The following is a 72089-nucleotide window of genomic DNA, read 5'->3' on the forward strand; positions in this document are numbered from 1 at the left end:
TGGCTTTGAACTCATCGTCCATTGCCAACTTTTGATTAATGACTTGGCTGACAATCCCATTAAACTCATTGAGATGGGCTGTCATAGAAGCCCCTTCCTTCATCTGAAGACCTATGAGTTTCTTCAACCAATACACTTTGCTTGAGGCACTTTGTTGGGCATACAAGTCCTGCAATCTCTGCCACATTCCCCAAGCTGTCTTCTCTTCACGAATGCTGAAAAGTAATGAGTCTGACACAGACAACATGATAGTAGATCTTGCCAGCTCATCCATATCTTCCCACTCTTCAGCTGTAAGAGAAGCGGGCATCACACCCCTTTCTTTGATAGGCTTGTGCTGCTTTTTCTGAAGCAACACATTGTAGCACTGGGTTTGCCAAATATCATAATTATGCGAGCCTTCAAGCTTCTTGATGTGAAGCAATGAAGAGCTCTCACCTGTGGTTGCCATAGCAAAATGCAACCTTTAATGCATGACTCCCTGCAAATGTGCAAACACTGCACCAAAAGATGTGCAAACACTGCACCCAAAGCACACAAAGTGCTCACAAATGTTCTCCCAAGCTTTATCTCCCACTGCGGAAGCAAGAATGCAACTTTTCTCCCACTTTTTGTGATGAAAACACCAAAATCTGGTTGCTGCAGATTTTGGACAGCACCTTGAATGTGCTCTTTTGCCCTTCGAAAGTACTGTACAGCAGTACTAAGCGCTCACCAATGATGTACCAAACCTGTACCGGCAATTTCAGCAGCTGAATTTGAACCTTTTGATCACTCAAAACAGTGTACAGCCATGCCAAAACATGTACAAATCTGTACCAAAACTGTACCAGCAGGTACAATAGCAATAAATGCTCTCCTGGCTGTCCAAATGAGTAAAAATCAGACTTTTACAGTCCCGAACACTGCATAAAACAGTCCCGAACAGAAATTGGGCAAAAGCCCCTTGACTGCAAGCTGATTTTTGAGGATTCAAGGCATAAATGTCTTGCCTGCTGCTTTGCCAAGCTCAACAAGCATACAAACTTGAAAAGCCCCTTGATTTGAGATCAATTTCTGATCATGCATGGTACATTGACGCACATGAAGGCATCCAGAGTGTTCACGATCCTTCCCCCTGGCCACATATACATCAAATACATGAAAGCCCCTTGATTTACAGGCACATTGAGTGCATGTAAGGCATCAATACATTATCCACAGCATCAAATGCGATTGCCTGCATGCAAATCAACCAAATCGGCACAAAAGCCCCTTGATTTGCACTGCAATTTGCTGCAATTTTGCTGCAATTTTGCCCAAATGTACAATTTTTCACATCATACAGCATGTATGAGTGCTCAATTGCACGATTACATTAAAAGCCCCAAATTTCGACATCCAATTTCCTGCAAATTGATCCTGATTTGACCAATTTCCTGCAAATTTATCCTGATTGTGACCAATGTCACCCAATTTTGCCAATTTTGCTCAAAAAATTGAGCAATTGGGCACCTGTATCTGCTCAATTGATTACTGTACTTGCTCAATTGCAAATCCCAAAAAAAAAATTGAAGCAGAATACCTTGTATTTTTTTGATTTACTCTGATTTGCAGGCGGGTTGTTGAATTTGGTGCTGCTGCAGAAAGATATTGATGCTGCTTCACTGCCTGCCAAGACAGTGCTCACAAATGGCCACCAACATTGGATTGAAAGTGAGCTCCTCTGCGAGAGCTTGCAATTCTGCCAGCAAATGAGCTACCTTTTCTTCTTCCAAGCCTTTTGTGTCCTTAAGCTCCAACACAGGTGGCTCACGTGGATGGGGAAGAACGTTGAATCACGGTGCAGTCACCTCCAAGAGCACGTTGTTGTTTCGTAGGAGTCGCAGCCTTCTCTTGTTTCGCCTAGCGCCTGCTGCCTACCGTGTAGCGCTATAGTAGCCAACGCCGCCTTCGCTTAGTGCTCGCTGACGTATTCGCTGTCTCCGCCTACTGCTGACGCCCGCCTGTGGTGCTGCCTTCGCTACACTCGCCTAGCGCCTATACGCCCAGCGCTAATGCGCTTTGCTCACACGCTTCCGCTGCTGGGCAGTCTATCCTCTTCGTCAGTCTTCGTTTGGCTGCTGGGCAGCTGGGGCAGCCCACGCTGATAGCTGGGCAGCAGTGGAGCCAGCCCACGCCTACTGGCTGGGCAGAGACCAGAAAAGATACAGCAGGCGAACTAGCATAAATTCAGCAGGCGACCAGCATCAATACGACCAGAACAGAATGAGAACCAGCAAAAGGGCAAACAATTCTTGATGAGAGGGAGGGGAATCGGTGACCAAGGCTCTGATACCAGTTGATGGGGAGAAAACCTGTCAATTAGGGTTTAGAGTTCATTCATGGGAGACATACACAGAGAAGCAAGGGAGAGAGAGAGAGAGAGTTGTGGGGATAAGTCAACTCATGAAAAGCATGAGTGTGTGACTCCCCTATCACACATGTATATTGCACTAGTCCACATAGTGCACTTAGTACATTAAAAGTACTAAGTGTACTATGTACTATAACTTATGGGCTTGTACACACTATAAGGGTGGGCATAACGCCTTTACCCCAACACTCGCTTCTACCATGCCGTGCGCTGCTTCCCTTACGGCTTCGCCTAGCTATGCGCCTTCGCTGTCTCCGCCAGCAGCGCTAGTCTTCGCCTTACAAGATAGAATCACGAGTTTGTCTAAAGAGTGAAAGCGGGTGCTGGGCAGCGTGGATGCGCCTGCCCACGCTGCTGCTTCTCTCCACCCACCTGCCTGCGACTGGTCACACAGTCGACCAGTAACCAGCGCTGCACAAAGGTGACCAGCGCTGCACAAAGGCGACCAGCAAAAAAAGGCGACTCACAGAATGAGCAAACAACCAGCAAAAGGGCAAACAATTCTTGATGAGAGGGAGGGGAACCTGGTGACCAAAGCCCTGATACCAGTTGATGGGGAGAAACAGTTAGGGTTTCACTTGTGTGGGAGACATACACAGAGAAGAACAAGGGAGAGAGAGAGAGAGAGAGAGTTGTGGAGATAAGTCAACTCACCAAGTGTGAGTGTGTGACTCCCCTATCACACATGTATATTGCACTAGTACACATAGTGCACTTAGTACATTAAAAGTACTAAGTGTACTATGTACTATAACTTATGGGCTTGTACACACTATAAGGGTGGGCATAACGCCTTTACCCCAACAGAAGAGGTTATCCAAAGTGCAATTGCCTTTGAAGCAGTTGGTTGTATGCAATGAGTGGATGGGATGGGCACTTTCTCGGTCAAGAGCCGGCATAGAGGTTGCAAGAACCATACAAGACTTCACATTTTGGGATGAAGTCAATACTATCAATGCTATGATGAAGCCGATCATGCGCTTGATGCGGATTGCAGATGGACGGGAGCCATGCATTGGCAAGGTTTATGAGGGGGCTGACCGAATGATCGAGAAAATAGGGGACATGGGCTTGTCTGATGAGAAATATGCAGAGGTTCGAGAATTATGTGAAGCACGATGGAATGGTTATCATTCTCCTATGCATGCTGCTGCGTATGTCTTGGATCCCGAGTTCCAAGGATGTGGACAAGAGGCCGATGATGAGGTGATGGATGGTTGGGAGACAGTGCTTTCTAGGCAGGTTCGTGTGATGCAGATAAACGAAGGTTGGTGAAAGACCAACTTGGATTTTATCGCAGCAAGTTGGGAAGGTTTGGATCAGCTGATGCACAGAGAGATAGGTTTAAGATAGGGGCTGCTTTATGGTGGGAGGATTATGGGGCTCATACACCACAGCTTCAATCATTGGCAGTAAGGATCTTGTCTCAAGGTGCAAGCTCCTCTCCGATTGAGCAGCTATGGAGTGTATTCGGCCATGTTGCATCCAAGAAGAGGAACAAATTTGGGACAAAACAAGTCAATGACTTGATTTTTGTAAGTGCTAATTTGCGCTTGCTTGGTGATATGGCATCTCCCAAACCAGAGAAATTTATATTGCTTGATGAGGAGTCCTCGGATGATGAGGAGACACATGGACTTGCAGATCCTGGTCAGGATGGGATTGAAGATTTGGATGCTGCAGATGTTGGTCTTGATGATATGGCTTTCTTGGATGACATAGATGATAGTCTCCTTGATGGCATCACTGGCAGTAGCCATGCATGATATCTCCTTACTATTTGCATGTCACCTTGAGGCTTGGACTTTGGACTTGGATTGTTTCTTTTATCTAGGCTGTGCCATGTGGGCCACATTTTGTGCTTTTTGTCACTTATGTCATGTATGATGTGGGCTAATTTATTTTGACTTGTGAGATCTATTCAGTGTTAGTATCTAGCCATGCAAATTATGGTGCACTAGACTTTAGTGTGTCTCTGATTTGGTTATATAAATGAGTATTGTATGTTAAGATTTATCGTCATTTCTAGGAATTATCTAGGTCGTTCCCTGTTTCCGTTCCCCCTCGTTCCCGTTCCCCCTTTTTCTCGTTCCCGTTCCCCTGGTGGTGCTTTCGTTCCGTTCCCGTTCCCGTTCCCGTTCCGTTGCTACTATGCCCCGTGGGACTTTAGTTGAGAGAGCTATCCAGTTGGGCAGATCCAGACGCCCGAGGGTTCGCGGATCCTTACATCGGAGACGGTGCCTTCACCAGAGGATTCAGAGCATCATTGCGAGGCATCGGGCTCGTCCGACCAGGCATCTCACTATGGCAGATATCTAGGCCACCGGGCAGAGACCCATGCTAGAGCTCCTAGGATGATTACGACTCCAGCCATATACTATTGTACTCACTGTCACTTTTGTACTCCCCCATATTCATGTATTCATGTATCCATGTACTCATGTACCCCATTTTGACTAGTAGCATTAGCTTCCCACTCTCCCTAGTTGCTGCTTCCGGATGCTCCCTACTGATGTATTGTAGGGCTAGATACTTACCTTCAGTTCTTTCTTTTCTTTTCCAGACAGTGTATCAGGATTCAGATGTCACATGGTTGTAACTTTGGTCTCATAGGTCACTTTGGCCTTTTGAAGACATTAATATAACATTTCATTTCATTTCATTTCTCTCTCATATTTGAGATAATGGCTCAAATTTACTTTTCTAATTGAGTACCTGGTGGGCAAGCAGAATATGATGGCAAAGGCCCTCAGCAGCTGGCGCCACCCAATGCATACAGTAGGGACACGCTGTTGTTTACATGAAGAAGGAAATTCAATGTTCTGAACTTTGAAAGTCTTGGGCTAAGCTTTGGTGGGCAAGAGGAATGTGATGGCAAATGCCCTCAAAAGCTGGCGCCACCCATTGCACTAAGCTTGGTGTCACCACAAAGTCACGAGGACCACCTACTTTTTCGAGGAAGGTCACCTAGCCCTACTGCTTGATTTTTAAACAAACTCATAATGTGCCAAAACGCTTCCTCATGATAACTACAACAAAGCACCATAAACAAGTCATGGTATGGTATTACAAAAACTCGGCAAGAAACACTTGAAAGCACTCCATCCAACGACAGTAGCTGCAGTGTTATGTTCAACTTACTGCTCTGAGATAGCAGTACATTGTATCATTACGCATCAATACTTCTTTGGTGCACCTATGGGTATGTCCCTTCTCCGATTAGCTGCCGGTGTTCCTTTCCTCATCATTGCCACAAACTCGTCATAATTTATCCGTCCATCCTGCAAAACAAGAGCTTATAAAACAAAAAGAGGAAGAAAGAAATATGACAGAATAAACAAGATAAACAAGATGTTAAATCATATACCCAATATACACAAGTATCAACTTTGTGCCATAGGGATGTTTGACATGCCCCAATACTCACTTGGTCAGTGTCTACTTCTGCAATAATATCTTTGATTGTTGCTGCATCCCCCATGTTATGCCTTGCCAAAGCCTCTTCTAACTCATCCCGTGTGATGTAACTGAGTATCAACAAAAAGAAGAGGCAGAAAGTTTTTTTGGGTGTTGGAAGGGGGGGGGGGGGGGGGTGTGGTGTTGGGGGGGTAAGGGAATCCGATGTTGCAACCATATGCCCTTCAACAAAGAAGCACACATGTGCGGCCTTTTAGCATTACCACAAGTTGTTACAATATCTTACCCACTGTGGTCTTTATCGAAGTACTCAAAAGCAGAAAACAAGTGATCTTCTTTGTCTATCTTGTTCATATGCATTGTAGCTGTAATAAATTCGGTGTAATCAATGGCACCATTCCCATCTACATCCGCCTGCCACCAAGACAAATTATAGCACACAACATATATGCACTTCAACATCAAGCGTATGCATACAGGGTGTAAGTCCATTAATTGCTTTCAGATTTTAAGAGAGAATTACTCTAATATTTCAAGTACATTGGTGCCATTGGCATTTAGAGACTTCCTAATTCCAAGGTTTGACCGGTTCCCAATTCCAGGGTTTGACAGGTTCCTAATTCCAGGGTTTGACAAATAATAGCGCACAACATATATGCACTTCAACATCAAGCATACGCATACAGGGTGTAAGTCCACTAATTGCTTTCAGATTTTAAGAGAGAATTACTCTAATGTTTCAAGTACATTGGTGCCATTGGCATTTAGAGACTTCCTAATTCCAAGGTTTGACGGGTTCCTAATTCCAGGGTTTGATGGGTTCCTAATTCCAAGGGTTTGAGTAGAGTACCAAGTTCTTCTAGATTTTGTGATGTCACTTGCTTGATTACGATCATGTTTACAACAATTCTGGCTTTTACATGTGTTGCTTATGACCGTTCTTTCATGACAAATTTCTTCACAACATTGCATTTGTGAGCTTAGGCTTCAATAGGAGTAAGTATTAAGTATTCTTTCTTTCTTTTTTAGATACTCCAGTTTAGTTCATTTTAGAGTTGAAAGTTACATACATACATAGTCACATTTGGTATTTTCTTTGAAGACTTGCAAATAAGCTGGCAAACTTAAATGTCTCTAGGAGACAAGCCAAGATTACCCTTTTCAACAACACCCACCCCGCCCACACCCTTTGTAAAGAGGCCTCTCCTTCATTTTCCATCCTTTGGTAAGTTGTTTTTCACAGCCCTCTTTCAAGCCCATGTAATCATCCGTGATCAACCTGCATTGAAAGAACCAAACCAATGCACACACATACACAAAGACAGACATGACACGCGATTGGCAGTCTCACCAACCCACCGACTGCTAAAGACCACCTAGAGTTGACTAGGGTGGACACCAGACTATGAGACCTCCAAACCATAGCACACCTTGCCCACAGATGACAACTGGATGTCATACCAAGGTCAGTATATGCCTCAAAACTAGACTAGAACCAATCCCACACATTGTTGGCTAATCCCTTAGTTATGTGCACAACTGTCACTTACATGTATATGTGTGTGTGTGAGAGAGAGAGAAGCTGAATGGCATTAACACGATAGCATAGGTTCGCCATTCTGTATCAAATGCTGTGAAGGTGGGGAAGAAGGGTGCGGATGTAACTGTAAAGAGAGCTAGGTGGGCAAGTCCCGGTAGTCAAGGTAGTCAAAGACTGTCAAACGCCTGTTGGAGTGGAGACCAAGGTAGCAACACACACACACACACACACACACACATACAGCAAGTAAGCACATATAAAGAAGCACGACACTCAAAGTAGATTGATGAGAATGAGTGAAGTACAAATGAAGCGACATGATAAGGTTACTTACACACTCACTCATAAGAGTGTGTACACATGCTCAGGGGGAAAAAACCTCTTGAGGAAAAAAGTGCCCCGGCCCATTATTAGCCTAAGTCCACATATCACTATCATATAAATGGCTACAAATCCCCCATCTAGTGATAATATGAAAATGTTGTTGGGGTAAAGGCATTATGCCCACCCTTATAGTGTGTACAAGCCCATAAGTTATAGTACATAGTACACTTAGTACTTTTAATGTACTAAGTGCACGATGTGTACTAGTGCAATATACATGTGTGATAGGGGAGTCACACACTCATCTTGGTGAGTTGACTTATCCCCACAACTCTCTCTATCTCTCTCTCCCTTGCTTCTCTGTGTATGTCTCCCACATGAACTCTAACCCTAATTATCTCTCCCATTCAACTGGTATCAGAGCTTGTAGTACTTCCATAGCTGGGTGCCATAGGTTGGTACCGTGCCGGTTGTGGCAAGGGTTTTGGGGAGATTGGGGGTACTGTAGCTTGACGCACTAGCACTAGTGCTGCCATAGGATGAGCCAGGGGCAGCAGCAGCTGTGCCATAGCCCGAACCAGTTGTAGAAGTGGTGCCATAGCCCGAGCCAGAGGTACCAGTGCGGGTACCATAGTTGCCCTCAGATCTCCCAGGCGCAGGTGGAGAAGAAGGCGAAGAGTCAACGTGTAACGCAGGGGTGTCAGCGCTGGGCGTTAGACGGCGTAGAGCTACCGGTCGGAGGCGGCGTCAACGAACGAACACGTGTCCCCATGAAGGCGAGCTCGTAGCGAACACACAAGGCTTTGGTCGACGGCTGGCTACGAGGGGAACCCAGGCGCAGCCACAAGGCGTCAACAGGCGGGCGGCGCTCAGCTCCACGTCACCTCCAAGGCGCCGTCTACTGTGTTGCCCACGAGGAGAGCTACGCAACCCACACGCTGCCTGCTGAGGAGAGCTACGCAGCCCAGCTATCCGTACAGCTGCAGGCACATAAGCATCAACACAAGCAACTCCCGATTCAGCAACATCAACAAGAAGCGCCCCTTTCTGCATCAGCAATAGCACACGTGCAGCACCCTTCTCAGCAGCAGCAGCAGCAGCACCAAATTCATCAACCCCTTTTTCCTACAACAAAAACAAAAAGAAAAATCAGCATGTACATGATAATATACAAGGCCATATCAAGGCTGAAACTGGCCTCATCCAATGCCCATCAAGTGTCTGCAATGAGCAAACCGCTCCGGAGGCAAACTTTTTGTCAACAGATCAGCCGAGTTGTCATCCGTATGAATCTTAACAAGCTGAATTCGCTTGTTCTCTATCACCTCTCTGATGAAGTGATATTTCACATCCACATGCTTCGTCTTTGCATGAAAGACAGGGTTCTTTGCCAACTGGATGGCACTCTGACTGTCACAATGCAACAATGGAATATCCCCTGTATAGCCCAAATCAACCACTAACCGAGATAGCCATAATGCCTCCTTGCAAGCCTCTATGGCTGCAATATACTCGGCCTCTGTAGTAGATAAGGCTGTGCACTTCTGCATCCTGGATATCCATGACATAGCACCTCCTGTGAATGTAAACACATACCCGGTAGTAGACTTCCGGTTATCTAGATGACCGGCATAATCCGAATCCGTGTAACCATGCACTAATGCATCCTGTTTGCCAAAGCAAATGCACATATCCTGTGTGCCCTTCAGGTATCTCATGACACCTTTCACTGCTTCCCAATGCTTCTTGCCAGGGTTGGCCATGTATCTAGAAACCACTCCCACTGCAAATGCAATGTCCGGCCTAGTAGCAACCATGGCATACATGAGACTGCCACAAGCTGAAGCATACGGAATCTTGGCCATATCAGCCCTGCCACTATCCGACTGTGGGCTGTCCATAGCACTGAGTTTCACATATGGAGGCAAAGGAGTACTAGTCTTCTTCCCCCCGTCCATATTGAACCTCTGCAAGACTTTGCCAATGTATTCCTTCTGAGACAAATACAACACATGCTGATTTCTGTCCCGAAGTATCCGCATACCCAAAATGTGATTTGCATCACCCAAATCCTTCATATCAAAGGTTTGATGCAGCCTCTGCTTCAAGGTATCCATCTCCTTACGAGATTTCCCGGCAATCAACATATCATCAACATACAAGATGAGGATCAATAGACTGCCATCCAAAGCTTTCTTGGTGTATAAGCAGTGATCTATGTCACTTCTCCTGAAATCCTGTGATTTCATGAATGTATCAAATTTATGATACCATTTCCTTGGTGCTTGTTTGAGCCCATAAAGACTCTTTTTCAGCTTGCATACAAGCTTCTCCTTTCCACTCACTGCATAACCCTCTGGCTGTTGCATATATATCTCCTCATGGAGATCACCGTGAAGAAAAGCAGTCTTCACATCCATCTGAATCAAGTAGCAACCAAAGCTAATACAGCTCTAAGTGTGGTCATTTTGACCACTGGAGAGAAGATCTCCTCAAAGTCCACACCATATTTCTGCTTGAAGCTCTTAGCCACTAACCTGGCTTTGTATCTTGGCTTTGCATCTGGTGCAACTTTGAGCCTATAAACCCATTTGCATGGTAAAACCTTCATGCCTGCAGGCAAATGCACCAACTTCCATGTTCCATTTTTGTGCCGAGAATCCATCTCCGACTTCATAGCACGCTCCCAAAGAGCCTTGTCTGCCCTTTGTAAAGCCTCCTTGTAACATGAGGGCTCCCCACAATCAGTGAGCATCAAGTAGTCAACTCCTGGAACAAACCTGTCAGGGGCTCTGGAGGGTCTTGAGGACCTCTGTACCCAATGACCATCATTTGCAGGTTGCTGTCCAGCCTGCATATCACCCATTGGTGGCTCCTGTTCCATGCCATAAGGCTGAAATATCATGCCCGGTATTTCCTCTAACTGTGGCATATCCATAGGGATATTTTTTGCCATCTCTGGCTGTCCATTTGGACCATTTTCAGCACCATTTAAGGGCTGGTTTTGCTGCTGTAATGGCTGATTTACAGCCCTTGGATGTTGTCCATGATGTCCATCATCATCAAAGATGACTCTGCCAGGCTCCTGTTGCCTTGCAGGCTCCTTATACATGCATGTTTCATCAAAAATGACATCATTGCTGCGTATAATCTTTCTATTCACGGGATCCCAAAGTCTATACCCCATTTCACCTTTGTCACCATATCCTAGGAATATGCATTTGTGAGACTTAGGATCAAGTTTGGTGCGCATTTCCCTGCGTATGTGCACGTACGCAACGCAACCAAACACTCTCAAGTGCTTGTATGACGGAGGCTTCCCTGTCCATACTTCTTCTGGCACTTTCCCACCAAGCCTCGTGTTAGGTGACCTGTTTATAAGATGAACGGCTGTCATAACAGCTTCAGCCCAAAAACCATGAGGTAACGCAGCATGTGACAACATAGAACGGACCTTCTCCTGAATGGTCCTGTTCATCCTCTTTGCTGTCCCGTTTTGTGGAGGATCATAAGGAGTAGAGAGCTCCCTCTTGATGCCTTTAGCATCACAAAAGTCCTGAAACTGTTTGGACATATACTCTCCACCATTGTCGGAACGCAAAGCCTTCACTGTTTTGCCAGTTTGATTCTCAACAAGAGCAACAAACTTCTCAAACACTGAGAATGTATCACTCTTCAAACGAAGAGGATAAACCCACACCTTGCGTGTGGCATCATCAATAAAAGACACACAGTATTCTGCCCCTCCCAAAGAAAGCTGAGGCATCTCACATACATCTGTATGCACAAGCTCTAACTGAGCATCTTTCTGTCCAAGAGCTTTCTTGTGGGGGCACTGGAGTTGCCTGCCATATATACAATGCTCACAAAACTGAAAACTTGAAAACTTTAGAGAAGGCAAGTAACCCAAACGAGACAATTGCTCCATTCCCTTGACACTCATGTGTCCCAACCGGCTATGCCACATAGAAATTTCCGGCAGCTCGGTTGCATTTACATTAGCATGGTGACAAACACCTGCATGCATGAAATAAAGAGTGTCCACCTTAGAGCCTCTGGCAACAACCAGTGAGCCCTTACTAATTTTCCACTTTCCACGACCAAATGTGGTAACATAATCAGCATCATCATCTTCTTGATCTCAGGCACATGCCTGACATCATGGAGCATAAGCTGTGAGCCATCTGAAAACACAAGCCTCACATCACCTCTGCCAAGAATCTTGCATGCATGGTTATCACCCAAATAAACTACTCCTTCATTGCCAGCAGTATACCTGACAAACAAGTCTCTGCAACCTGTGACATGAAAGGAGGCACCTGAATCAATGATCCATGAGTGCATACCATGACCACCTGTAAGAAGTGAATGGGTATCAAGTGAAGACGTAAATAGGACCTCATCCTCACTGTCACCTGCATGTGACACATTGATTTCTTCAATTTTGACTCCACTTTTGCCCTTTGGCTTCGCATCTTTGGCTTCATCTTTGTCTTTGTCTTTGCCTTTTCCCTTTTCCTTTTGATCATTTTTCCATTTGTAGCATTGCTTTTTGATGTGTCCCTTCTTGCCACAATAATGGCATTCCAAGTCCTTTTTAGAGCGGGACTTGCTCCTTCCCCGTTCTTGGCTTTTACCCCTTTGCTGGGATCTCCCACGTGCATTCATTGCATTGGACTTTCCAACAGAGTTGTTTTTCCTGCTCATCTCTTCTTGAAGAAGAGCACCCTCAACATTTGCATATGACAGCATAGCATTCGAATTGCTAGTGGCTGTCCTGAATGTGTCCCAACTCTCTGGCAAAGTGCATAAGAGAAAAGTGGCTTTGAACTCATCGTCCATTGCCAACTTTTGATTAATAACTTGGCTGACAATACCATTAAACTCACTTAGAGGCTGCCATAGACGCCCCTTCCTTCATCTGAAGACCTATGAGTTTCTTCAACCAATACACTTTGCTTGAGGCACTTTGCTGGGCATACAAGTCCTGCAATCTTTGCCACATTCCCCAAGCTGTCTTCTCTTCACGAATGCTGAAAAGTAAAGAGTCTGACACAGACAACATGATAGTAGATCTTGCCAGCTCATCCATATCTTCCCACTCTTCAGCAGTAAGAGAAGCGGGCATTACACCCCTTTCTTTGATAGGCTTGTGCTGCTTCTTCTGAAGCAGCACATTATAGCACTGGGTTTGCCAAATATCATAGTTATGTGAGCCTTCAAGCTTCTTGATGTGAAGCAATGAAGAGCTCTCACCTGTGGTTGCCATAGCAATATGCAACCTGTCAATGCCTGACTCCCTGCAAAATGTGCAAACACTGCACCAAAAGCACACAAAGTGCTCACAGTTGTTCTCCCAAAGTTTATCTCCCACTGCGGAAGCACAAATGCAACTCTACTCCCACTGTATGTGATGAAATCACCAAAATCTGGTTGCTGCAGATTTAGGACAGCACCTTAAATGTGCTCTGTTGCCCTTCCAAAGTACTGTACAGCAGTACTAAGTGCTCACCAATGATGTACCAAACCTGTACCAGCAAGTACAGCAGCTGAAATTGAACCTTTTGCTCACTCAAATCAATGTGCAACCATGCCAAAACTTGTACAAAGCTGTACCAAATCTGTATCAGCAGGTACAGTAGCAATAAATGCTATCCTGGCTGTCCAAATGAGTGAAAATCAGACTTTTACAGTCTCGAACACTGCATACAACACTCCCGAACAGAAATTGGGCAAAAGCCCCTTGACTGCAAGCTGATTTCTGAGGATTCAAGGCATAAAAGTCTTGCCTGCTGTTTTGCCAAGCTCAACAAGCATAAAATCTTGAAAAGCCTCTTGATTTAAGATCAATTTCTGATCATACATGGTACATTGACGCACATGAAGGCATCCAGAGTCTTCGCGATGCTTCCCCCTGGCCACATATACATCCAGTACATGAAAGCCCCTTGATTTACAGGCACATTGAGTGCTTGACAGGCATCAACACATTGCCCAAAGCATCAACTGCGAGTGCCTGCATGCAAATCAACTTAATCGGCACAAAAGCCCCTTGATTTGCACTGCAATTTGCTGCAATCTTTGCCACATTCCCCAAGCTGTCTTCTCTTCACTCATTGCAGACACTACGGACATTGGATGAGGCCAGTTTCAGCCTTGATATGGCCTTGTATATTATCATGTACATGCTGATTTTTCTTTTCCTTTACTTAAGGGCACTTTGCCTTTAAGTGGGAGGTTGTTGGGGTAAAGGCATTATGCCCACCCTTATAGTGTGTACAAGCCCATAAGTTATAGTACATAGTACACTTAGTACTTTTAATGTACTAAGTGCACTATGTATACTGTGCAATATACATGTGTGATAGGGGAGTCACACACTCATCTTGGTGAGTTGACTTATCCCCACAACTCTCTCTCTCTCTCTCTCTCCCTTGCTTCTCTGTGTATGTCTCCCACATGAACTCTAACCCTAATTATCTCTCCCATTCAAATGTATAGGGATCGTGTGGCTGATCAATCCCCAAATGGCAATAACCCCAAAGCTTTGCGAAAAGCTTCTAATTTCTCTCGTGAGAACACCTTCATGAACACATCTACCACATTGTCGTGTGTAGAGACATAAGCTAGGCTAATCTCTCCTGCAATGAGCCTCTCCCTGACATAATAAGAATGCATCTCGATGTGCATTGTGCACGCATGAAACACTCGGTTCTTCACAACGGCCAATGCACTCTGGTTGTCAGTGAAGATGGAGGTGGGAGACTACTGTCCAACACCAAGATTTACCAAAAGGTGTCTGTGTAAGCCTAGCGGAGCGTGCCGTGACAGACTCAACCATGTGTCTAAGAGATAGAGATATAGAGATATAGAGAGAGAGGGGAGAGATAGAAGGGAATAGGGATCTTGCACAGTACACCACATTGAGCGAGAAATAGGCCCCGCTCCCTTTCAGGAATTTATTCAGGAACAATCCACGGGCACACTCACCAGGATCAATACAATCAATGAATACAAAACAAATAGATATGCCGATGTAGAATATCCAAGTCGATGTCAATGTTGAGGCACAAGATCTCTGATGCCGAGCACACCATGAGGATGACCCACAAGTATCTCTCACCGGGCTAATACCAAATCTAATATCCAAATCCAATGAGTCCAAGTCCAATGAATCCAAGTCCAAAGTCCAAGTCCAAATCCAAATCTAGATCCAATCCAAAATCCAAGCTCCATGTCTAGGCTCTATGTTCCATGTCCAAGCTCTATGTCCAAGTTCCATGTTCATGTCCAAGTTCTGAATCCATTCGCTCATCCCATGAATAATCTCCACAACTCCTATAGCCTTGTCAATGAGGAAAACCATGGAAAAGCTCTTTTTGGCAAGAAAACTGATATAAAACCTGTTTTAATGGTTTTTGGGCGATAAAAACATCCAAAAGCAATTTTTAGGGTTTTTGGAGCAGTTTTACAGTTTTTGAAATTTCACAGCTCACGTCCATATCGCCCATGCATAAGCCCATACAAGTCTAGAGTTGACCGTACATCTGAAAAGCAAGTTGGAGAAGGTGTTGATGGCGAAGAAGAAGCTCTCCGTGATCATAATGATGCCCACACACACTCCACGATCTCCTTCATGATGCTACAAGAGAAATTCAAGCCTTTTTCTACTTGAAAAGGGCTTTGCTTTTTGCCAAAAGCTTGTCCATGCTTTTGCTTTGCCTTTTTATGCTTTGCTTTTTCCTTTTTGCCTTTGCTTTTGCTCTTTTTACTTTTATTAATAAAATATCACTCAACTTTTGATGCTTTGCTTTTCTGGCTTTAAGGCCTTGCTTTTTGGCCTTAGAGTTGCTTTTTGAGAAAGCGCCTTATAGCTTTTTGGTCCGGCTCGATCTCCTCTTTCCAATGGTACCCTTGGCTCGCGATAAACCCTATTTGAGTTTTTGCTTTTTCTTGCTTTTTGACCAAGAATGGTGCTTTTTTCTTAGTCAAACCTTATGGACCCTGTCCCCATGTCTTCTTCCACCTGTCTGGTGTCCGAGCATGGGTTTTATCATGTGAAATAAAGCTAGGAGAACCAAATAGTTACAACCTGAGCCATCACTCTCCACAGTAGTTGTGAAAGCTGCCCTGTACTCGGCTTCACAGCTCGAAGTGGCCACCATCGACTAGTTCTTGTTGAGCCATGATATGCATGAATTAACAAGATGAAAGCAAAAGCCACTCGAGGACATTCGTGTGTCATAACATCCAGCCCAATTGGAGTCTCTAAAAGCATGCAATTGAATATCACCCCCCTTAGCATAGCATAGTCCAAGAGAGTGCCCTGTAAGGAGCAGAATACTCGCTTGGCAACCTACCAATGCTTACTTAGGAAAATGTGCATAAACCTACCTAATTGGGAGATTCCAACCCGAACGTCTAGCCCATATTGCATAGATAGATAAGGCACCCAACAGCTTGCTAATAAAGTGATGCATCAAATGGTTCACCTACATCCTGGAGACCAAGCCTAGCACCTGTCTCTATTAGTGTAGCAACAAGCTTATAGTCTTCAAGACCAAATCATGTAAGCAATCTCTGTATGAACTTTGACTACAACATCACAATGTCATTATCACGCTACATAAAATTGTATGCCCAAATAACAATGCAACTAGCCTAAATTTGGCATCTCAAATGACACATGTAATTCAGTCTTAAAAGACTGAAATATGCTCTTCATTAGGACCTATGAGCAACATGTCATCAATATATAACACGATGGCTAATAAACAATTCTTATTCCTCTTTATATATAGGGTACTCTCCGTTGGACTACTGCAAAAAACATTTACAACCAAGTATGCATTTATCTTCTTGTAAACCGGCCTTCAGAAAACAAAGGGCGGTGAAACAAACACTCGCACATAAAACACTTCAACACCATTGAGGACCTAGAAAAGGAAAACAAACAGGGGGAGCTAGAGTGCTCCTGCAAATAGTACACGAACACCGATTGGCCCCAAATCGCAGTGGCGCCCCTTGCGGCATTTCTTTAATTGATTAAAAGAGCTTTGATTACAATATAAGGCTGGAAACTCAGCCGTCCCAGTAGAACTCCTGAAGTCTGCAAAGAACCTACATCTGGCTTCTTGTCCACACGGCATCCACAAACAAGTCCAGCCATTGTTCACATCGAAAGACTCTTCTCACATTGAGCCTACATACAGAAGCTTTCTCCCATGATCAAGGCTGCCACAACCATCCATAGCCTCTCACACTATGAACAGCATCACACCCTGACACATCCAGTGCTTCTGCATCACAACACAGACTCCCAAACTGTCTCTCAAAAGAGAACTCGCATCACAGCACAGCATACCATACAGTTGACACACCTGTACAAACCCTCTCTACCTTCCAAGGGTACTATCCATCTCTGTCATGGATTCCCTGTCCCCTGTCCTATCAGTAGCAAGGCTGTACCATACATGTGTCCATTCCTGTACCTCCTGCCTGCATGGGACCTATCTCCTGGAGAAACCCAAAAACATGTCTCTTCGAGAAAACCTACGACCTGTTTCCACATGAAACCCTTAGGCCTGTTTCCCTTTTGAAACTTCTGTCCTGTTTCCATACATCTAGTTACCTGTTCCCTCATGAAACATCTGGCAACATAGAGATGCCCATAACTGTAGGTCCCACTGTTCCTTTCTAGCAGGAAGAAAACAATCTGCTCCATGAGCACGCAGCCATGCGAGCTTGCATCACTCCCATGCCAAGAAACATAACCAAAAGACCTGTACTTGCAGCCAAAAACCCAAGCACATAGCTGAATTTGCAGCCAAGCAAAAACAGCCCATAAACAGTCCATAAACTGTCCCAAAACAGTCCCGAACCCAAAACAAAGAGAAGCTGAAAATTCCATCAGATGAACGCCATCAACATGATGTCTAGGTTCATGAATATCCAGCCTCTGTCCACCTTTGTGTCAAGACAAACCAACCCTTGTCTACTCTTCAGCAGAGGGAGAGAGAGAGAGAGAAAGAGAGAGAAAACAATACTGGCTGTCCCCACATGTACGCCCCTGTTTCTCCTGCAACCCCCCTCTTTCCAAGAGAAACTCTCATGCCCGGTACAGTCCAGCACCTCTGCAGTCCATCCACGTGGAGTCCATGCAGACAGTCTCTTTGCGCCAGCTTTTCACCAGGAAAGGGAAGAGATCTACGCTCTATTCAGCCCCTGCACGACAGTCTTCTCCTCCACGCAGCCCACCTGAACCTGCAGTCCAGCCCACAAGCAGTCTACTGTACCAGCAGTCATACAGTATGGTACCTGCTGTCGTACTTGCCTGCGCTGCCTGTACCAGCAACCTGTACACGCCTGTACCTGCACAACCAGATCTGCCACGTGGACTGTACCTGCACAGCAGCCGTACACTGTACCTGCACAGGCCCTTCCATGCGCAGCCAACATGCATCTTCGGGCGACCAGCCCTTCTCAGCAAAAAAGCACACACTTCCTCCAGAGAGATAGGCGCCTCCTTCTTTTTCTGCCCAACAGCCCCTCTTTTACCAAAAAGCTCACACGTGGCCCCAAAATAGCTTATGGGCCACATTTTCTCTAATGAAGGGCTTTATAATGACTTTTAAAGGTTTTTAAACCTTTTAAGCTAAAATCTCTTTGCCCCCTTTCACACATGGGGTTATCCACACATGGGCTCCCTTTTTGACTCCAACCTGATGCCATTCACACTGTCCACCATGTCCCCGTGCACATCTGCATCTTGTCCAGAGAAAAACACAGGGTCGTGACATACCCCCCTCTTGAAAAATGGCAAGCGTCCTCGATTGCACTCAATGGCACAGTAAAGCATCTCCTGAGCAAAGACACCCCAAACAATGGCCTTTCAATGCATCTGGATGATAAAATAATCATCCTGCACAATAAGCCACACTGTCCTCTTGCTTGTTCCTTCAGAACCTACAGCAAAAGTCTAAAACCAAATGGAAACACGTTAACTGTGTTAGCCAAAAACAAAACCATGCATCATTCTACATATGACACACATATGCATTCGCAAACAATATGCTCCTCAAAATGCTCTACCTACTCCAAAGTAACAGTCTAAGGGCTGCTCACAAGCCTTACGCCCATGGGCATCCCGCAGGACCCACGACTGATGGTACAACATGAGCATAAGCAAGCACTCAATGCATCCAAACACTACATCCACTAAGTACTTTCCCACATATGTCTCATGGCCATCCCGCAGGAGTTACACCCAATGGTGCATCCATGAACATAATAAAGCACTTGATGTATCATACCAACATACATGCGGCACATGACACAATGCAGAGTATTTCCCAATGTATTCGCAATGATACCAGGATCCAATGGCACCAGAATACAAGAATACCTCTACCTCACAAAGTGTATGCATACATGCACAAACAGAGTTCGATCCATATTTCCATGAACCAAACCAACTCTAGGACTGCTCGCAAGACTTATGCCCTCCGTAGCGTTATCCATAGTTGCAGTTAGAGTTCCAGGTGCGCGCGACTGTGAACCATACTCAACCATCATCTCATGTGTCTAGAACACAATATCATAGAAGTCCCATAAGCAGATGTACTGTCAGCCTCAGTACCTTCGGGTGAATACAAAGATGTCACCAAGCGACTCCTAGATGATAACTGAGCCTGTCTGTAACAAGGGAGCGGAGGTGCTACCCCCCTCTTGAGCATCAGGCAATGCTCCAGACCCATGCTCTGCTGAACCTGAATGAGCCGTAACAAGAGTCGACTCCAACTCATAGGCATCAAGATAAAGCTGCAACTCCTGAGGTGAATCTGCTAAGTCACCCTCCTCCATCCACTTCGCATCCATCAGTGAACCTCCTCCATCCACTTCGTATCCATCAGTGAACAGCTCTTGAACTTCACAGGATAGCGACGGGAAACCTTACCCTGTACCTTTCTTTCCTTAAGTGCCAGTATATGCTCAGGAATAAGAACCTCGTCAAGTTCCTCCACTTCCATCTGAGCCTCATCTGATACATCCTCAGGCACCCAAAACCTGCTTGCACTCCACCCAAGTGGTAAGCACAAGTCCTCGATGAAGCATAGTAGATCACCACTGCTAAACATAGAAAGAAACTATCTTCCGAACCCATGAAGCCTCTATGAAGATACCACCGGTGACAAACTGTCGAAAGCCATAGCCTTCAACGCATCTCCTGCACCATAACACTTCAACTGCTTCTTGTTCCTGGCCGACTACTTCTTGTCCTTGGTGTCTTTTCTCTTGAGCTTCATCTTCAACTCTTGCTCTTCACCTCAAATAGGCAAAGACAAAAAATCCTGTACTGTGTCCTGCACTTCCTTTTCACTTTCCTCATGTTGAAGCTTTTGATGTGACTCTCATGAGACAACCACTAGCTCGCCCCCTTAGGAAAGTTGGCGATGGTCCCGACCAAAGCAACCACGGACTCGCCTCCTTGAGAAAGTCGACGATGTGTCCCGGCAATGGAACCTTGTAAACCGGCCTTCAGAAAACAAAGGACGGTGAAACAAACACTCGCACATAAAACACTTCAACACCATTGAGGACCTAGAAAAGGAAAACACACAGGGGGAGCTAGAGTGCTCCTGCAAATAGTACACGGACACCGATTGGCCCCAAATCGCAGTGGCGCCCCTTGCGGTATTTCTTTAATTGATTAAAAGAGCTTTGATTACAATATAAGGCTGGAAACTCAGCCGTCCCAGTAGAACTCCTGAAGTCTGCAAAGAACTTGCATCTGGCTTCTTGTCCACACGGCATCCACAAACAAGTCCACCAGCCATTGTTCACATCGAAAGACTCTTCTCACATTGAGCCTACATACAGAAGCTTTCTCCCATGATCAAGGCTGCCACAACCATCCATAGCCTCTCACACTATGAACAGCATCACACCCTGACACATCCAGTGCTTCTGCATCACAACACAGACTCCCAAACTGTCTCTCAAAAGAGAACTCGCATCACAGCACAGCATACCATACAGTTGACACACCTGTACAAACCCTCTCTACCTTTCAAGGGTACTATCCATCTCTGTCATGGATTCCCTGTCCCCTGTCCTATCAGTAGCAAGGCTGTACCATACATGTGTCCATTCCTGTACCTTCTGCCTGCATGTGACCTATCTCCTAGAGAAACCCAAAAACATATCTCTTCGAGAAAACCTACGACCTGTTTCCACATGAAACCCTTAGGCCTGTTTCCCTTTTGAAACTTCTGTCCTGTTTCCATACATCTAGTTACCTGTTCCCTCATGAAACATCTGGCAACATAGAGATGCCCATAACTGTAGGTCCCACTGTTCCTTTCTAGCAGGAAGAAAACAATCTGCTCCATGAGCACGCAGCCATGCGAGCTTGCATCACTCCCATGCCAAGAAACATAACCAAAAGACCTGTACTTGCAGCCAAAAACCCAAGCACATAGCTGAATTTGCAGCCAAGCAAAAACAGCCCATAAACAGTCCATAAACTGTCCCAAAACAGTCCCGAACCCAAAACAAAGAGAAGCTGAAAATTCCATCAGATGAACGCCATCAACATGATGTCTATGTTCATGAATATCCAGCCTCTGTCCACCTTTGTGTCAAGACAAACCAACCCTTGTCTACTCTTCAGCAGAGGGAGAGAGAGAGAGAGAAAGAGAGACAAAACAATACTGGCTGTCCCCACATGTACGCCCCTGTTTCTCCTGCAACCCCCTCTTTCCAAGAGAAACTCTCATGCCCTGTACAGTCCAGCACCTCTGCAGTCCATCCACGTGGAGTCCATGCAGACAGTCTCTTTGCGCCAGCTTTTCACCAGGAAAGGGAAGAGATCTACGCTCTATTCAGCCCCTGCATGACTGTCTTCTCCTCCACGCAGCCCACCTGAAACCGGCCTCTGATAGGAAACCAGAGTGCGGTAGGAGCAATCACCCGTCCACTTGTAGTCTAGAAGATAAACAAAACACAGATTGGGGCTAGAGTGCCCAAATCTGAAAACACAGCGACACCTGTTGGCCCCAAAGCTTGGCGCCCCTTGCGGTATTTCTTTATTCAATTAAAATAATATGTATGGCTGAGTACAACACAAAGACCAGCCAAGAGTTTACACCTGTAAGTCCAATCTGACTGCCCACAAATCCTTCTCAGCACAGAGGATCTATGCACACAGATCTGTGTCCTCAAGCAACACACTGTGCCTCCCTCTGATCAGCCAAGTTCACAAAGCAGGCCAGCCATGGGCATACATCTGGCATAACTCAAGAGCATGATACATCTTCTCAGCTCAAACATACATGTGCTGTTCAATCCCTGTCTTAATCTCTTGTCAATCTGCCATACTCCTCCTCTCACAAGGAGCCAGATAACACCTACCTGTAGCAGACATCAAGCAATAGAAAGAGAGATAGATGAACAGAGTTAAGGCTTACCAAGTTCAGCTCGTGAAACAACACTGGAGGAAGCAACAGCACCAATCTGTGCCTGCAGGCACTTGAATCCACAATCCTGCTTCACACGTGTGCTTGCTCTTGCCTGTATCCTCCTCCTGATGCTCACTCCTATGCTGTCCTTGAAAAGTACAGATCTGAAAATCAGCACAGTACCCGTCTGTACCGCCTCGGGATACGTGCCAGGCGTTGTACTAGCATAAACAGCCTGCTGTCCACTTCTGTACCAGCCTGAATCAGCATACACAGGTCTGTCCAGCACCCAGAAAAGCGCCGCCTGCACCTGTACGTGCTGTATCTGACTGCCCGTACACTGTACGGCAGTCGTACAGTAGGGTATGGGCTGTAACACAGTCTGTACAGCCTGTACAGGTTTCCTGCGCAGAGTTTCCAGCAGCTGTCCTGTGCGCCGCCAGCAACAGAGGAGAAAGAGAGAGAGAGAGAGAGTGTCCAGTTCTGGCCGTACAGTGCTGTACGGCTGGTTCCACTCAGAAAAACAGCAACCCAACTGATCTTCAGCAGCCGCCTCCTTCTCTTGCTTTTCCACGATTGTTCTCAAGCGCATGAGGGAGTTCTCCTTTTGCTACACGATTCCCCAAAAAGGGAAGAGAGAGAGGGAAGAGAGAGAAAACTCCTCCCCAATTTAATCCCTAGGGCCCCAACTTAATAAGTTCCTAGGGCCACTAAGGCCTAGGGGCAAACTCCAATAAACATTAAAAATTAATGTTTCTAGTTCCCCCCTTCACACCTAGGGATGTCCACACATCTTAAACACTGTCCGGGCACCCCCCATGTGAATCATAAAATATTCTGACTCTGCAACCACCATGCCCACACTTGTACTGTTCCATTTTCACAGGGCCATGACATACCCCCCTCTTGAAAAATGGCAAGCGTCCTCGATTGCATTCTGGTGATGCATCAAAATATCCAAAGTGAAATATACAATATGGCAAGATCAGCGTCCCAATCTCTCTGAGCCATACACATGTATCATCATTCACTGCAAAGCAATGGCATAGTAATAGTCCAAGTTGTATACCACTGTGAACCATACATATCCACAAAAATCTCCATGTGACTAGTACACATATATCATAGAAGTCCCATAAACAGATGTACTGTCAGCCTCAGTACCTTCGGATGAGATAAAATCTGCACCAAGCAACCTCTAGATGTAATCTGAGCCTGTCTGTATCAAGGGAGTGGAGGTGCTACCCCCCTCTTGAGCATCAGGTAATGCTCCAGACCCATGCTCTGCTGAACCTGAATGAGCCACAATAAGAGTCGGCTCTAACTCAAAGGCATCGAGATAAAGCTGCAAAACCTGAGGTGAATCTGTTAAGTCACCTTCCTCCATCCACTTCGCATCCATCGGTGAATAGTTCTTGAACTTCACAAGATAGCGACGGGAAACTTTACCTCGTACCTTCCTTTCTTTATGTGCCAGTATCTGCTCTGGAATCAGAACCTCATCAAGTTCCTCAACTTCCGGCTGAGCCTCATCTGATACATCCTCAGGCACATCCCCACGGAAAGGTCTAAGAAGACTCACGTGAAAAGCATTGTGAATCCTCCAGTGATCTGGTAACTTCAAACGATAGGTTACCTCACCAATCTTTTCCAAAACCTGAAAAGGCCCATAATATCGCATGCTCAACTTAGGGAATAAGCGCTCTTTACCCTTCATCTTCTTGAGTCTAGCCTTTTCAAAGCGCAAAAGAACCCAATCACCCAATGCAAACTGTAAATCACGTCTGTGACGGTCTGCGGCTTTCTTTTGCTTCTGCTGAGTTTTCTGGAGGGCCAACTTAACTCTCCGATAAGCTTCATCCAAGCTCTCCACATACTGATCAGCCTCAAAGATCTTATCCTTTGTATGCAAAATGGGTGGTACCTTCTTCCCTCCTTCTACAATCTCAAAAGGCGCCTTGCCTGTCGAGCTATGTACAGTGTTGTTATATGCAAACTCCACCAAAGGAAGATACTTTTCCCATTGTTGCTTGTGCTCTGACACATAACACTTGAGAAGATCCAACACTGTAGAGTTAGCCTCTTCTGACTGACCATCTGTCTGTGGATGAAATGACGATGAAAACTTGAGAGTTGTACCCATGTTGTCAAACAACCCTCTCCAAAACAAACTCGTCATCCGTGGATCACGGTCACTAATGATAGACGTAGGCAAGCCATGATACTTGAAGATGTTCGCCATGAACAACTTCACCATATGATCCACTTTAATTGTCTTCCGCACGGGAATGAAATGAGCCTGCTTACTGAACCTGCATATGATAGTCCAGATGCCATCATTTCCCGTTTGTGTCCGTGGAAGATCAAATACAAAATCCATGGCAATGCTCTCCCAAGGTCTATCCGGAATAGGTAAAGGCTGTAATAACCCTGGTGTCTTCTGACGGTCAAACTTTACCTTCTGACATACGATGCATTGCCTCACAAAGGCATCAACATCTCTTCTCAAGGTTGGCCAATAAAAGAAAGTCTCCACTGCTTTTACCGTGGCGTCAATACCTCTATGACCTGCATACGGTGGAGCATGACTTTCAATCATAACCTTGAGTCGCAATGGCCTGGTAACACACAGTCTGCCATGCATCAATAAAAACCCATCTCTGAAAGTGTAATGCTCATGCCGCTGACCCTCAGACATCTGATCATACAACCTTTCAAAATCCTCATCATGGGCATACTGCTCTTTCATTTCATCAAGCTCATGATGATAAGCAAGTGAAACTGCAGAGACCTGTGGCTTGCGTGACAAAGCATCTGCCACTACATTCTTTTTGCCTTCCACATGCACAATCTGGAAGTGAAACATTGACAAAAAGTTTGCCCAACGCATATGCTTCTCTGAAAGCTTAGTCTGCGTGAGGAAATATCGCAAGGTCTGATGATCTGTCTGCACAGTGAAATCAGCCCCAAGCAAGTAGTGTTTCCATGTAGAAAGAGCGTGAATTACAGCCAACATCTCTTTCTCATACACCTGCAAATGCTTCTCGGCATCTTGCAAAACTCTACTCTCATAGGCTATCACATGTCCCTCTTGCATGAGAACTGCACCAATGCTACTTCCACATGCATCACACTGGACAACAAAAGCCTTTCGGAGGTCCGGTAACACCAATACTGGGTCCGAAGTAAGCTTTTCTTTGAGCTTTTTGAATGCTGTAATTTCCCGATCAGCCCATCTAAACAGAGTTGCTTTCTTCGTCAAAGCATGAAGAGGCGAAGCAATTTCAGCAAAGTGCCGTATGTAACGCCTGTAATAGGAACACAATCCTAGAAAGCTGCGTACATCATGCACGGTCCTCAAAGCTGGCCAATTAAGTATTGCTTCCACCTTTGCTGGATCCATACGGACTCCATGACCAGACACAATATGCCCCAAGAAATGTATCTCCTGCAAAAAGAACTCACTCTTCTTGCCATTAACCACCAATCTATGGTTTCTGAGTTCTGCAAACACAATGGCCAAATGCCTTCTATGCTCTTCCTCAGTTCGTGAATGCACAATCATATCATCAAAGAATGTGCCCACAAACTCTCTATGAGGTCTGAAAATCCTGTCCATCATTCTGTTAAATGTGGCAGGCGCATTTGTCAAACCAAAGGGCATAACCAAGAACTCATACAACCCAAACGTGGTTCGGAATGCTGTCTTATGCACATCCTCGGGTCTAATGCGTATCTGATGATACCCGCTTTTCAAGTCAATACGACTAAAAACTATGGAGCCCTGTAAGCGGTCCAAGATGTCATCGATCCTCGGTATGGGGAATCGATTCTTGATGGTATTCTTATTGAGCGCCCTGTAATCAATACACATGCACCAAGAACCATCCTTCTTCTGCACTAAGAGCACAGGTGAGCAAAAGGGTGATGAGCTAGGCTGAATCAACCCCTTATTCAATAGCTCCTGCACCTGACTCATAATCTCTTCCTGTTGGGCTGCACTAACACGATACGGCGGTCTATTCGGTGGAGTACTACCAGGAATCAGATCTATGGCATGATCTTCTGGCCTCTCAGGAGGTAATTCTCCTGGCAATGACTCGGAAAAACAGTCTTGAAACTCACTTAAGAAATCAGCCCTGTCCTTATCTAACATTGACAAATTAGACTTAGACTCATCATCCTGTGCATCCTTTACATAAATCAAGTACGCGGAAAGATGCTTTTTCATTACTGATGAAATCGCCGAAGCGGATACAATAGGAACAGATTCCCCTTTGAGTTTTACATCCAATACATGCTCTTTCCCTCTATGAGTCAAAGTAATTCTCCTATTGTAAGTATCCACCACCGCATGTACCCTGTGGCACCATGGCATCCCCAACAAAACATCACAGCCATCCAAAGGCATGATGAAGAACTCCTCGCTGTCCACATAACCCTGCAAATGAAGCCGAAGCTTCCTAATGATAGGAGTAACGGGTTCTGCATACCCTGGACAAGCCATATTTGCCTCATGTAGCGGCCCCATCTCCTCTGCGCGAATCCCCAATCGGCCAGCCAAATCTGGTGAAATGAAGTTGGCTCTAGCACCTGTGTCAAAGAAGATCAAAGCATTCTGATCTCTCACTTTGCCCCATGCCCTGCACAACTCTGATGCTTCACCACTTAGCTGCTCCCCCACAAGATCAGGAACTAAGCCTGCAGAAGGCTTTGGTTTCTTTGGCTTGGGCTCTCCTTTATTGTCAGGGTCCTTTTTGGACGTTCTCTTGGGACAATTGAATGACATATGCCCCTCTTCAGTACAGTAAAAACACTTTTGAGCATCTCTCAAAGCCTGTCTTTCCTCAGAAGTCCTCTTGGGCATTGGCAACTTCTTATACTTTGTCTCTGTAGACCCTTTAGCATCACGAGAAGCATGCCCAAATTTTTCAGCTTTCTTGCTCAATTTCTTACTGCCTTTAAACCCAGATGAACCACCTGTGAGTAACGCATTAGCTGTCATAGCATTCTCAATCATCTGTGACATGTTCGTTACTCTTGTCTTTATACAATAATCTCGTACCTCCTTGGGCAGCCCACAACAATACTTCTCAACCTGCTCAGATAATGGCACGGCACGATAAGAAGTCACTGGGAGTAGAGCTTCCCAAAACTTCTTGTTATAATCCTCCAAACTATCACACTTTGAAGCATCCAGCTTGTGCCATGCGGTCATAACATCCACCTCAAATGTAGATGTGAGCCAAACGGAAGAGAAAACCTGTTTGAATTGGACCCATGTAGTGGGTGCTATGCCCTGCAAAAGAAGAGTAGACCACCACTGCAAAGCATTGCCCTTGAGAAAAGTGGCAGCTTTCCTCACCTTTGAGGACTCTGTGTAATTCCCACCAGAAAAAGCAGCATCAAACTGCTGTAAAAAGGTAAGTGCCTTCAATTTATCCTTGGCCCCACTGAAAGTGTCAAACTTCACTGCAGCTCCCCCTTCCTTGTAATCCTTCGCCTTTCCCATAGGCGTTAGATTATCATATGGAAGTGGTTTTGTGAGATTGCTGCCCCCAACATTCATACCCATCATTGGGTCAACATTTCCCATTCCAACACCAGGCATACCATACATCCCAGCCATGTTTCCATACATTCCATGCTGCATACCTGGCTGCATGCCACCAAACATATTGCCTTGCATCCCAGGTTGCATGCTTCCAAACACATTTCCTTGCATACCGGACTGCATACCACCATACATATTCCCTTGCATGCCAGGCTGAAAATTGGCTCCAAAAGGCCCATACATACCCATGCCTCCCTGAGGATAACCCCCAGTCATGGATTGAAACACCGAGCCACCACCAAAATAACCTGGATGCATATTCTGCTGAGGAATAGGTGGCTGTCCATAGAAGGAACTCTGTGGGTTAGCACCAAAAGCATGCTGCATGTTCGGAAACTGGGCAGGAGATGGATCCTGTGGAGTGGTACCACTATGACCCTGAGAAAGATTCTTTGAACGAACCTTCTTCTTCTTTTTCTGGGGCTCTGAGCGAGATCTCAAAAATTCAGCAAATCTCTCACTCTGTGTGAGCTGCATAAAAGTATCCATAACACTAGCCAAGCGATCTTTGAACCGAGCATCATCATCCTCTTTACCATGCACATCTTCTGGCTGTGTTACATCCTCATAAGGCTCAACATCTGCAGCCTGTTCTCCTGCAAAAATATCCTCAGATACATCTCTTTCAGGAGAAGTCTCTTGCTCTTCTTCTTCTTGATAGAAGTACTCTTCCTCTGTATCAGACATGTTTGCTGAATTTTCAGCGATGGCTTTCTCCAAAACAACCACGAGCTCACCCCCTTCAGAAAGTTGATGATTGGTCCCGGGGACGGAACCTTGAAACCGGCCTCTGATAGGAAACCAGAGTGCGGTAGGAGCAATCACCCGTCCACTTGTAGTCTAGAAGATAAACAAAACACAGATTGGGGCTAGAGTGCCCAAATCTGAAAACACAGCGACACCTGTTGGCCCCAAAGCTTGGCGCCCCTTGCGGTATTTCTTTATTCAATTAAAATAATATGTATGGCTGAGTACAACACAAAGACCAGCCAAGAGTTTACACCTGTAAGTCCAATCTGACTGCCCACAAATCCTTCTCAGCACAGAGGATCTATGCACACAGATCTGTGTCCTCAAGCAACACACTGTGCCTCCCTCTGATCAGCCAAGTTCACAAAGCAGGCCAGCCATGGGCATACATCTGGCATAACTCAAGAGCATGATACATCTTCTCAGCTCAAACATACATGTGCTGTTCAATCCCTGTCTTAATCTCTTGTCAATCTGCCATACTCCTCCTCTCACAAGGAGCCAGATAACACCTACCTGTAGCAGACATCAAGCAATAGAAAGAGAGATAGATGAACAGAGTTAAGGCTTACCAAGTTCAGCTCGTGAAACAACACTGGAGGAAGCAACAGCACCAATCTGTGCCTGCAGGCACTTGAATCCACAATCCTACTTCACACGTGTGCTTGCTCTTGCCTGTATCCTCCTCCTGATGCTCACTCCTATGCTGTCCTTGAAAAGTACAGATCTGAAAATCAGCACAGTACCCGTCTGTACCGCCTCGGGATACGTGCCAGGCGTTGTACTAGCATAAACAGCCTGCTGTCCACTTCTGTACCAGCCTGAATCAGCATACACAGGTCTGTCCAGCACCCAGAAAAGCGCCGCCTGCACCTGTACGTGCTGTATCTGACTGCCCGTACACTGTACGGCAGTCGTACAGTAGGGTATGGGCTGTAACACAGTCTGTACAGCCTGTACAGGTTTCCTGCGCAGAGTTTCCAGCAGCTGTCCTGTGCGCCGCCAGCAACAGAGGAGAAAGAGAGAGAGAGAGAGAGTGTCCAGTTCTGGCCGTACAGTGCTGTACGGCTGGTTCCACTCAGAAAAACAGCAACCCAACTGATCTTCAGCAGCCGCCTCCTTCTCTTGCTTTTCCACGATTGTTCTCAAGCGCATGAGGGAGTTCTCCTTTTGCTACACGATTCCCCAAAAAGGGAAGAGAGAGAAAACTCCTCCCCAATTTAATCCCTAGGGCCCCAACTTAATAAGTTCCTAGGGCCACTAAGGCCTAGGGGCAAACTCCAATAAACATTAAAAATTAATGTTTCTAGTTCCCCCCTTCACACCTAGGGATGTCCACACATCTTAAACACTGTCCGGGCACCCCCCATGTGAATCATAAAATATTCTGACTCTGCAACCACCATGCCCACACTTGTACTGTTCCATTTTCACAGGGCCATGACACCACCTGAACCTGCAGTCCAGCCCACAAGCAGTCTACTGTACCAGCAGTCATACAGTATGGTACCTGCTGTCGTACTTGCCTGCGCTGCCTGTACCAGCAACCTGTACACGCCTGTACCTGCACAACCAGATCTGCCACGTGGACTGTACCTGCACAGCAGCCGTACACTGTACCTGCACAGGCCCTTCCATGCGCAGCCAACATGCATCTTCAGGCGACCAGCCCTCCTCAACGAAAAAGCACACACTTCCTCCAGAGAGATAGGCGCCTCCTCCTTTTTCTGGCCAACAGCCCCTCTTTTACCAAAAAGCTCACACGTGGCCCCAAAATAGCTTATGGGCCACGTTTTCTTTAATGAAGGGCTTTATAATGACTTTTAAAGGTTTTTAAACCTTTTAAGCTAAAATCTCTTTGCCCCCTTTCACACATGGGGTTATCCACACATGGGCTCCCTTTTTGACTCCAACCTGATGCCATTCACACTGTCCACCATGTCCCCGTGCACATCTGCATCTTGTCCAGAGAAAAACACAGGGTCGTGACATACCCCCCTTTTTGAAAAATGGCAAGCATCCTCGATTGCACTCAATGGCACAGTAAAGCATCTCCTGAGCAAAGACACCCCAAACAATGGCCTTTCAATGCATCTGGATGATAAAATAATCATCTTGCACAATAAGCCACACTGTCCTCTTGCTTGTTCCTTCAGAACCTACAGCAAAAGTCTAAAACCAAATGGAAACACGTTAACTGTGTTAGCCAAAAACAAAACCATGCATCATTCTACATATGACACACATATGCATTCGCAAACAATATGCTCCTCAAAATGCTCTACCTACTCCAAAGTAACAGTCTAAGGGCTGCTCACAAGCCTTACGCCCATGGGCATCCCGCAGGACCCACGACTGATGGTACAACATGAGCATATGCAAGCACTCAATGCATCCAAACACTACATCCACTAAGTACTTTCCCACATATGTCTCATGGCCATCCCGCAGGAGTTACACCCAATGGTGCATCCATGAACATAATAAAGCACTTGATGTATTATACCAACATACATGCAGCACATGACACAATGCAGAGTATTTCCCAATGTATTCGCAATGATACCAGGATCCAATGGCACCAGAATACAAGAATACCTCTACCTCACAAAGTGTATGCATACATGCACAAACAGAGTTCGATCCATATTTCCATGAACCAAACCAACTCTAGGACTGCTCGCAAGACTTATGCCCCCCGTAGCGTTATCCATAGTTGCAGTTAGAGTTCCAGGTGCGCGCGACTGTGAACCATACTCAACCATCATCTCATGTGTCTAGAACACAATATCATAGAAGTCCCATAAGCAGATGTACTGTCAGCCTCAGTACCTTCGGGTGAATACAAAGATGTCACCAAGCGACTCCTAGATGATAACTGAGCCTGTCTGTAACAAGGGAGCGGAGGTGCTACCCCCCTCTTGAGCATCAAGCAATGCTCCAGACCCATGCTCTGCTGAACCTGAATGAGCCGTAACAAGAGTCGACTCCAACTCATAGGCATCAAGATAAAGCTGCAACTCCTGAGGTGAATCTGCTAAGTCACCCTCCTCCATCCACTTCGCATCCATCAGTGAACCTCCTCCATCCAGTTCGTATCCATCAGTGAACAGCTCTTGAACTTCACAGGATAGCGACGGGAAACCTTACCCTGTACCTTTCTTTCCTTAAGTGCCAGTATATGCTCAGGAATAAGAACCTCGTCAAGTTCCTCCACTTCCATCTGAGCCTCATCTGATACATCCTCAGGCACCCAAAACCTGCTTGCACTCCACCCAAGTGGTAAGCACAAGTCCTCGATGAAGCATAGTAGATCACCACTGCTAAACATAGAAAGAAACTATCTTCCGAACCCATGAAGCCTCTATGAAGATACCACCGGTGACAAACTGTCGAAAGCCATAGCCTTCAACGCATCTCCTGCACCATAACACTTCAGCTGCTTCTTGTTCCTGGCCGACTACTTCTTGTCCTTGGTGTCTTTTCTCCTGAGCTTCATCTTCAACTCTTGCTCTTCACCTCAAATAGGCAAAGACAAAAAATCCTGTACTGTGTCCTGCACTTCCTTTTCACTTTCCTCATGTTGAAGCTTTTGATGTGACTCTCATGAGACAACCACTAGCTCGCTCCCTTAGGAAAGTTGGCGATGGTCCCGACCAAAGCAACCACGGACTCGCCTCCTTGAGAAAGTCGACGATGTGTCCCGGCAACGGAACCTTGTAAACCGGCCTTCAGAAAACAAAGGGCGGTGAAACAAACACTCGCACATAAAACACTTCAACACCATTGAGGACCTAGAAAAGGAAAACAAACAGGGGGAGCTAGAGTGCTCCTGCAAATAGTACACGGACACTGATTGGCCCCAATCGCAGTGGCGCCCCTTGCGGTATTTCTTTAATTAATTAAAAGAGCTTTGATTACAATATAAGGCTGGAAACTCAGCCGTCCCAGTAGAACTCCTGAAGTCTGCAAAGAACCTGCATCTGGCTTCTTGTCCACACGGCATCCACAAACAAGTCCACCAGCCATTGTTCACATTGAAAGACTCTTCTCACATTGAGCCTACATACAGAAGCTTTCTCCCATGATCAAGGCTGCCACAACCATCCATAGCCTCTCACACTATGAACAGCATCACACCCTGACACATCCAGTGCTTCTGCACCACAACACAGACTCCCAAACTGTCTCTCAAAAGAGAACTCGCATCACAGCACAGCATACCATACAGTTGACACACCTGTACAAACCCTCTCTACCTTCCAAGGGTACTATCCATCTCTGTCATGGATTCCCTGTCCCCTGTCCTATCAGTAGCAAGGCTGTACCATACATGTGTCCATTCCTGTACCTTCTGCCTGCATGTGACCTATCTCCTAGAGAAACCCAAAAACATATCTCTTCGAGAAAACCTACGACCTGTTTCCACATGAAACCCTTAGGCCTGTTTCCCTTTTGAAACTTCTGTCCTGTTTCCATACATCTAGTTACCTGTTCCCTCATGAAACATCTGGCAACATAGAGATGCCCATAACTGTAGGTCCCACTGTTCCTTTCTAGCAGGAAGAAAACAATCTGCTCCATGAGCACGCAGCCATGCGAGCTTGCATCACTCCCATGCCAAGAAACATAACCAAAAGACCTGTACTTGCAGCCAAAAACCCAAGCACATAGCTGAATTTGCAGCCAAGCAAAAACAGCCCATAAACAGTCCATAAACTGTCCCAAAACAGTCCCGAACCCAAAACAAAGAGAAGCTGAAAATTCCATCAGATGAACGCCATCAACATGATGTCTATGTTCATGAATATCCAGCCTCTGTCCACCTTTGTGTCAAGACAAACCAACCCTTGTCTACTCTTCAGCAGAGGGAGAGAGAGAGAGAGAAAGAGAGAGAAAACAATACTGGCTGTCCCCACATGTACGCCCCTGTTTCTCCTGCAACCCCCTCTTTCCAAGAGAAACTCTCATGCCCCGTACAGTCCAGCACCTCTGCAGTCCATCCACGTGGAGTCCATGTAGACAGTCTCTTTGCGCCAGCTTTTCACCAGGAAAGGGAAGAGATCTACGCTCTATTCAGCCCCTGCACGACTGTCTTCTCCTCCACGCAGCCCACCTGAACCTGCAGTCCAGCCCACAAGCAGTCTACTGTACCAGCAGTCATACAGTATGGTACCTGCTGTCGTACTTGCCTGCGCTGCCTGTACCAGCAACCTGTACACGCCTGTACCTGCACAACCAGATCTGCCACGTGGACTGTACCTGCACAGCAGCCGTACGCTGCCACGTGGACTGTACCTGCACAGCAGCCGTACACTGTACCTGCACAGGCCCTTCCATGCGCAGCCAACATGCATCTTCAAGCGACCAGCCCTCCTCAGCGAAAAAGCACACACTTCCTCCAGAGAGATAGGCGCCTCCTTCTTTTTCTGCCCAACAGCCCCTCTTTTACCAAAAAGCTCACACGTGGCCCCAAAATAGCTTATGGGCCACGTTTTCTTTAATGAAGGGCTTTATAATGACTTTTAAAGGTTTTTAAACCTTTTAAGCTAAAATCTCTTTGCCCCCTTTCACACATGGGGTTATCCACACATGGGCTCCCTTTTTGACTCCAACCTGATGCCATTCACACTGTCCACCATGTCCCCGTGCACATCTGCATCTTGTCCAGAGAAAAACACAGGGTTGTGACACTTCTCATACCATGCTCTGGGAGCTTGCTTAAGGCCATATAAAGATTTTTTTCACCTGCATACTTTAGACTAGTACCCCTTTTGAACAAAGCTACGAGGTTGAGATACAGAAACCTCCTCATGCAAATCACGATTCAAGTAGGTAGTCTTGATATCCGCAGCTGGAGAGACCGTCCTCCTCGCAGTCAAAATATGGCTCCCCAACCGAACAGTGTATTGGAAAAAGGTGATCTCTGTGGCCTCGGGGGACGCATAAGGATCATGCCACTCGTACTCGCCGGGGTCCCACTGGAGCCGGGCCAAGGGACGCGCAGCATATGCCGCGCAGCATATGCCCATATGCACCAATCAGAGTCCACATCTGCAGGGTCTGGATCAATATGCCACTTCCGAGAAGCGGCGGCCACTACCCGTATCCTTTGAAAGATGCACTCTGCAACCAAAGGCGACTCCGCCTCCAGTCTCGAAGTCTACCCTCATCCTGTATCTCATAGTAGAGACATCTACCATCCTCAGTGCAAGCTCTGACAGCAATCAGGATCTCCAACTGTGTAAAGGCTCCCATCCACCGTGGGGCCGCTGACTCAAAAGGCGTGAACCACTCCTCAGTGAGAGCCTCCTGAATGTCATCCCTCATAATCAGCCCCCCTTTGAAATGACTCAGCCTCTCCGCCTGGATCTCCTCCGGGAGACTGCAAAAGACCTGCCAATCTCAAAAACTGCGTGCTGGGCTTGTCGCCAATGGTCCCCAAGCTAGATGAGGCCGAGAATGAGCGGCTGTCTGGCCCGCCCCTCCTGCTCTGTGCGTACCGCGGGGCTCCAGATGAGCGGCTGTCTGGCCTGCTCCTCCTCACAAGTGGGAGGTCTCTGAGAAAGCCCCGGTCTCAGCAACTCCCAAGCTCGCAGGATACTCAAGGCAAATCTGTCCTCCCATCCTCTACTGAGGCCTGTCCTCCTCATCTCTGTGAAGATCCACCGTATCTCTGGTGCCCAAGTGCCCCCTACTGGGGGAGCTCTAGCCTGCAGCCCGCTGAAAAAGAAGCTCCTTCCAAGGCTCAGCGCCTGGAAGCAGCCCCCGAACAATAAGATTCTCCAACAAGGCTCTACTCTGATCAGCTCGATCTATAATGCCCAAGCCCCCCTGGGCCAGCGGAAGAGTAATAACTGCCCAAGCAACCTTAGCCCGGGCCGGCTGGCCATCCCGCTCAGACCAAAGAAAGTTCCTGATCAGCTGAAAAGAAAAAGGAACGGAGCGAGAGGGCATCCCTGATGGACTGATCTCCTGGAAAGGAGCGGAAGGTACTCGCGGCGAAGTCCAGGAAAGCAAACTGTGACATGGAATAGGCGCTCTCCCTACTCGGCCACTGCTGGGTCGAAACCATGCTGCCAATGTCTGAAGAAGGCCCGAGCGCCCCTGATGTCAAGGGGACTCATGGCTAGGACCTGGGCCACGCTCTGGGCTGTCTTGAACTCAATCTGGTAGTGTCCGCGGCCTAGTAACTGAACGTCCAGGATCTTGCCCACATCTGCAAGAAGGCGGGCCTTGAGAAGATCCCGGCTCTCCCCTCTGCTGAGGCAGGTGCCAACTATACGGCAGATGGTGGAATGTACCTGGAGGCGTTCCACCTTTGCGGCGAGGCTCGCTTCCTCTTCTGGCGAAAGAGAAAGCCTGATGGGGGTATCCTCAGGGGCGGGCGAGGGGGCGGCGGAAGAGTCCCTCTGAGGTGAGGCGGGAGGGGCCTCCATCAGAGTCTGAAGCTAAGTCAAGGGCGAAGCGGAGACGGAGGGTCCTGCAAGAACCAAGCTGCACGAAAACGGGGGGAAGCCCGGAACGGGGAGGGAAAGACCGAAAGCGAGGGGGGGAGGGGCGGATGACAAAGGAGAGAAAAAGGGAGGGGGGAAGGCAAGGGGAAGCGAGGATGGAGCGGCAGCGGGCAGCGGGAAGGGCGCGATAGGGGGCAGGAAGGGCGTGAGGGGGGGGGGGCAAAAAGGGGAGAGAAGGGCGCGAAAGGAGGGCGGGGGTAGGCGGGCAGGCGGGCGCGAAAGGGGGGCGGGGGGCGCAAAAGGGGGAGGAGGCAGGCGGGCAAGGGCGGGACGTGTTATCATTATCCTAGCTTTTATGGAATTATTAGCTAACTCTCTATGTAGACCACTGCCAAGTCATGCTACACCTTGCATTACCCATAATAACCATACCCCATAGCCAATCCATGCCAAGGATGTAAAAAGGAAGGTAAAAAGATAATCTGATAATTTTCGTAAGGCAAAAGATAGTTCTTTAAGCCCCACTCATCCTGACTTTTGGTTCGATGAAGAGGATGCTCACTGCTCAATCAAATAAACCTCCTTAAAAGCACGATTAGTGCAAAACACACCTTTTAAAGGTGCTTTGAAGATTAAAGAAGAAGAGCAATGAGCTTCCAAGAAAAGAAAAGAAAAGAAAATATTGTCCAATTAAGCAATGTGAAGTGTTGGACCTTGCAAGTAATGCAAAACAAAACCCAAAAAATAACATTGTGCACTTTGAAAAGAAACAGGCTATCATTGGAAGATACTTACGGCCTCCATCAATTGGCGAACCTCTGATTCTGCAAGGTTAGCTCCTTGCTTTGCTAGACCTGCCTTGAGCTCTTCGAATGTGATTGTCCCACTATTATCAGTGTCCATACTTTTAAACATCTCCTTCAATCCGGTTATCTCCTCCTCAGATAAACTCTCAGCTATCACCTGAAAACGTACAATGCAACAGACCTTGTTGAATGCTAAATCTCATAAATATACAATCCATACACCCAAAGTACAACAGAAAGCACCACACCTTGAGAGCAAGTTTCTTGAGCTTATTCATTGCTCTAAACTGTTTCATCCTTGACAATACAGCACTATCAAGTGGTTTATCTGGAGCTTCACCATCCACTCGAATCCAAGGGTGGCCTGTAGGAAAACCAACAATAATCATGCATTGGACCAGCAACACCAGTGTAATTCTAGCACTCTATGACTTGTTAACCCACCCATCAAAGTGAAAACTTACTAAGTACTGCATGAGCTGTTAGCCGCTCCTTTGTATCTTTCTTCAGCATCTTTTTCACAAGGTCCTTGGCTCCAGATGAAATAGATGGCCATGGGTCACTTGTGAAGTCAATAGAACCCTCCAAGATTTCATTGAAGATGCCTTGTTCTGTCTCTGCAGAAGTGGAGTCCCATTAAACTATCAGCAATAGAACCTTTGAAAGGGTCACATTGTTTTCACAAGCCTTAGCTTTGCTGTTAGCCATACCTGCCCAAAATGGAGGGACACCACTAAGAAGAATGTAAAGTAAGACTCCAGCACTCCATAAATCTGCTTCTGGACCATAATGGCGACGAAGAACTTCGGGAGCAACATAATATGCACTCCCAACAATGTCTCTGAAAATGTCCCCTGCACAAAGGATATGCTTCAGAAAAACATATAGAACCTTCAAACAACCAAAACAGTTGGTGTAACATTTCCTATGGTGCCACATGTGGTCTTGGCAGGTCCAAATCTACCATGATGTGGATGGTGCTTATGATCCATAGCTTGGTTTTATCCAACACATATAGGTTGAGATATGGTTGTAGGAGGAGACGTGAAAAGTCCAGGGCATGGTGGAAAATCCAGACGATAATGGCAGCCCTCAACCCCTACATGCATGTGCACTGGCCTTTTTTGTAGTTAAGAGTAAGTTCTAACCTGGCTTGAAAAACACAGAAAGCCCAAAATCTGTGGTCTTGAGAGGAGAATCCTCATCCTTGCCAAGAAAGAGGAAATTCTCAGGTTTGAGGTCCCGGTGCATGACACCGAGAGAATGGCATGTTTGAATGACTTGCACAATGGTCCTAAACAACGCAGCTGCAGCACGTTCAGTGTATTTCCCCTTGGCAATGATGCGGTCAAAAAGCTCACCGCCAGCACAAAGCTCCATTACCAGATGTACAGAGTACTTGTCCTCGTAAGCACCCTTAAGCTCCACGATGTTTGGCTGGCCGGTAAGGTGATGCATGATCTGGACCTCTCTGCGCACGTCCTCGATGTCGTCTTTGTTTGTCAATTTACGTTTGGCGATGGATTTGCAGGCGAAAAGCTCTCCTGTGACTTTGTGGGTGCAGAGGTGTGTGACGCCAAACTGACCTCGCCCAAGTTCCCTGCCCATGGTGTAGGTTGCACGCACATCCTCCATGGGGCGGTTGAGCACATTGCCCATGCTGAAGGATGGGGGCTTCTGCTGCTTGGGAGGAGGAGGAGCATGGTGGGACTGCACTGGCGCTACAGGCTGGGAGATGGGCTGTTCAGTGTTGGATCCAGTTCCATGGACGTAGGCATGGGTGTGGGCGTGATCCTGACCGTTGAGGTCGGATGTCTTATTGTCGGTTGAGCTGCTACGGCTCACACAACTGCCCATCGGGGATAGATAAAGCTTGCTGCAGCGGATTATGCCCGGAGCTGCACAGGAGAGCAAAATTGATGCAAATCGATATCGCCCAAGGGAGAGAAAAATTGAGCGATATAAATAGATGGAAATGTCTGACCTACTTCCGATTTTGAAGGCTCAAAATCGCCTTTGCTGAGGAGGGTAGGAGATGAAGCGCCAGAAGATGGACTTCAGCAGGCCGACGACATAGCCGAAGCCGCGTAGAAAGCTGCTGGCCGATCGGCTTGCTTTCGGAAAAAGAAGAGTTTGATGGACGTAGGAAAGTAGACAAGGTCTACATTATCTAGAGTTATGATGATATGCATGACTCTCACCCCTTTGTATATCAAACCCCCTTGGCCCTCTAGATGCCTTAATTCTTCACCTCTTTAGGAAGTAAGTAAAGTAATCAGCATCCCCCTTCTCTTCTTGTCTCCTTTCATTTGTGCGGTATAGTGGAGGGTGGATCGTGGATCGTTTTCGTAATTCGTCCAACATGAATCAATCTCGATCGTTCACTCTCACGTTTTTTTCTCATTGTTGTGTTTTGAAAGGCTAAGATTGTCCTACCACACAAGTGAATGTCATGGATTTCATGAACTTCAGTATAGTTTTTGTATTTTTCTGAAGTGACGACTAGTGAAAATGATTGCAAGTCACTTTGTGTGAGTAAAGTTATTGTTGAAGATAAAAACATTATAAAGCAGGACACTCTTTTGCAAAGGGGCATTTGAAACATGTTTGTATCATCTGCTTTCCACCCACCTCTTCACTCTCACAGTTTGACTTATTACATGTAAAGGAGATCCTCTAGTGCTATTATAAAAAAAAACTCTTTTCCCAACCAATCAAAAAAATACAAGGCAAAAATGTAACCAATTCTCCTTGATTAAATCTCCAGATATGTCAATTTATAACTAAAACATTATAAATATCAATTTTTATGGAGACAAGGTTGAGTTTAAATCAATTTTTCTTTTAAAAATTTTTGTTTAAGTAGGTGGCATTATCTGAGAAAAAAACTCCCCATCCTATTAAAAAGCAAGGATATTGTAAATATAAAATTACTGGATGAAGACTAAGGTTGAAAGATATTTAAAACCTCCAGCAACTTTAGCACAACCACCTATTAGCTTGTAATAAAAATAGTGTAGCCATCCTTATAAAGACAATCACCTCAGTTGTCTAATGTCTTCCCTAGGATTATGTTTTATGTTTACAAAAAAAGCTTCCCTAAATCATATTCTTTCACCTCGATGTTGTTTTCTTCTCCTAATGTATACACCTACTATTGGCTTAAAGAGATCCAACAAGTACATGTTGTTACATGTAACAAGTAGATGCTCTCTCTCTCTCTCTCTCTCTCTCTCTCTCTCTCTCTCTCTCTCTCTCTCTCTCTCTCTCTATGTGTGTGTGTGCATGTGTGCTTTCTTGAGAGAGAATACAAGATGTTGCATAACTTGTAGACTAACTGAGTAACATGCATAGAGACAAGCAAAGACAAGCACATTTCGAGCATTTTTTTAAAATCCAAGTTTATAGAACTTCTCTAGATTTTTTGGAGCACAACCATGTTGATTTTATCTATGCAATAACATGCATAGACAAGCAAAGGCAGGCACATTTCGAGCATTTTTTTTAAATCCAAGTTTATAAAACTTCTCTATAGATTTTTTGGAGCACAGCCATGTTGATTTCATCTATGTTCACCATCACTTTTAAAAGCTAAATTGTTAATAGGATCCTTTATACACTAAATGTTAGTCTTTTTTAAGCATTGAGCTCTTCTATAAGATGCTTATGGGATATGATAAAAAAAATATTGTACCACCAAAGGTCTTTTACAAGATGATTGTGAGGTAATAGATATGCATTCTAGAAAGCTTTATATTTCAAAGCTTCCTTTGAAGCTATGGAAAGAGTGAATATGGTAGATAAATCAAAGAAATTCAGTGCAAAACATCCACCTCTTAAACTTCTCTATGCCCTCGTTTGTATCAAGCTTGTTTGCAAATTCACACTCTTTTTTATTTAGTCGTTTTGAAGACATAAAAAATAATTAATTATGATTTGTGTTGTGCAACTATTATTTTTACTGCTTGCGATATGTTTCACAAATATTGAAAATGTTTTACATTGATCCTTTCTTGTCCTTTGTTTTAATTATACTTTCTTATTGGATCTTTATCTCATTCAAAAATGAATATTCCAACTATAAACTTAAATAAACATAGCATAGAGATGGACTTCAAGGAGAGCCAATATGTCCTCCTCAAGTTTAAGAAGACTACAATAAGAAGGAAGCCATGTCAAGAGAGAAAGTTAAAAGGTGGTTACTAGTAGGTACTATGGTTTGCTTATTGTTTTGCAAGAGATTTTCATGATTGGAGGAGGACGAGTCAATCTCCAAAACATAGAATAATCCATCAAGATATATACTTACATCTAGGTTACCATGCTAGTGGTGCATGGACTTGATCTACCTTCTAATACCATTAATTTCATGAAAAAAAGGGTCTAGAGACTTAGAATGTGATTCAAGCAGTGATGCATTTATCATTTGGGTACATACATTAATGGTGATTAATAGTGCCACTATTGACTATCATTAAAAAATCCATTAGCATGGATATCAATGAAATACATTGATAGTGCCACTATTGGCTATCATTAAAAAAAATCCATTAGCCAATGAACCATGGAGATATATATTAATGAAATGCAAAATTCAACACTTGTAAGCAATAGAAATGACTTGGTTGACTTGGTCTTTAATATAAGCACCTAGGGAGACATGTTAAGAAAGACCTAGATGAATCGAAACCTAGTGAAGAAATTTCAAACACGAGTTGCACCTTTTTAAGGCCTACTATTCAAGCTACATTCACTTCAACTTGAGCATAGTGGATACATAAACAAACTTGAGGTTTAAAAATGAAACACCACTAAAACCAAAGGAAGAGAATTTTCAACAAGATGAAGAGGTAACAAATAATTCTCCATTTCATTAACAAAGTGAAACCAAAAGCTAAAGACATCCTCACTCCTAATGTGCTTAGTTTAGATAGTGTGTGGGAAAATTTGTTATTATATTATTAAGCCCATTGGTCTTATTAGATCAAATCCAAGGGGATGGATTCAACTTAACTCTAGACCATGTAGGTGGGTGATATATCCATAGCATTGAAAGTGTAATAAATTCTAGGATTAGAGATAATTGTGTGAGAACAAGACAAGAGGTTTGAAAGGGTTTAATCGTGGGGAAATGAATAAAATAGTGTCAAGTTGCAATTAGAGGATATGACATGGGGTGTATCTAGGCAACATTCACAAAAAGTAGGATCTTTTGCAACACAATAAGTAAAATCAAGTCGCACCATAACAAAAATGAAATATAATATTGTATATGGATATGTTAAGATGCCCACACCCTTTTGCTCCTATGTAGAGATCTTCAATGGCTTATCTTGAATTGCCTAGATGGGAAGGTGTATGCTAATAGAAGCTAAGGAGTAATAAACACTAAGGCAAATGATTAGTGAGTGGAATGAGCCAGAGTGTGAACATGTAATATGATATGTGAACAATGTTCAATCCAAGTGGCCCTCTGGGTCAGAAACCTATGGTTTTTTTACAAATTGTATACCCATTTATGACCACTTGGGAGCTTGTTTATAGCCGCAAGGCATCGTGTTATAAGGACTAAGGCATCGTGTTAAGGACTAAGGCTACCAACCCCATGTGTGAACAAACCTATGGTTTTTTTACAAATTTTATACCCATTTATGACCATTTGGGAGCTTGTTCATAGCCGCAAGGCATCGTGTTATAAGGACTAAGGCATTGTGTTAAGGACTAAGGCTACCAACCCCATGTGTGAACAATTATGGGGATAACAATCCATGCAAGCATGAAGATTATTTTGTAAAGTCCCAAACATAAGACTAAAATTTATGACCATGCTAAACATAAATACTAAAATCCTATTTTACTAATTTCCAAATGAGTCAAAAGAAACCACATATGACCACTTTTTACATGTGGCAACCTAAGACTATATGTCTAGGGTGCCCATCTAAAACTCCTATGTACAAAGTGTTTCTGACTTCTAGATTTGGCATACTAACCAGGACCTCAATTATCTATAGTGTGGAAGATTTAAAAACTGTGGCCTGTTGCACTTATAAAAATATGGCATTTTTAGCAACTTGAAATTGCTATGGTTAACATACCTCCCTTCCTACATCATATTCCATTCCTACTAGGGGTTTGGCCCTTTCTTTATCAGCCTACTAATAAAGAAGGCGGGATGGTATTGAGTACCTAATATGTTCTCATCCCACTCCATAGTTGGGTTGGCTTCTTAGTGCTTATGCATAGCTTCTAGTATGTCTAAATTTGGCATGATTTTCTCAAAGAAGTTTGCATAGGCATGCCTTTCTAGTGGGTTGACTTGCTAGCCTTTGGTTAGAGATGGTTTAAATAGCAATGTCTTTTTCCATCTTAACCTTGCCTATTACCTTGGCTTTCAATGTCTAAAGGTGGCAGTTGAGTATATCGTGAAGATTTTCTTGCCAGCTAGGCTTGCTTAACTCTTCTTCTTGCTCTCATCAAATTCCTTGGGATCGTCCTCATCTTTGTCTCCCTTGTCCTTGGGCTTCAAGTGGCTTCCTACATGTCATTAAGTCCTTCCTACTATAAGGATAGTCTAGTGTGGTCAAGGTGGCATTAATCATGGTGTGCACCCATACACATAGCACTAGAACTCCCTCTAACTTATAGGGTGTGTCTAGCATCTCCTCCGTAAGTGTCTGTGTGTCTATTGAGCCTAGGTCCCAACCATAGTCCTCTAGCCATCCAATGCTTTTCCTTGAGATGACACAATAACTAAGTGTAGGTAATACTTCAAGAAATATAAAGTCTTTGTCCTTGTTATGCTTCTTTGAGAAGTTAGCACTTTACACTTGACAATAATATTATACACATTTGGATGCACCATGGTGTAGATCAAGTTCAAGGGCTACAACAATAGTGTACCATCAAAGAACAAGGATCATCTCAAGGTCAATGGAATAGTGATCCATGACCTTATCGTGTATAAATAGATCATCCACTATCACATTGAATTTTATAGAGCCTCAACATCTTCTTATGCATTGTGAATGTCAAGTCAGGACCTACTAGCTAACATACCAGTTGACCTGCCATTTGAATGTCAAGTGAGGAATTATCGTGTTAACCTACTAGCTACACTCGGTCAAAGGTTGCAACCATAAGTAAACTTTCATTCCATTGTGTTACATCACTTGGTGTAGTATTCTTAGGACCATATTTCTTGAGCCTTACCATAAGTAAACTTTCATTCCATTGTGTTACATCACTTGGTGTAGTATTCTTAGGACCATATTTCTTGAGCCTTACCACATTAGCTTGGTGCTCAATAATCAGGCCATTCTTGCCCTTATATAAGGTATGCACCATGTCTTCCTTTTTCTCTCTCACACATTCTTGCCCTTATATAAGGTATGCACCATATCATCCTTTTTCTCGTGCACATCCTTATGATATTCTACATTTTCTTGTTCCTCTTTGAATTGGGAAATCTCTCTCCCTTTGTATCCTCCTACAACATAGCTTCTTTCTCATCTGTAATGACCTCAGCCTCAAGGGATTCACAAGCCATATCTTATGGTATCACATGAGTGTAAGGGAGGGGGGGTTTTGGAAGGGGGTTTAAGCTTATAAGTTAGGGGGTGAGGCAGATTTGTGGTGGTGAGGGAGGGCGGGGGGGACAAGGGAGCAAGGGAGAATGAAAGTAGGGATTTTGTTTCTTCTTGTAGTTTACAATATGTGATCTAGTAGTGTAGTTTGAAAACTTGATTAGTTTACTACTCTTTTAAGCTAACCACACATGGAACAATTTTTGGAGAGTACATGTAGGTCTTTGTGCTTCTATCACTTACATATATGCTACTTACATGGGTTGCAACTTGTCACATGTATAACATCAATATGTGCTATTTTATTTTTGATTCTTAATAGGGGGTACTTGAATTTCATAATTGGGACTCATATGCTTAGAAAGAGATATATAAAGAGAAACTTAAATAGGGGGTTTTTATGAGTTTCATGCACGTAGGTGACGTCACCTTTCTATGGAAAGTGAATTCCCTAGGCCTCTACCTTGTTGCATCTTTCATAATAGTCTCCATGGGCATCTTCTAGCTGGCTCTCAAGCTCTTTTGGTGGATCCTCAACCTCTTGCATGCAAACCTGCAAATTTTATAGCTCATCCACTAAGGTAGCTTTCTACTTTTATAATAAGATGATGTCCCTATTCTTGAGATCCAAATCCAATAAGAAAGATATGCTTTTAGCAGTGGCATCTAAGAACTTTGGTTCAGCTTCTTGCCTTACAATAAAAGCATCTCTTTCATGGTTTGCACGGTGGCTACTTGCCTTTGTTTGCACTCAAACATATCCAACCACTATAATTGTACACTAGTTGTTGCTTGGCTCCTTCTAGAACAACATTATCAAAAGTTCTTACTTGGAAACAGTGCCAGAAGTAATCAATGTTATTAGTGGAGTCACAAGAAATTCCTCATGTTGTAGTAGCAAAAGTTCTTGCTTGGAAATAGTGCAAGAAGTAATCCACGTTACTAGTGGAGTGTTATGGATTATGGAAATTATTGAAATATTTTTTTTTGATATTTATTTTTTTGATATTTATGAAAATAATCCACATTACTAGTGGAGTGTTATGGATTATGGAAATTATTGAAATATTTTTTTTGATATTTATTTTTGATTATTTACCACATGGTCAGTGACTTACCACTAGGTACTAGGGTCGTAAGGTAGATAGTCACTGGATATAATATTGTGCATGTGTTTTGTCAGATCAGTGGTGGCATGACTAGTGCGGGAAGCATGATGATTACACATTTTTGTCGTGCATATTGGATGCACATTTTGGCAACACTATGTTCATGGCGATATTATATTTTTGGTGACATTATATTTATGTGACATTTTATGTAGTGGCTTGGTGGTCGTTGTTGTTATCTTGTACATAAAATGGCGGCATACATATTTATTATGCATATTCGTTATAGGGGACATATTTATTAAAATGGTTTATTTACCCCTAATAGATGGTTCATATCAATTCATGCATAACACTTTGCTAAAGTCAAGCCCCAAAGATGGTTCACATTACTTCATGTATGACACTTTCCTAAAGTTTAGGGGCAAGGCCCAAAGTGGAGTGTAAAAGTCATTTTTGTCTCACAAAATAATAATAAAAGTTATCTAAATACACTTGCTTGAAAGCATGAGACATTAAGCAAGTGGGGGGAGATTGCACCCAATGTGTGTGTCATGCATCTTCTCTTCTTTCATGTTCCTGCCGTGCAAGTTTATATCTCAATAAGCTATGGTGTTTTGAGAGAGGTAGAGTGAGCTTTGTCTATTATTTCATTGAATTTGTGCATGAGGACCACAACCCTCCTGCACAGTGGTATCAAAGCCAGGCCCACATCCAAAAGTGATGCAACAACCAGTCCTTGGTAATCATGGCACCCGTCGGGCAAAGAACCAGTCCTCGATAAGCGTGTCACCTGCTACCCCACAAAGAAGCATCCTAGAGACATGTTGCGCGAATGCGGTGGGTGCCGACAACTGGGTACACCTGATGGTAGCCAGGTACATCCTAACAGAGGCCCGAAGGCCCAAGGGCTCAAGGCCTTGTAGAGGATCAAAGTCATTAGTAGAAGCAAGTGAGTAAAGCCCACGAGCTCTCTCCCTTCTCTTTCACCTCTTGGATACATGTATATGAAACCAACACACTATATATATACCCCTCTTCCCACTCCCCATGTTTTGGCTTATGGGATTTGACCTTTTCCTTCTCACCTCTCCTCATTCACCCTCCCACTTTTTCATAAATCCACCCTAAATTTTCTCCAGAAATAATACTATTTTGTTTCTAAAATCCACATCGCACCTCCAAATTCACCTCTATAAATTCCCCCTTGTTCATCTCATCAACCCCATTGTTTTGAGCTACTACACCCCTATTTTATTTTAAAGCAATAAAAAAATCATTGTTAATTCATGTGCAAAGTGATTTGCAAGCTTTATAAGCAATGTGCTTGTGAATGCCGGGGGATGGCCAAAAAACGAGCACAATTGAGTGAGTAGATTTCCTTTTTTTTTTATGGTTTGGGTCTGTGAGTGAGCATATTTGAGTTTTGTGATTGATTACACTCTTTCATAAAGTACCTAGAAGAGATAGTGCCAATAGAAGTATTAAGCAACATTCCAAAGTTAATAGTGAATTCAACAAATTAATTTATAAACCATGTACCACTTTTTGCTCATCAATGTGAAAAATGTATGGCATAACATAAATTTAAATGAAGTTCTAAAATGTAATAATATTGACAATACCTTCACAAATAAGCAATATTTAAGATCATAAATCTACTTAAATCATAGCAAATGTCCATCATAGCAAAACTGAGATAATGTCCATAATGTTTGAAGCTCTAATAGTAAAAGGAGCTTTTTAGTCATAATAAACAAAGGTAAGAAACCTAAATTGATTATAATAAATGTTTACAATAGTGAAATTGAGATCATGTTCATAATGTTTGAAGCTCCAAGTGTAAGAAGAGCTTCTGAATCTAAATAAACAAACACAAGAATCAAAACATAGAATGATGTTCCAAACAAGAAGGCATCAATAGTATTCTAGGTTGTTTGGCTTTGTTCTAAATCTGCAAAAGAAGTATGTATGTTAGTTAGAGGAAATTATATTTTAATGCACATTAGTGGGAATAACTCTACTTAAGCTTGGACCAAGTGTCGTAGTTATTCCCACTAATGTGCATTATATTTTAATGCACATTAGTGGGAATAACTCTACTTAAGCTTGGACCAAGTGTCGTAGTTCTAGAGAACAAATCCACAATAGTATCCCTAGGCTTGTTGAACAATGAAACGATATACTTGCAGAACTTCTAGCCTCTCTGGCAACCACCTCTCTAAGAAGAGCCCTTTCTTTTGACCAAATCTTCAAGAGAAACTCTGGTGATTCAATAAATTATCATTCAAAATCAAACTACATGATGAACACAAAGATAATGATAACTAAGTACATACATGTTGAAACGAATTCAAAATTGAACAAATTCTTGACAGAAACAAAGATAATTAAGATGGAATACATACATATCATGAATGAGTTCATACTGCCCAAATCAAGTTCCTCTTCAAGGTTCAAGTCTTTAACTTGATCACTATGAATGGAGAATACATTTTTTGGTGAAGAAGAGCGTACAAATGCAGATAAGGTAGGTCATCTATGTTACACATTTATTAAGATAATGAAAATAAGTATTATATGAAATTATCTTCTATGCAGAAAGGTTACCTTTGTTGCCATTAGTCCCTTTTCTCTTCCCACCGGTGGTGTACACTTCATAACCTAGCAATGCACCACTACAAAACCTTGAATCTCAAGGGTTGCACTACTAAGAAACCCTATGTATCATGTGTGTTCAAGAGGGTTATTAAAAAACCCCTTACGTGTGAATTTTTCATGAATAAAATGACCCCTTTTTCTTTATGGACTTACGGATTTTTTTTTTCAAATTTGATTAAAAAAACCCCTTCTGTAAATTCACCTTAAAATTTTGAATTAAAAAGCCCCTTCATTTGAACTCATGTGGTATACTTACATATTTTTAGGTGAATCCCCTAAGCCTTGAATGGAGGCACAATGCTCCACCTATGTAGCCTCCTACATTGTGTATAGATAGGCATGCAAAGAAGCCAGCATCACCAAAGAGACAAAAGTCAGCAAATTTAAAGGTTGAGGTTTATAGATTTTCATCAACCCTATTCCAAGATGGAATCTTATTTATGGAACAACCCTCTACAACAATGTCAGATGGGAAGTCACTAAACATTAGCTAAACACAATGATCCACCATCTTCCCTTTCACCTTGCCTTTAGTACAAATTATATTCAATGCTTCCATAATTCCACTCATGATGGTGGAGGGTTGCTTCCAATTCTGAACATCCAAAGCAAGATCTACAATGCTTACATTAAAGGCTTTCTTTGATTAGTCATAACATACTTTGTGTACACATTATCATTAGGAAGCCTCACTCTATCGGTATTACGTATGTTATGCAACAAAGACACCCCCAATTCGGAAATTTGAAGCCAATAAACAAACATGTGCAACCAATCTCGTATCTTCCTCTTGTCATTAGGTAAGTACTCCAAGGTGCGTATAAGAGATTGGGAACTGCTAAGCATCCCCACAAGAAAGGATTTATCTTCATCTTTAATGCAAGCAGCAACAATCATGTTCAATTTCTCCTCTATGGCAAAGTGTTTGCTTGGCTCATGCCAAGGCAAAGAAAGGACAACATGCATGTAACACTCACCATTTGCGAGGATCTGCAAGCCTCGCATATTTCCATACTTTTCCTCTATACAACATCTCCACTGACTCCTCCTTTGGCCCCTACTCTGAATCCTCTGACTTCCATCCTTTGACACCCCCTCTGAACCCTTTGATCCCTCCTCTAACTCTTCCTCCCATCCTCTTACTCTCTTTGACTCCCTCCTCTTACTCTCTCAGACTCCCCTCATCTAACTCCTCCTCTTACTCTCTTAGACTCCCCTCATCTAACTCCTCCTCTGTCCCTTCCTCTGACCTCTCCTTTGGCTCCACCTCTGCCCCCTCCTCTCTATCCCCACCTCTGATCCCTCCTCTGCTCCCTCCTCTGACCCCTCCTCTACCCCATCCTCTGAGTCCTCGCCTCCTCGACTCCCCTGGCCCTTCCTCTAACTCCTCTCACTCCTTTAACTCTTCTGACCCCTATGACTCCTCCTCTGACCCCTCTGCCCCTCCTCTTAGTCCCCTCCTTTGAATCCTCCCCTCCTATGACCCCCTCCTCTGGCCTCTCCTCTGCCTCCTCCTCTCCTCCTCTGACTCGGATTCTTCCCCTTCTCTGACTCTGACTCTTCCCCTTCTCTGACTCCTCCCCTTCTCTAACTCCTCCTCCGCCCCCTTTGAGTCCCCTCCTCTGACTCCCCACCTCTACCTCTCTTCCTCTGACCCCTCCTCTGACTCCTCTGACTCCCCTTCTTTTACTCCTCCTCTAACCCCTCCTTTGACTCCTATGACTCCATTCCTCTTACTCCTCCTCTAACCCCTCCTCTCACTCCTCCCCTCCTATGACCCCCTCCTCTGGCCTCTCCTCTGCCTCCTCCTCTCCTCCTCTGACTCGGATTCTTCCCCTTCTCTAACTTTGACTCTTCCCCTTCTCTGACTCCTCCCCTTCTCTAACTCCTCCTCTGCCCCCTTTGAGTCCCCTCCTCTGACTCCCCGCCTCTACCTCTCTTCCTCTGACCCCTCCTCTGACTCCTCTGACTCCCCTGACTCCCTGCCTCTACCTCTCTTCCTCTGACCCCTCCTCTGACTCCTCTGACTCCTCTGACTCCCCGCCTCTACCTCTCTTCCTTTGACTCCTCTTACTCCCCTTCTTTTACTCCTCCTCTAACCCCTCCTTTGACTCCTATGACTCCATTCCTCTTACTCCTCCTCTAACCCCTCCTCTCACTCCTCCCATCCTATGACTCCCCTCCTCTGACTCTTCCTCTGACCCCTCCTCTGAGTGCTCCTCTGACCTCTAAGTGCTCCTTTGACCCCTCTTCCCCATCCTCTGACCCCTCTCCCCCCTCCTCTGAGTCCCCTCCTCCTTTGACGCCTCCTTTGAGTCCCCTCATATGACCCCACCCTTTGAGTCCTCCTTCCCCCCTTTGACCCCCTCCTCTAAGTCCTCCTCCCCTCCTTTAAACTCTCCTCTGTCTCCTCCTTCCCTCCTCTGACTCTAACGCTTCCCCTCCTTTGACTCCTCCTCTACCCCCTTTGATTCCCCTCATCTAACTTCTCCTCCTCTACCCCCTTTGATTCCCCTCATCTAACTTCTCCTCTGACCCCTCCTTTGACCCCTCCTCAACTGATCCTCCCCTCCTTTGACTGTTCCTCTAACTCCCCTCCTCTGCCTCTTCCTCTGACCACTCCTTTGAACCCCCCTCTAAATCCTCTGACTCCTCCTCTACTGATCCTCCCCTCCTTTGACTGTTCCTCTAACTCCCCTCCTCTGCCTCTTCCTCTGACCCCTCCTTTGAACCCCCCTCTAAATCCTCTGACTCCTCCTCCTCCCCTCTTGTGACTCCTCCTATGAATTCTCTTCTGACTCCCATGACTCCCCTCTAACCCCTCATCTGACTCCCATGGCCATGGAACAAATGACTACTTATACCATGTATGTGGCCAATGCGGAGTCCAAGGTCACAGCTCTCGTGTGTGCCCAAATGCCTTGTTGACATAGTTTGAGGATGTGCAACCGCCCATGGCTCAAGCGAAAGAATACACGTGATACCAACCGCCTTTTGAAGAGTAAAAAGAAGCTAAAGTAGTTTCTCCAAGATACTGCCCATTTTTTTGAAATTTAAAATAATCTTTGTCTAATTTTTCACTAATTTATAAGAATTTTTTAAAATTTTTAACTTACCCCGAGTGCATTTAGAATACAAATGGTCAAAAAATTTTGAAATCCCAAAGGTTTTCCCGGAATACGGAAAGCCAACACTTTCGGAAAAATGAAAAGACCAAAAAAAAAATCAGAATGTGAAAGGTCAAAAGTTTCCGGAATCCGAAAGGTCAAAAGATTTTCCGAAATTCGAAAAGCCAAAAGGTTTCCTGGGAATGCGGAAAGTCAAAAGGTTTCAAGAAGAAAAAATCAGAAAATTTTAGAGATTTTTTTTCTCAAAATTTCATACTTTCTCATTTTTTTTTTCAAGTTTTTCAAAAGCTTTTTTGGAATTAAAAAACCATTTTTAATATATTTTAAAAAGCTAAAAATAAAAACCTTTTAATTAAGGTTTTTTAAAAACCTTAAAAAATAATTTTTTTGGGGAGGTAGCGATTTCCGCCCCATGCCCCCCCCCCTTCCCCCGTGTTGCGATGTGAGAGAGATGGAGAGGGAGGAGTCCTCTCCTCTCTCCTCTCTCCTCTCTTCCACTCACCTCTTTCTCTATTCTTCTCACTCCCTCCTCCTCTGTTAACAGAGACAGGAGTTTGCTTAAGGTTTTAATTAATATTTCATAATCATAATTATTATTTAATTATGATTAAAGATTAATAAAAAAATGCCTTATAAAAGAGTGTTCACACACGCGAGAGAAGAAATAGGAGAAAAATTCAGATTTGAGAGACAAAGAGGGTTCCACGCACACGGGAGAGCATTTCATGCATCAACATGCTGCCCTTACTACATTTCAACAGAAAATGCATAGAATATCCGCAGAAAACCCACAAAAATGCATTAAAAATTACATTTTTAACCATAAAAATGCTCAAAAAAATTCTTAAAAAATTAGAAAAAAATTCCTAAAAATTATAGAAATTCAGGGAATCCATTCTACCAAAAATATCCACAATAAAATATGTGGTATTTTGGTAAAACTTTCCATTAATGCTTATTTTAAACCATAAAAAATAGGAAAAAATAGCATTAAACTCATGAAATTCCCCCGCAACGTCGATTCGTCCATTGAATAGTAGTAACACGTGTTCCAACCACCATATCGACGATCCATGTGCATCAACACAAATCAATAAAATAATATTTTTTATTTAGTAAATATTAAAACTTACTTCAAAAAATACCAAAAAATTTTACAATAAGAAAGAAAAAACAACAACAATTAACTAGAGATTGCTCTGATACCACTGTCAAAACCCTAAGATCTCTCTAGATAATTGTTATGCATAAACATGCCATAAATCATGCATAAACTCATCCACCGGACTACCCCCGAGCCCAAGGGATGTACACATGAAGGGTAGACATAGTTTGACTAGGTTGAGAGGAAGTGGTGGTTGATTGGGTCTGACAGTCAGGGTTAGTCTGAATGACAGTTGGATGAAAGTGTTCCAGAGTTAACCGTGTGTAAGCTGCTATCAGTTTGAGGATTGTTAAGGTGAGTCTTTGTGTGGGCTAGAGTGTCTGGGTGTTTGTCCCTTGGAGGATATATATGTTGAAGGATCTGAGTCAGTTAGTCAGTTCAGCCAAAGGATTCAGTGAGTTGTTAGATCTGCTGTCTCTACTGATGGTCAGATGGAGTGATTTATGTGCCTATTTGGTTGGATCTATCTAGGATCTTAAGTGTTTGAAGTGTTTGGATGAGTTAGAGGACACAGGGGTGAAGAAGTTGGAGTCAGCTGGACTAGCTAAATCAGTTGTGTCATTTGTGTGATAGATTTAGTCAGCATTCAGTCAATTGGGAGTTAGCAAAGGTCAGCAGAGAGTTGTTGAGTGGTTCGAGGCAAGGTACTTGAGCTTTTTAAATGCTGGAGGAAAGTCTATAGGGTTGGAGGACAAAATTTGATAGTGGTCAGCAGTTATAGTCAGATTGCAGTCAAGGTTAGCTGGAGCCAGCCCTTCTTTTCTCTATGAGGCTATTTCTCTTGCTCATGATGCAGAGAAGAAGCTTCGCTCCATTGGCAAGTTTGTTAGGCCTATGCAAGGACATAGTCCAACAGATCGGCAATCATCTTTTGTGGGTAATAAACATCCATGTAGATGATTTGTTCAACCTAATTCTTTCATTTCAAATCGCACTAGCAATGTTCAGCACTCGTGCGCACCCACATTTCCTCTTAAAAATGTATTTAATGGGACAACTTCAAAGCCAAATTTTGTAAATTCAAACCCCAAGCCTAGTTATATTAGTGCTCACAATGTCTTATCAAAGGCACCTAAGCCTACTACTACTTGTCATCGTTGCCTAAAGCCAAGCTACCACATCCAAAGAAACCAACTGTTGCGGTCCACCACGTTGAAGAAGAAGCTTGTGAGGTCGATGATGACACCATTCCAGAATGGACGGAGGACACTCTTTATAACGAAGTTCATTTTATGAATTAAAAAACCCTCCAGGTATTCCTCAATCTATCCATTCATTATTACACATGCAAGGTTCTGTTAATGGTCATCAAGTTTATGTTTTGCATGACGATGGGAGTTTGAATGATTTTATTTCAAAAAATCTTGTAAGGAAATTACAACTACACACATTTCCCTCTACATATAAAGTAAAATCTACATTCCAAGGAACTTGTTACAATGGCACTCATGAAATTAAAAAATCTTGAAATTCAAATTGGGTCGTATAAAGAGCATTGTGATATCTTGATTGCACCTTTACATTCCACAAACATCATTTTAGGAATGCCATTCCGTCATCAACACAATCCTAACATTGAGTACAACACTCATACTATGCAATTCACATAATGGCACATTGTTATCTCTTTCTAGTGACTCTTCACTTGAACTTTTTTCATCGATTACACACACACAAGAAAAAAGAGCACTTAGAAAAGAGCACAAAGCATACACGATTTATGTGACTAAGCTAGAGAAAGTATATCAAACATTCACCTCACATCAACAACACTTTCTTGATTCTTTTCATGATTGTTTTGTTAATGACTATCCCCCTCACTTACCTCCTTCTCGCCCTGAGGACCATAAAATAGAGCTCTTGTCAGGAAGTCAACCACCACATCATTCACCTTATAGACAAAACCCTTTGCAATATCAAGAAATTCAATGCCAAATTAAGGAATTACTAGACAAAGGATTGATATGACCTAGTAGTTCACCATTTGGAGCACCAATAAGTTGTTAGTTCAAAAGAAGAATAAGACTTATCGCATGTGTGTCGATTACTGTGCATTAAATGAAGTGACTGTCAAAAGTCATTATCTTATTCCTAGAGGAGATGATTTTCTTGACAAATTGAAAGGTGCTTGTGTTTTTAGCAAGATAGATTTAAAATCAAGTTATCATCAAGTGCGTATGGACCCCATTGATATTTAAAAACTTGTATTTAACACTCAATTTGGTCACTTTGAATTTCTAGTAATGCCCTTTGGCCTTACAAATGCACCGGCCCCATTTGTTTGCATGATGCATAAAATCATTTTGAACCATCAAGATTTTGTGAGATTGTCTTTTTTTATGACATTATTATTTTTAGTCACCAAAAAAGAATACAAAAACCATTTGAGAATTATTTTTAAACTTCTTAAAGAGAACCATTTATATGCAAATCCTGATAAAAGCTCTTTCTTTCAAAGTGAAATTGAATATATTGGTCCATTGATGGCATTCACATTGACCCTAAAAAGATAGCAACCATTAGAGACTGGCCAACTCCCAAGACTATACATGATCTGAGATCTTTTCTAGGACTTTCAGGCTTTTATAGAAAATTTTTGCAAAATTTTTCTCTCATTGCATTACCATTGACATTATTGTTAAAAAAGAAAACTGTTTTTCGTTGGGGTGACAGTCAAAAAAAGTAATTTGACCGTCTTAAATATCTCTTAACTCACACCCCAATCCTACAATTACCTGACTTTACTAGACTATTTTTCCTACTTATCACATTGACGCTAGTGGATCTGGTATAGGTGCTATTTTGATGTAAGATGACCAGCCCATAGCATTTAAAAGTCGTAAACTAAAATCCTCTGAACTTAACTATAGCACCTATGATAAGGAAATTTTGGCCGTATGCTCTTCACATGTGGAAACACTACCTCATGGGTTATGTTTTGTTCCGTGATTCCATCTGCCATCTAATCGGCAATAACGAGTATGATTTCTTTCCGTGATTGGAAACAGCTAATGTAGGGACTTATTCACCACTAAGGGTCACTCAAGGAATATCAACGCTTAGAGAAGGAAAAGTGAGCTGCTAAAAATGTAGGCAAGGATTTCATGTATGCCGAAAATTGATTCTATTAAAGAAGTTTTGCAAGTCCAAGGGGACACGAGTGTCAATAGAGACAGTCAATGCATTGATATCCGCATTAATTGTCACAAGGTCTAGAGCATTGCCTTTCAGACACGTACATCACTCTGCAAAGTAACATAGAGGATACATCTCACGAAGCAATGGTAGAAGATCTCAATACTATGGCAACCACTCAAAGGTGCTAGCAACTCATTGAGGTCACAAAAAACACCAACACAAAAGTCCAAAGTTGTTAGATCAATTGGAAGTAGAAAAGGAAGCAAGAACAAATGCTTAAAGCAGATTGCAAAATGCCGAGCTCAATATTGACTTGATAGAACGTACCCACCACAAGAAACAACTAGAAGCAATGAAGAAAGAAAAAGCCCAAGCCAAGAAATTATCTGAAGATACATGTGATAAGTTAAATAAAGAACTGCAAACTGTCAAGACTAGGGTAAAGGATATATTGCATGAAAAGGATGCCATGTTATGGGAATATATTTTAAGCCCTCTTCAAAATATTATTCTAGCATCTTAGATAATTCGGGGACGACGCTTGGATTATCTTTGTGTGTCAAGCCAAATTATGTTAATATCATGGGTGATCCCATTATAAATATTAATACGTTTGGTTGATATTGACGTATGTTTGGGGTCTCCAATGTTTATTTTAGTTGGTTTGTATGGAGGGGTGATTCCCGGGTTACTTATGCATGGCAAACATGTGTGTGGCTATGGTTTGTATGCTTATGGAATATTTGTTTCACCAATTTATTGTTGGTTATTTTATAGGTGAAGAGGATTCCGAAGATTGAGGAGAAGTTGCACAAATTTATTACTTGGCACACCATTTTTGTAAACAAGCTTTGTATATACATGTGCTAGCTTGTGCACATTTTGATTTATTTGGAAAACTTTAGTTTATCAAGTATAGACTTGATCTTTAATATTTTGTAAAGCGTGATATGCTTTAAATCCTAGCCTCAATATATGGGCACGCTATTTTTGAAGATAAGAGAGTGTCGTGCAAGAAAAGCATCTTTTTGTATTTTTAGAGGCTATGGCCTAATTTGGAATAAAAGTATCTCGTAAATACTCGTGTGGGGAAAAAATACCATATACACATGAGAGGGGATGATTGCATCCAATCTTGGACTCGTGCTTTGTGAGCTAAGTATTTTTTTTTATTTTTCTCTCAATTATTGAATATGTTGAGCATGTGGTGTTTGATGAGTTATTTGAATTAAATCAATTCTCGCAAGTTTCTTTTAAATTCTATCTTCCTAGAAAATTAGATCTGGGATAGTGGTATCTGGGATAGTGGTATCAGAGCTAGATGTAGGAAGATGGAGACAAGAATTGAAAGCCTAAAAGCTTAATTCAATGGTTTTTAAAGAGTTCCATCTATTATCCAAGGGGCAAAGACTAAAGGATAAGGGGAGGGTGGCAAACCACTTTGCAAAAAACCATAAAACCACCTTCTTCTTGAAAAGTGATTTTCCCCAATCCAAACCCTCTCTATGATCTACCCGTATGGATGGAATTAGCTCTTTAAGGGGGTTTGAGTTCCATAATCACATTGCTAAACTATTATTGCATAAAGAAATCCATAATGGAGGGTCCTTGTTTGTCTTCAAATCTATTCAATTGAAGAAGCTTTAATCGATTTTTGTGAGGCTGATTTTTCTTTTCTTTTCTTTTCTTTTTGAAAATAAAAGCTTAATTAAGCTTTTCCCTTCCTCTCCACGGCAACGACAGAGCGGACAGTCCGACAGGTTGATTTTTTTTCCCTCCTTAACGTTGCTGCGCTACGTGGATTTACAGAGAAGAGAAGTGCGTCGTTTTATCCATTTCAAAGATTTATAAAGCTTGGTTAATAAAGCTTAACAAATATTTATAAGCTTTAAATTAAACATCCCTTGTCCTTTTGTTTTACGGTTCCAGGCAGAAGTTTCTTCTCCCTCATGGCGGCGGCACTACAAAAATCGGCAAGATTTCTTTTCCTTGGGCTACACTGGCATAGAAGAGAGAGAATTGCTTTTGTTTAAGGCTTTGTAAGCTTTGTTACAAAAGCTTAATATTATAAACTTTAAAGCCCAAAAGTAAAACCTTATAATATAAGCTCACATAAGATTACAAAGCCTATACTCAAAGGTTAAGAAGAATTTCTTCAAAGGAAAATTTTAATCTCTACATAAAATTTCAAAAAAAGCCCTCTTTTTTTGGATATTAGAAGCCTCTTGCTCTTAAATTTTTTGGCAACAAGAAAATATTGACTTTCACAAAATTATTGGAGGACAGTATATAGCCAACTATTGGACGATGAATTCAAGAACTAAATCTTCCATCTTCATTTGCGTTATTAAATTGCAATGGCTACTTTACCCTACCACCTATGATGCAAGAATAAATATTAGCACTTCAAGAACAAACTGCCACTGAGCGAGAACTCCGAGAGCGTCAATTGAAGCGTTCCAAATGCAAACGTGATTCTTCTCACTCTTCGGGCTTAGACGAGGAGGAAAGTGATCATATTAGATGCATTATTAAAGCTACCTTGCATGCTTAAAATTCTTGGAAAGACTCACGAATCAACCGAAAGGCATTCACTTTCCAAAATTATGATGGCAAGAAGGATGCACGAGTTCTTATTGCATGGATTAGCCAACTATATGACTATTTCTCTCGTGAAAAGTTCTCAAAAAAGGATAAAATTAAATGTGCTTGTAATCATTTGATCGAAAGCGTTGCCTTATAGTGGAACATGATCAAACAAGGTGAACATAAACCTACAACACATGGAAAGAACTACAGAAACTCTTAAAGATACATTTTCTACCATCCCAATAAAAAGCTAAAGCATGTCAACGATGGAACACTACGCCAAATTGAGAAAGAGAATGTCCAAGCTTATATTGACAAATTTTGGGATATTCTTTTACAAGTTCAAGTAATTAAAAAAGTCAAGGAAAAAGAGCAACGTAGGAAATTCATTGCTGGACTTAAGTCTACCATTAGGGTTGACGTTAACATGTTTCATCCACATGACCTCAGTACTGCTATGAACCTCGCCTTAAATTTAAAACATAAAACAATTATATCTAGAGATTTCATGATGTAGGATAAATCTTTTACAAAGTCTACTAAATCTTCTTTCCCTTTTAGTACTTTTGATAAATCCAGGATGCAAAAGGGAATATGTGACTAAAGAAGATGCTTGGAAGGATAACAATAACAAACCTTTGATGGTTAACCAAAGAATCAAATCTTCAGATGTTACAAATGTCACAAGGAAGGACACGTCGTGCAAGACTGCCTTGACAAAAAGAAGAATTCCGCATCGATGGCTCAACTCAATGTTATTGAAGACGACGAAGATTCTTTCAAGCAAGAGAGTAACTTTGATCCCGACTATAAGATGAAGATAAGTTTTCAATTCATGCTTTATTGAGAATTCAAGGAAAAATAAAAGGAAAATCAATTTCTATATTGCATGATGATGGTAGTTTGCATGATTTCATTTCTGAAAAAGCATTGAAAACACTTAACCTAGATGCATCGTACTCTAGTTACAAATCAAAAGCTGTATTTCAAGGTACTAAGTACAACTGCACAAAGGAGATTAAGGATTTATAATTACAAATAGGTTCACTAAAAGAAAAGAAAACATTCCTAGTGGCACCTTTGCAAGGTGTGGATGTCATCTTAGGTATGCCATGGAGACATGAGCATAATCCCCAGATTGACTATGATACCCATACCATGTGGTTAATAAAAGGTGACCACACGAAATTTTTCTTCAATGTCAAAACAAAGGTGAATTAGGTCCATTCTTGACTCATACTCGAGCAAAAAGAGCTGTACGAAAAATGAAGAAGACATTTTTTATTTTTGTCAACCAGCTTGCTACCCAGGAGGATGACTCCAAATCAAATGTGTGTCATGACCCTTTCATCTCTAAGCTCTCTAATTGCTTCATAGATGATTTACCACCTGGCTTACCAAGACCTCATTCAGAAGACCATAGAATCAAGATAATTCCTGGTAACTCACTGCCATGTAAAAGCTCCTTATAGAGTCAACATGCTTGAGCAAAAGGAGATCCAAAGGCAAGTCGAAGAACTATTAGATAAAGAATTGATACGACCCAATAGTTCTCCATTTGGTGCTCAGTTCTTCTTGTTAAAAAGAAGAATGGAACATATCAATTGTGTATCAATTATCGTGCATTGAACAAGATTACTGTTTAAGAATCGATATTCAATACCTCGAGTGGATGACTTGCTAGATAAGCTTAAGGGAGCCCAAGTCTTTAGCAAGATTTACCCAAAGTCCGGCTATCATCATATTTGAATGGACGAAGGAGATATCTCCAAGACTACCTTCAAAACCCAAACTAGTTATTATGAGTTTTTAGTTATGCCATTCGGTTTGACTAATGCTCTGGCTACTTTCAATAGAATGATGAATAGAATATTCTTGAAATATCAAAATTTTATTGTAATGTTTTTTGATGATATCTTAGTTTTCAGTATCGTCAAGAGCACAAACAACATTTTGAAAAAGTGTTCTCACTTCTTCAAGAGAATAAACTCTATGTCAATTCTAAAAAGAGAAAATTCTTTCAAGAAAAAATTGAATATCTAGGATACATTGTTTCGAGTAGATCCCAAAAAGATCAAAAGTATTACTAATTGGCCTAGACCACGTGATATTCATCACGAACTAGCACTATTGGTAGATCTTCCAGTAACTCCTCGTCATGGCCCTCTCCAAACCTTCACTCTATTTTTTGTTTCACTAACTCTCTATCTCTCTTTGTCAATTTAACCCAAGCTTAATGTTAGTGAGGAACTAACCTGGGAAGACATAGAATTAATTAAACAAAATACTAGTAGATATGCTAACGTTACTATAATAATGTGTAGTGTGTATTCCATGGAAATTTAAAACTAAAAGAACAAGAAGCCATTTATCATTCCAATAGTAATAAATTTGAGGTCATGGTGTAGAGTACTAATGCATTCCACTAGCCTTAAAGAGGCAGAAGAGTTTTTTAAATTAATGAAACCATCAATAGAAACTTCTATAGCTCTCCTCCCATAGATAGAAAGAAGCCTAGAGTGGATATACAAGAAGAGGGTTGGTTTGAGGCTTGGGATACACACCGACATCATTAATGCTCATTAATGCACAACAACACCTAGTATAATCCATGACATACTGCAACTGTTTGAGATAACTACATATATAAAAGCCTTAACTACGACTTTAGTATATGACCTTGATCAAGAACATATTGAATACTCTACATTCTCTAAGAAGGAGGATATACATGCTATACATGATGCGTTTGTCTCCACAAAACAAGAGCCACCAAACCCAAATAAAGAGGGGATAAAGAATCAAAAGAGAAATACACTTACCCCATCTATAGGCCAATGATTTCTCTAGCTCAAGAAAGCATAAAAGATAAGGAAGAGGATACTAACAATTCAAGAGATACTAACCCTTCTTTTTTATTTTCTTACTAACACTCTAGACCCTAAGAAGCTATTGAAAGCAATACTAATAATTACAATCAATCTACCATAGCAAAAAGCTCCTTTAAAAAACCCAACAACTATCCAACAAAGCACGGATGTTATATTGAATATGTTGCCAAGTGAATATGAACTAATGCTCAAAACATGTAACCCATTATTGAAACCCAAACTCATGGTAAAAGCCTCGTAGCAAATTATATGCTCAAGCCAATTTTGTCAAAAGCTTATGTAATAACAGATAAGTAGCCATGGTTACCTTACCCCATCAGGGCGACAAAGTCCAACATGTGAAATTAATGTCAATGGTAGAGAAAGGAACACTATCAGAAAATGTGGCTTGACAAACTAAGTTAGCTAATCCAAACCTAGTGAACCTTTTGGAAATCAGAATTGTCATATACATAATCAATTACTATTACAAAAGGTGACATGTCAAATACATTGTAGAGCAAAGAAGAGAAAATGAACAGATATAACTAAATGCTCATAGAGCAATTACACATGAATTGCTCCGCCATCCAATCAACATGGAGAATGCACTTTCTAGAGATACCAAAGTTTGCCACCATTTACAAAGAAAGCTCTTTAGACCTCCAAGTGGACCCAATGTATATACCAATAAAATAAAGTTTGACTAAAGCAAAATTTAGAACTCACAAAGATTACCATTACTGCTTCAACTTTCCCTTCTTCAAACATAACACCTTTGATACCTTAAACCTACAATGTAACTATATGTTGACAATAATCAAATCTTGGCAAAATATTCCATATCCAATGGTTGTGACAACAATTAGATTATTCAAATTGATAATATTCCTAATTAATCAACAAGTTGACTATGTCTACATATTCAATAGAGAACACATTAAGTTTGATCTTAACAAGGATCCAAAGGAAAATGTTGTCATGTAATCTTACGACAAACTCAAGTGCATGCTATCTTACAAATAGAGAACACATGAAGTTTGATCTTAACAAGGATCCAAACGAAAATGTCATGTAATATTACGACAAACTCACGTGCCTGCTATCTTACATACATACAACCTTTGAAGACGTGATTGATACAAGATCTTCAAACTCCATTTCATTATAGCAAGTGAACCCTAAGACAACTATAAACTCGAAGATTCAAATATAAAAACTTTGTAAAATTCAATACCATTAAACAATAAATATTTCAAGGAGAGGATCTACAACAAATAGATAAAAAGTTAACCCTATTTTAGGTTAATTCAATCTCTTCTCTACACATAAGATATTGAACCCCATTTTAGATCAATTCAATCTCTTCTCTACACAAGGTATTCAACCCCATTTTATTAGATTAATTCAATCTCTTCTCTACACATAAGAGATTATTAATCTCATTTTGGATTATGCTAATACATCTTATCTACACATGACAAATTGTTTCTAATAAGTGTCATTAACGTCTATAAAATATTGTATGATACGAAAAGTTAAACAATGACCAATGTTACAATACTTTTTTGGGCATCCAAGTGTAAATAAGAACCAAATGTACATAATTAACTTTTCCTTAAAATCAAGAACACTCCACCTTCGTGCGACTTGTTTACTTGCTTACTTATACACTAATCTTGTGTGTGAGTTAAGAGTAGTCTTTATGATTCTTGGTACATATGCCTCCTGTTTATTATGTGAGTGAGCAAGAGTGAGTTCTTGTGGGATGTATGCAAAGCTCCTTGAGATAACACCAAGGAGAGATTTGAAACACCAACTAGTGAAGCTTGGAGTTTTCAAAAAATACGAGCTTGGGAATCAATGAGTCCTCCACAAGTAAGATAAGCATAGCTTATTACTTGACTGATCTTATAAGGAATTGTACAAAGCCATAACAACGTAACGTCCCACATGTACACTAGTTCGATTTTGTCGAGATTGCTTTTCTTACAAGAGCACTACAAACATAAGAGTATTAAAATTACACTTCATCATGAGTCAATATGGATGCAAAACCCTCCTATAAATCCTATAAAACTATGAAAGTAATAAACACTAAAAATAAATCTCATCATCATATACAAGCTACTCTGAGAGCTCTTTAATATTTCTAAAAAAACTCATCCATTAAGTCTCCCTCATTCATATACTAAACTCTGCTTACATAAAAACTATCAATATAATTAACACTATTAAGAAAGTTAACAAAGTTAACAATACATTGTAAGATATAACTTCTACAAGAACAAAATGATAAGAATGACCAAGGAAACACATTATGATACTAATTATTAGAGGAGAGATTTTAAAAAAGCACTTAAAAGTTGACTAATGGAAATAAATGAAATACAAGTGAAGTGACAAGAAGCAAGCAAAGATTTTAAAAAAGCACAACACTTAAAAGTAGATTAATGAGAATGAATGAAATACAAGTGAAGAATGATGGGATAAATTCACACACATCACTATCATATAAATGGCTACAAATAACATTTCTTTAATAAGAGAAACGACTTCTTTGAACCAAGAGTAGATAATGATTGATCTATAGCCACAACTTCCATATGAAGGGATCACATTGCCCACAATTCCCATCCAACGAAGCTTAGCACATAGAAAGCATAAGAACTACGAATCTTCATTGACTTCATTGCATTGAGATCATGGATGCACTAATGATTGATCTATAGCCACAACTTCCATATGAAGGGATCACATTGCCCACAATTCCCATCCAACGAAGCTTAGCACATAGAAAGCATAAGAACTACGAATCTTCATTGACTTCATTGCATTGAGATCATGGATGCACATGAGTCTCGAATAAATTCACTCTTCAAATTAAGACAATGACCAATAAGATAATAAGCCCATGAGCTCCAAGCATGCCATGCTTTGTTGAGCTTGGGATCAAGCTTCTAACTCAAAGTCAAGACTCAAACTAACAAAGCTTACAAACCCGAGAGAGAGAGAGAGAGAGAGAGAGAGAGAGAGAGAGAGAGAGAGAGATCTAAGCCAAGTGAAGTACAACAAAGATAAGAGTGCTACACAATAATAAAGAGAACATGTCTCCACTCAATGGCCATCTCAAATGGAAATGGAAAAATAGCAAATATAATTTAATTGAATAGCAACTGAATTCATAGATAAGTCTCTTGCAAAGACACTCAACAAAAGACAAAATGAGAGGTGGTTCAAAAATATTAAAAATGACTAGCCACAAAGAAGGACTAGACATTAAGTAGTCCACTTTAATTGCAATGGATGTGTATACTTTTCAACACTTAACATTTTCAAGTGGGAGCTTGTAACAAGAAAAGCAAAGGGTTAAAATAAAACACACTCATTGATGATGTTGCCTCAATGTAGAATAAATACTCTAATAATTGATGGCCTCAATGTAGAATAAATACTCTTATTTAATAATTGATGTTAAAAGTACAAAAATTTCTTTTCCAATTGAGGTATTAGATATTTAAAGTTTCTAGATATTTAAAGATTGGACTGAACTATCAACATAAGAGCCATACCAACCATAGGTTAGATAGTACTGTGTGTTTGAAAGAAAAAATAGAGGTATCATTTCATGACGTAATTATTGTCAGACATGAAAATACATAACAATCAAAAGGTCAATGAAACCATGTAAATAAAATGCATAACTTCTTAATGATACAAAAATCACAATTATTTTTCTTAATAATAATTTAAGAGATGATTTAAAGTCATTCACAAGCTCTACAGATAAAGAGTACGCATAAGCATTACGCGTAGACTCTAGGAATAAAATTGACCATTGAATACAAGAGATTACTATTGATTTAAGTACTTCTATCATGATCATCAACCAGCACATATGGCCATTGTATGCAAGAGACTACTCAATGGAGTATGAAAGAAAGCAAGACAATAGTATATGCAATACATAAGACAATGATTTCCGAGATTGGCCTAAGAACCCTAGTCCAACACCTCTTATTAAGCTTGGTGAAACCTGTTTTCAGCCACGCTCAATGTGCCCTATTTCAAGGTTCAAAAGCTACTCTTACATCCTACAAAGCAAAATAGTGCATACTAAAGAACCCATGTATCATGTGCAAAACTCCCTCACACAATAGGGACATGTAAAAAAAGCATTAGTAAAGAAAGAGCCTGTCCAAAAAGATGCATTTCATAGTGGGGTATCCAGATAGTTTTATTCCAAGCCACAAAAGTAAAGCACGCTTAGCACAGATCAAGCAGACATAGGATCTCTATTGTATTGTCATGTCATTGGTAGTGAACCTTATCATGTCATTTCCAAGAAATATTTCTGCCAGCACCGAAAAGAAATATAAAATTAGAAAAAGAAAATTGGACACAGATGCTTGCGAAAAAAAGATGGGGGCAGGAGGAAAGGGGGCTTACAGAGGGCAAAGATCTTCCAGAGCTGGCGGTCATTCTCATGCCAAGTGTCGAGAACAAGCGGAGTGCCTTCTTTAACCTGGTGGGCGGACTTGTCTGCATGGTGGAAGAAAGACTTCTTCTCCTCCTCGTGAAAGAGTGTCATGTTGAGGAGGGTGTCACTCGCCATGCGCACTGTCTTGAAGCCTTCCCCAAAGTCCTGGCTCTCCGTGAACAGAAGGTCCTCATCCAGCATGCCTGGCTGGTACTCCACCAGGTGCAGCTGGACACACACACACACACACACACACACACAGACACACACAAACGACGCATGTGAGGTTGTTTGCAAAGTTGTGCCTTGCCTACATGCATGATGATGCATGTTCTACACACACACACACACACGATGCATGCGAGGTTGTGCCTTGAGTACATGCAAGCTTACATGAGATTCACAGCATACCTGGTGGTCTCACACACACACACACACACACACACACAAACGACGCATGTGAGGTTGTTTGTAAAGTTGTGCCTTGCCTACATGCATGATGATGCATGTTACACACACACACACACAAGATGCATGCCAGGGTGTGCCTTGAGTACATGCAAGCTTACATGAGATTCACAGCATACCTGGTGGCCTTTCTCCTTCCCGTGCTTGAGAATTTTCCTAGTCGCTTTGTTTACAAGGGCGAAGGCAGGTGACCCATAGTTATCTTTGGTGCGCTCACCATAAGATAGATCCTTGATCCAGAGCTGGAGGACACCCAGACCACAACCACCCAAAAAAAGTGGGGGGAAAATACCCCATATAGCATCAAAAAACAAAACCCCCTAAAAAACCCTTGCAGATCAGATTAAAGGTAGAGAGCGAATAAAAATCAAAGGACCTGTGTAGGATCTTCGGAGTCAGCAGGCACCATGACGGGTGCGTCGTTGCGGATGGCGAGGTTGTAGGTCTTGTTCACCTTGCAGAAGATCTTGACCAGCTGCCCATGGGGGCCGAGGTCAGAGTGTGGATACTCGTGTGGGTGTGGGTGGTGGTGATGAGAGGCCATGGCGTTCCTACAGACAGACAGACAGACAGACAGACCAGAGGGGCTTTGAAAAGAAAACGGATTAATTAGCGGAGGATTTACAATGAGAGGTAAGCAGAGAAGGACTAACGGACGAGGCCGGCCTTTGATGTATATATATGCATATATATATATTTTTTTAATATTTTAATTAATATTTTAATATTAAAGAAAGGGGCCCGGCGATGATGTCGAGAATAATGCAAAATTTTATTTCAGCAAATTTGGTGTGGTGTCCTTTCGCCGAAATTGACACGCGTCATCATTATGCTGCCTTTACTTTCCTATCGGTACGCCCGTCGGTTTTTCGAATTTCTCCTTGAACCTGTTCGCGCGCTGCCAGAAAACGCAATGCACTGGTGCTCTTTTTTGGCCCACCAGACTCCGTAAAAACCAGGTTGAGCAAAACCACCTCTCAGATTATAAAACCAGCTTGGGAACTTCTAGTGACATAAAAAGTAAGGCCACCTCAAACGTGCCATTGCCCCTTTGTACCAAGTTTGTTGCTTGCAAATTTTATTTATGGCTAATTTGCTAGTATTGACACAACCACGGTGGGGGGTTTATTGCTAATTTGCTAGCACTGACCCCCCCCTTCCCCCTTACCAATCCACAAATGAGGATCATTTTTATCAAACAGACTCCGTAAATCATATCTTTTTGTGGATATTGCAATGCTTAGATGCATTCCTTCACATTAGAGAAAAACCATTCTCCCTATACAACTCAACTTTTTGAGCACTTTAGGTAAAATTCAACAAATATTAAAGATGATGCCTTAAGAAAGAAATACCACTATGTAGTATGTAGATCAATTAATTAGCTCATTGTCTCCACATACAAAAAAAGTTATACTCTCACAAGTGTATGGAGGATAAGAGTAAATACTTTTCTAAATCATAAAGTTTTAGAACCACCTCCTCCTTTTGAAGTCTTGGTTGTGTATTTACATCATGAGTAGGACATACTAGCATGCTTTCACTGAAAGGATGATATAATTCCATAAATGTGAAAAAGAAAAAAGAAAAATTCACATGGGAATGTGCGTAGTTAGCACGCTTTCTCTCAAAGACCTTGAAAATTCAAGAACAAGCCATGTGCTTCTATGTGTCATGTGTCTCAGTCATGTATATATGTCATTGTTTCGTGTAAAATAGAGCCATTGTCCCTCTCCTCAATTAATATAGTAAAAAGCACAAAACAAAGCTAATTAAACCTTAGACTTCATTCATATTGTTAATAATATTGTAAAAAGCACAAAACAAAGCTAATTAAACCTTAGACGTCATTCATATTGTTAAAACCTTTGATTGCATTTTATACTTCCACGATTAGATTTGGCCTTATGATATTCGTATTCTTTTATTGCGAAAGTATGACATGAAATAAACCTTAGCATGGGTATTTTCACATTGCTATTCAAAATGATGGTATCCAAAAAAGGTCTACCATAAAATTCCAAGGGGGATTTGGGAGGTTGGTGAATGTAAGAGGAAAAGAATCTATGTCATTTCACATGCTTCTAAATTGATGTGGATTATATTATTATGTATTGTGGCATTTATGATGATGTGTACCTATTGTTTTTTAACCCCTTTGGAGCATTTGTGTGTTTATACCTTAGCATCCATTGGTAATTTTGATGCTAGTAGTGTTGATCCTCGCTCTCTGTAATAAGGGTTAAAGCACATCGATTCAAATTGTGATGATATGTATTTCAAATAATATATAGCCACGATGGTGTCTATAGTGGACCACAACTTTTTTTTAACTCCCAAAAACAGCATAAAATGAGATTTCAAACTGTGAGTTCTATAATTGCCAAAAAAGTTCCTTAATAGCGAGAAATTGATACTTCAATTTCAAGTTCGGTCTCCACTCCAACAAGGTAGTTTTCATTTTTGTGCTTTTATTAATATGTTGTCTCAAGCTCCTTTTCAAAGGGCCTCCCTACCTCTCTTGTTTTTCCTCAACCCCTTGTGGCTTGCACTTCCACAACCTACCTAGATTGCCTCTCCTAGAATGCTTAAGTCCCAGCCACCTTGGCATTGTGTTTTCAATCTTAGCTTGAGCCTAGGCTTTGGTAATTACATGTTTACATTTCATTTATTGTTGCTTCAATTAGTTAGCCTCCTTTTGAAGACCTTTCAACCTACTCGTCATGTGGGTTGCAACAAAATGGTGACAAGCTTAAATAAGTGGCCTTTTAATTGTGCACCCTTTTGCTTTTTACTACATCCAAGTTTGCACATACCCTCATGCCTACCTCTTTTTGCAAAGGCAACCTTATGTTTACTACTTCTAATTGCCAAAGCTTGTAAGTGCCTCTAGCACTCCCTTCTTTTTTTATGGCCTCCTTTATAAGATCTTGATATGGCTTGGACATGCTTACAATGTTAACATCGCCATCCTTGAAAACCATCGTTACAAATATGGATTCTTTATCTAAAAGCTTGTAGACATATTCTATTTTCCACTTATAGTATGTAGGCTCAATAGGTGCTTTATCTTGAGATACACCACAGTAATGTTCAAGAATGTTCCATCTACATGGGGAACCATCCTAGCCTCCAGATAGAGTCCCCTTCACATTCATGGTAATGTTCAAGCATGTTCCATAATAGTGTAGGCACTTAAGCAATGTCCAAGGAAATTCAAGAGGTATCCATATTAAGAGAACTAGGAAAAACCATAGGGATATCAACAATAGTTTAAAATATGGGAAAATTAAAGATGAGGATTCCCCAAAGGCATCCATGGTATAAGAAAAAGGTGGAAGCAAACATGCACTTCCTTTGGTGAAAGGCATAGAATCCATTGGATAGAAAAGATGTAGCACTAGAGGCAGGAAAGCAAGAAGTGTATGGTAGAAGAGCAAGCATTTTAGAAAATAGGGATTCTCCACATGTGAGGTACAAAAGTAAAAAAGTGTCTAGAGGAAGTTAGGAAAAATATTAAGTGTTGTTAACCCATTCCTAGGGTTAACAAGATCTACCGCCATTATCTTACATCAAGGAGTCACGATAGATACACCAAAGGGTCGTACATTTAAGATATGAAGCAATGGTGTCCAAAGCTACAACTTGGACGGGAGCTCGTAATGGTGTGATGGAGTATTTATGGCGATTCTCACTTCAAGATCATGTGGTAGCAAGTTAGGATGAAGTCCTAAGTGATGTACTTCATGGATATATTATGAGAGTAGTCATTGTAATAGCATTAGGCCTCTTATGAGCCTAATGTAATAGTAGTCATTGTAATAGCATTAGGCCTCTTATGAGCCTAAAGTGCCCAACCGGCCACACAGTTTAAGTGAGTGTGAACACTAATGGCCATGTATATAAGTGAATATCTCTCATAATACAACATACTCTCCCATTATGCAATTGAGTCTTGCTAATCTCTCTCCCTAATGTATACTAGTGAGTGTGTGTGAGTGAAGTGAGGTGAGAGGAGGGACGAGTACCCGTAGAGCTCGGCCATTGGAAAGATCCTCACGACAGTTGCGGTTTACCAGGTAATCTCTTGTTGGATGTGTTTCAAGGGGGGTTAAGGTGAGCCATAACATTTTTGGCACCACCTACCGAGGAGCCATCCCTTGGCTTTTTCCATCGTTTTTTCTCTAATCTACGCATTACCCATCGCCCATTGTCTTGATTAATGGTTTTCCATGAAAAAGATATGGATTTGATGGTGATTTGTGTGTGATTTGGTATAGAATAGTTCTCTTTTTTATTTTTGTAAAGAATGTTTTTTGCTTAATTTGTTATTTTTATTGTTGTTGTTATTGTGGTTTTTCATGTTCTTAGGGCTTGCACATAGTTTGTATTAGGCTTAGTTTGCATCCATTGCATCAAACAATGCAATAGAATGTAATTTTTAGTGAATGTTAGCTCTCTTTAGTGTTAAACAGAGAACTAAAATCATTAATTTTAGCTTAGTTGTGTGTTTTTTATTTGAATTGTTTGCATTAGAGTGTTAGCAAGCATTAGGAGTAGCTTAACCTTTCAAAGAAAATTCTCAAAACTATTAAAAAATCCTTGAATTCGACTAATTTGTCTTAATGGACTGGTTTTTATCATTAAGGGTGATTAATCTTGTTCAAGGACTCAAAGATTAGAAAATGTGTTATTGGAGTCTAAATTGATCATGTGAGTAGTCAAAATTAATATCTTTGAGTGTTTTAAAAGCATCTAGATGCATCAAAACATCTAATTACATCAATTTCTTCATCAATTGGAGGAATTTGACTCTCTTTGCTTAATTTTGCCTTAAAAGAGGAGACCAAAATTAAGAGTCTAATTAATCTCTTATTTTAGATTAATTTACACATTTATTGATGCAAAAAGATTAGCATTCCCTTACTCTATCCAATGATGTGCTCAATTGTGTGAATTTATCAGGGATTAATAGTTAATTAGAGTCTTTGATTAGTATAAAAGAGAAAGATTAGTGAAAAGATTAATCTTTGATTAATTTTTAATCACTTTTTTTTCATAACTCATTAAGGCTAATGAGCTTTCAATGAGTAGATGCTCATGAGTTGTCAAATTGTCCATTTTGGGGGTCATTTATGAAGGGTGTAAGGGGTGTCATAAAAAGGTTAACTTTTTTGATTCCCACTTATCTTTTTGGGAAAATGTCCATATCTCCTTAATTTTAAATTCAAAAAATATCCCCCCCAAACAAGGAAATTCGTATTTTCCACTAGACTAAAAAAAAAGGTTCACGGCGTACACTTTCACTGCCTAAGGTTTCATGTCCTAGGAGTTCGCACCAAAAAAATTTCGAAAAAATGGTTCACGCTGTGAACTATTTCTACACTCTCAAGGTCTAAGGTTTCACGCCATAGGAGTCTGTGCCAAAAAAAATCGAAAAATGGTTCATGCGTGAATCATTTTATGCACTTTCACCCTTAAGGTTTCACGATGTGAAGCAAGGTTCACATAAAAAAATAGAATTTAGTTTTTTCGTGAAGTTTGGTTCACAGCGTGAAACCTTAAGTTTCACAACGTGAAATAAGGTTCACGTCCAAAAAAAAAACAAATTTAATTTTCCATGAAGTCGGATCTAAGTGTTTCGCGGCGTGAAACACTAGTATTTCAAGACGTTAAAAAATAAAAAAATAAAAAACACTTGCTAGTTCACGACGTGAAGGGGGTCCGTCGACTCTAGAAAGCACCCCTGTTTGGAGGCTCGTATCTCCTAAACCGTAAATTCGATGAATGTGCTTTAAGGCTCATCGGAAAGCTGACATCGAGCTCTTCAACTTTGGTCTTGATTGTCTGAAGTCAAAATCAATCGTTTTGGTCTTCGACCAATAGCCTCTAAATTCAACCTAAAAACTAAGCCAAAAAACAATCCGAAAAACACGAAAAATCGTAAAAAACAGTGCGAAACGACGTCGAACCATATTCAGACTACTTTTTGAGGGTCTAAACAACGAACGACTCAAGGAGACAAAGTTGTAGTACTATAAAAATACAACTCTCTCATATAGAGTTTTTCAAAATTTCTTTTGGACACCCTAAAAAATGTGCTGCAAAACATGGAAAAATTCATAGAAATTTT

At 42.2% G+C, this 72089-nt stretch overlaps 2 protein-coding genes across 7 annotated transcripts; both read right to left on the reverse strand.

Moving 5' to 3' along the window:
* Positions 1-5070: 5070 nt before the first annotated feature.
* Positions 5071-38945, reverse strand: LOC147634188 (calcium-dependent protein kinase 1-like). Of its 6 annotated transcripts, XM_086805341.1 has the most exons (10): positions 38747-38937; positions 37911-38660; positions 37473-37616; positions 37227-37379; positions 37011-37126; positions 36752-36919; positions 6099-6226; positions 5823-5922; positions 5537-5676; positions 5071-5424 (listed from the first exon to the last, which is right to left on the reverse strand). In XM_086805341.1, exons 2-9 carry the CDS (start codon positions 38617-38619, stop codon positions 5572-5574), a joined length of 1623 nt encoding a protein of 540 aa, XP_086661467.1. In that variant the 5' UTR covers positions 38620-38660; positions 38747-38937; the 3' UTR covers positions 5071-5424; positions 5537-5571. The 6 variants fall into 6 exon arrangements, with proteins under 6 accessions (XP_086661467.1, XP_086661464.1, XP_086661465.1 ...); XM_086805338.1 differs by having other exon boundaries at positions 5071-5676; positions 38747-38945; XM_086805339.1 differs by having other exon boundaries at positions 5071-5676; positions 38751-38937.
* Positions 38946-65171: 26226 nt separating this feature from the next.
* LOC147634189 (ricin B-like lectin EULS3) lies at positions 65172-66618 on the reverse strand. The gene is made up of 4 exons (XM_086805346.1): positions 66333-66618; positions 66076-66198; positions 65458-65716; positions 65172-65362 (listed from the first exon to the last, which is right to left on the reverse strand). Coding segments are annotated over exons 1-4 (552 nt in total). The 5' UTR covers positions 66501-66618; the 3' UTR covers positions 65172-65360.
* Between the last annotated feature and the right edge of the window lie 5471 nt (positions 66619-72089).

The sequence above is a fragment of the Cibotium barometz genome, chromosome 11, assembly GCF_041138505.1.
Source record: "Cibotium barometz isolate CiBa-2024 chromosome 11, ASM4113850v1, whole genome shotgun sequence".
NCBI lineage: Eukaryota > Viridiplantae > Streptophyta > Polypodiopsida > Cyatheales > Cibotiaceae > Cibotium > Cibotium barometz.

Bases quoted from the DNA above. Each gene is read 5' to 3' on its own strand.
- LOC147634188 (XM_086805338.1), bottom strand. From the start codon at position 38,619: ATGGGCAGTTGTGTGAGCCGTAGCAGCTCAACCGACAATAAGACATCC. The intron at 37,380-37,472 runs GTATGGCTAACA...CCACTTCTGCAG, and splicing joins TGTCCCTCCATTTTGGGCAG to AGACAGAACAAGGCATCTTC. The intron at 5,923-6,098 runs GTAAGATATTGT...GTTGATACTCAG, and splicing joins TTCGATAAAGACCACAGTGG to TTACATCACACGGGATGAGT.
- LOC147634189 (XM_086805346.1), bottom strand. From the start codon at position 66,500: ATGGCCTCTCATCACCACCACCCACACCCACACGAGTATCCACACTCT. The intron at 66,199-66,332 runs GTCCTTTGATTT...GGTGTCCTCCAG, and splicing joins ACTCCGAAGATCCTACACAG to CTCTGGATCAAGGATCTATC. The intron at 65,717-66,075 runs GTATGCTGTGAA...GTGTGTGTCCAG, and splicing joins GGAAGGAGAAAGGCCACCAG to CTGCACCTGGTGGAGTACCA.